Source organism: Patiria miniata, unplaced genomic scaffold, assembly GCF_015706575.1.
Source record: "Patiria miniata isolate m_02_andy unplaced genomic scaffold, ASM1570657v1 HiC_scaffold_1, whole genome shotgun sequence".
NCBI classification, from domain to species: Eukaryota; Metazoa; Echinodermata; class Asteroidea; order Valvatida; family Asterinidae; genus Patiria; species Patiria miniata.
In genome coordinates, this window is record NW_024037047.1 from 26,516,947 (window position 1) to 26,589,035 (window position 72,089).

The following is a 72,089-nucleotide window of genomic DNA, read 5'->3' on the forward strand; positions in this document are numbered from 1 at the left end:
GAACCAACCCCCCCCCCCCCCCCCCCCCCCCCACGTATTGATTTTCAGAGGCCTAAGTGTCCGGAGAAAATAACCGGTCTACATTTCAGCACGCTTCCCTGGACAAAAAATCCTGGATTCACCTTGCTAGCCCCCCCCCCCCCAAAAAAAATATTGGCTCTAGAACCGCGCCTGCCTATTATGTTCAATTCACTTCGGCAAAAAACGCAAGCCTCATCATAAAGCATACATTAAGACAAAAAGTACCGGACCAGCTTATAAGAAAATGTGTTCGTTATGCTTCAAAGAGCTAGATGAAGTAGGAATTGGGAAAGAGCGTGTAAGTTAGTTTTATGACGTGTTGTTGTTATTGCGGTGGTTGTTGCTGTTTTGGTTGTTGTGTTGTTTCCGATGTCGTCGTTGTCAAATGTCCCGTTTTTCTGTTCATTCTGACAGGGATTGGTGGAAGTTCAAACACATTCACAACACTGCGCCGATGCGTGAAATGCACATATCTAAAAATTGTGAGAACGGTGGGCGTGGTCAGCGAGCATGAGATGCGACGCTTCTGGCTGCAGTACGACCACAGCACCTTCGCCCTAGGCAAGCACCGGCAGGCGGCTTACTTGGAGTGGACAGAGCCAACCCCCCAGGCTGATCCCCCTAGATTCATCGGATTTGGAAGCTGGTCTAGGCATGCGAACTGGGTGGTCCATGGCAACTGCCCTGCATAAAAACAAGTGCAAGAGCACAATAAGCTATGGCTATCTTGCATGCAAGTCTATACAGTCAGTGGCCGTGTCACGCACACAGCCCTGTTTGACCTCAGTTTCTTGTCCTGAGGTCAAGCACGCATGGCCCAAAAGCGTAGGCGAGATTGTACGAGATTTATTCCAGACTACAGAAAAACACAAAAGTGCCTAAATATATGCACTGTTTGGCCAAGATGGCTAAATAAGTGAAAATTTGAAATCGTGTGCTTTATTTTGATACCAAAAATAACTGTTTTTGACAAATATAAAGTGTTGTTACGGCCTGTCAAACAAAATCATATTTCTTTATCAACAATATCGAGGGCCGATAGTTTTTAGGTGTATATTCCATTTTTAAAAAAGGCCGAAACAAACGGCAAAGGTCAGTAGATAGAGGAAAGTATACGCTTCATTTTCACGTGAAACACGTGCAGCAGACTTCTAATGTTTGGTCTAAATCGCCGGTTGAAAAATGAAGAGATTTCATGATTTGCAATCACATGTACGCGTGTAAACGAACGTAAGTACGCCGACGTACGTTGGCCTGAAAACATTGTGAATAGCACGTGCCAACGTGCAATGAATGACTTATGATTGTTAAGCAGGCACAACTCGAGCTCGACCTATCAGTGGGCGTATGGGTCACAAGGTCACACTGTGTTTGGGTTCCTCGCTCTATGCTTTACAATGGCGACGGTCTTTTCACATTGTGAAAAATGGAATTAGGTGTGCATCGAATTCTTAAAATATTAACGATATCACGTTCACGAGATTTTTTTTGTAGATGAAAGCTAACTCTTTCCTTTGATTGCCTCAACATTTGGGAGACTTTCGTCGTTCTCGAAAAAAACCCCGGAAATTTCATGACCTAATTTTTAGTCGATTTGTCCTTGAAATAATATCGTCAAAATTCATCGAAATCCTTTTTTTTTGAGAAAAATATACCTTAATGGATGTATGAAGTAGGTCATTAACTTCTTAAAACATCTTTGTTTGTTTGGATCGGTTGTGGTTTGCCATGAAAATTGCGAATTTTCTAAAGCCCTTTTTACAGCCATCGTTCGCTGGCCTCGCGTTGCTGTCAGTTGTGTGGACGAGAAAATAGACAGCTACGCGTGACACGGCAACTGACTGTATAACATTGCGGTATTATAGCCTGCTGTATACCACGTGACAATAATATTACTGCACATAATTATCTCGCGTCCATTTACAACAACTTCACGAATTGTTACAAACAATGTTGGTGTAGTATTTAATTATTTTGTTTGCTTTTTTTTGTAAAAATTAAAATTCGGTATTTTATGGGAAATCTAGGGGGCTCGTTTTTGGTCAATTTTCCGGGACTGACCTACCGACCGACCGACCGACCAACCAACCACGAAGTGACATGAAGAAGCTCCTGCTAGACTTGAAAACCATTAAAAGGCAGTTATGGCGCCCTCGTTTGTTGGATACCAAGCGCATGGGAGTCCATTATCGGTTTAAAAACTCGTCACGTTGATGTTATACTGATCGTTATGGTAGTTTTTATACAGTCGGCTTGTGCAATTGTTTTATTTACTGCTATAGGTTGCTTGACATTATTTCATCCTTAGGGTTGCGTTCTTTTAGCAAAATGAAAACAATTCATATCCATCCCTGTGTGATTTGTTTTCGTTTTGCTGAAAGAACACTTACCTTCTTGTGATCCGTGGACAGAACTTTAAAACGTTGGTTGTGTTTAAAATTCCGTAACTTGCAAAGTACATGGGTGATTTGAATGTACTTACAGAAAGCTTATGAATTGGGCTTTCATATCCTATATTTTGAAAGTGCTACATGCAGAACCTCACCAAAATAATGGTCCCAACATTTCGGTCCCGACATAGACTCACCTTGTATTTGCCTATGTTGAATCAGAAGTGGATCCGTGCAACATGTTTCAAAGGAGGCTGCCTGCGTGTTCAATTCAACACCTTGTATTTCAGGAATTTAGTAAAGGTGTACTTTTGTTGTTAAATTAGCATTGGGTATAGCACTATAATCCATGCTATAACCCCCTCCCACCCACTCGACCCGCCTTTGTGAATCTTCTAGGTCTTACAAAATCAATTGTGCGTACGTGTAATCCTAGCTAATGAAGGCATTTAATACTTGCAGAGCTAGGGTCCTGGGCGAGTATTGTTTTTTTTGCAAAATACATCGTATTCACATCACATCACGGTCACATCACGCACTGGCGCCCAACGTGAATATTCATCACGCTGTGTGGATCGAAGACACATAGGTTCTCGTAGTGTTTTCCCTTCGTTTAAACTTATCCAAACCAATAAAAATATTTGATGAAAATGGACATGGGTTCAGTAGTTCATTCCACTATCCACTAGGACAGCGTGGCAGCTCGACGAAAGCCGTTCTTTGAAATGCTTTCATATACATGCATGGCTGAGTGATAGCAATGATGTGACGTCATTGTTATTTTCTTATGGATAAACATCGAACTAGCTCAATAATCATGATCCATTGACGATGCGTGCTGCAGATAAAACACCGCGCCCTGGTTTGTCAGCAGACTCTCCGTCAAGCACCACCCCTTAACGCTCTTAAAAAAAAAACCATATATCGCACTGCGCATACGCAGAGGTGATCCAATCGGTGGCGTTAAATGGAAAGTAGCTACCGGTCCCCGGATTTATGGGGGCGTGGACCAGTCAAAACGCTGCCCCCAATTTTCAAACATTATTACAACTGAGGAATTACAAATTAGTACCCGAAACCGAGGGCCTCCGTGCTGTCTGTTGTTGAGAGGAATAAAACAAAGTCCTCAATTCATACAATGGCTTAGTTAGCACTGAGCGACTCGGTTTCAACGCTAATTTCCAATTCGTCTGTACAGGGTGAGTCAAAAAATAACCGAAACCCAAATGTCGGGAGTTGGGACCATTGTTTTAGTGAAGTTCTGCATGGAGCACTTCAAAATCTAGGAGAAGAAAGCCCAATTAGTTTTTTTTTTTTTACTCACCCTGTAGTAGGAAACCTTTTATAGAGAATATATTTTGTTTCCAGTTTATTGTATTTTTTTAATACAGAACCAAACAAACAACGCACACAAACACCCCCAACAAACAAACAAACAAACAAACAAACAAACAAACAAACAAACAAACACCCCAACACCCCAACAAACAAACAAACAAACAAACAGAAAACAAACAAACAGAAAACACCCCAACAAACAATAATTCATTCATTAAAAAGTGTATATATGTCATTACAATTTGATATCTGCGTTTACACATCTATGGCCGGCCCTTGCAGTGGTTATATGGCGGACGGTGACTTCACCGTTCTAACAACCAATGGGCTATGCAGATCAGTGGTTGGCAACGTTGCCTTAACAGACTCGCAGATAGACATGGTTTACGTTGTGTATATAGGACCGTTTAGTAGGGTAATCAGTTGATTCTAACAGTGAAAACGAGGAAGTACTAAAGACGCAAGACACGGGAAGTTTATTCCTCATTGTAGTGATAGTCGGTTGTGAAATTCTTGGGGCAAATCTGTCGTTGGCTGAGCCGGCATTAAATCGTTCTTTCGAATTCGAAGTGCTCGATCACGGCGCTACTCCGCACCATGTTTTCGCCTCGTCTTTACGGGGATCCAAGCGGCGATGTGCCGCGGGATGCGCGCAAGACACGGCGTGTACTCAGTTCTGCTATGAGCCGACGACAAAGCAGTGTCTGTTGGAAGATGCTGCTGTGGAAGCCGCTTCTGAAGACGTAGGGGAGACAGGGGATTTTACCTGCTACACGAAGCCTATCACTTCAGGTGAGTTTACAGGCAGGGCTATTACCAAAACCGTCCTCGCTTCCTCAATTACCATTTTGTAATGGTGCTATGGATTTGGTTAGCATCAATGACAAGACTCCAAACTTTGTTATATTAACTGCAGATATTACTGACCATTTTCTATTTTAACCTCGATACCAATGATCAATGCTCACCCTAAGATCACTAAGAATGTCAGCTCTCGTTATTATACTAAGGATAATTTGGTCGGGTGCCCAGCAGAAGGGCATATGAGCGTTCTGACCCAAAAATCATTTTCAAGAAAATTGCACTGAAAGGTTCCATTGTTCCCCCGCGCGTATTATAAATTCAATGTTCTCCCACACGTAATATAAATCGTACGAACTTGAAATTTGTCACACGTATGAATCATAAGTTCTGGAACAACTTGTATTAATTTCTGACAATGTTTTTTTAATTTCATTAAAATAGAGGCAGTTTTCTGCACATGCCCTTTTGCTGGGAACATTTTGGTGATTACGCGCTATTGCATGAGGTCATATGCACATTTGCCCTTCTGCCGGGCACACGACGATTAGAAAACTTAACAAGTGATTTGAATTTAGCAGACTGGTCCCCTGTATTTAATACCCGATATCCTAATATTGCTTTTAACAATTTTTACCAATATATTTAATGAACATCACGACAAAAATGTCCCACTTAGAAATAAAAAGAAAAACAAAGCAAATCCTAAATCTCCCTGGGTAACAATATCCCTCCTGAAACCAATACAACTTAAAAATAGACTGTTTCATAAATTCCTTTCTAAACGTAATGAAATAAATCATGCGAACTATATTAAATACAAATATATTCTAACCAGTGTTTTACGAACAGCTAAGAAGAAGTATTATTGCTCTCAATTTGAATAAGAAAACACATATTAAGAATACTTGGAAAATTATCATTCAGTTCGTTAATAAAAATTCTCCTTCTACGAAAATTCCTGACATCACTGTTAATGGAAATTTAACTGATGACCCCGAAGTTATGGCCGATAGTTTTAATATTTTTTTTTTGCAAACATAGGCCCCAATCTGGCTAAAAATATTCCTCAATGCAAAACAAAATTCTCTGATTATCTCGCTCATCCTAACAAACTTTCTTTATTTTTTTCAACCAGCCACTAAAAAAGAAATTGCTGATAATTATTATCAAGAATTTGCCAAATAAAGCTAGCAGTGGTTTTGATTCAATCACTTTGTTCTAAAAAATACTGTTTCCGTAATTGGAGAACCTCTTACATACATTATTAGCATTTCTTTATCAACTGGTATTGTGCCAAACAACCTGAAGATAGCAAAAGTTATTCCTATTTACAAAGCTTCAGCTATTGATCAAGTAAGTAACTACAGGCCAATTTCAATATTACCGTGTTTTTCGAAAAATTTTGAAAGAATTGTTTATGTACGTACTCTTGATTTCTTACGTCAATACGATATCATATCAAACTTCCAGTTTGGGTTTCTTGCAAAACATTCAACTACTCATGCCGTTCTTTATCTCATTAATAAGGTTTAGACAATTCAGAACACACCCTTGGTATTTGTCTTGATTTTCCAAAAGCTTTTGACACCTTAGATCATAATGTATCGTTATACAAGCTTAATTACTACGGCATCAGAGGAGTCCCTCTTGCTTGGTTTCAAAGTTATCTCTCTAACAGAAAGCAATATGTATTAGTTAATGACACTCCTTCTAATATACGTTCCTTGACATGTGGGGTTCCTCAAGGATCTATTCTTGGACCACTTCTATTTCTTGTTTATATAAACGACCTAGTTAATGTCTCAAAACGCTTGTCGTGTATCTTATTCGCCGATGATTCAAATTTATTCTATAGTAACAAAAATATTAAGGATTTGATTGAATTGTTATTAATACTGACCTTGTTCTGATATCAGACTGGATAAAAGCAAACAAACTTTCCTTACATGTCAAAAAGACTAAGTGTATGTTGTTTAGTAATTCTTTACGTTCATTACCAAGGGATATTTTCATCGATAACAACAAGATTACTGTAAAAGATTGCAATAAATTCTTGGTTTATATATTGATAATAAATTAACTTGGAACAACCACATCGATTATATATGTAAAACTATTTCTCGAAACATTGGTATTATCAACAGGCTCAAGTTTTATATACCTAAATATATCCTGTTATCCCTGTACAATACTTTAGTATTGTCATATATTAATTACGGAATCTTAGTTTGGGGAAATTGTATTAAAAAATCAATGAATCGACTAGTTTTACTCCAAAAAAAGGCCCTAAGAATTACAAATCATACCAGCTATCTAGCTCACTCCGACCCGCTTTTTCTACTAGATAACACACTCAAGGTAAACGACATATACCATTTCCAACTCGCTATCTTCATGTTTCAATTAACAAAAAATGATCTACCGAAATGCATTTCGTCCATGTTTAACAGAAATAGGAACCTTCATAGATATTTAACTCGACAGGCCACTGAATTTCATTTACCATTTGTACAGACAGCTCTAGCCAAAAAAAGTGTTAAATTTGAAGGGCCAAAATTGTGGAACTCCCTAGACAATACAATAAAAAAATCGTCATCTATTTCTACTTTCAAAACCAACTTTTAACAGATTCTTCTCAACAAGTACTCGAATTCATGAACTCAGAATTTCATCGCTTATCAAATTGTCTTTTCTTGTCAATACTGTTCTGCAACATTCCTTCTAAATCATTCGTACTACCTGTTTATCTTCATAGATCATGGTTTTGTGTTATTTTGTATTATTTTATATCTTGTTGGTGTGGCTTTCTTGCATGCTCCTTTTGTATTACTTTTGCTTGTTTTGGAACCTTTTATTTTATTTTATAAATTCATTCATTTCCCTGTAAAATTCACCCGTTTGTTATTGTTTGTCATATTGTGACTTTCGCGTAGCTTATTATCATATTCATTTTCATTTAAAATTCACCTCTAATTTAACTATTATGTTACGTTATTTTTGTGTACGTATGTTTTTTTTTGTTTAGCTTTCATACTGTCTTTGTTTATAATCGTTCTTGTCATCCTGTATCTTCTTTGTTGTTTATGTTCAGGGGACTCGCACTCGACAAGCTTTGCTTTTTGTGGGTCCCTTGCATCTCTAGGTGGTGTTATTCAAATGTTATTATTCTCATCTTTATATTCTAAAAAAATGCATAAATCATAATAAATTCTAAGTACAAAAAACAAACAAAAAACTTTGGTTACCAACCCCGGCACGTGTACACCACGTACATTCACACACTCAAGGAGAACATTCATGGCATAACAATTTGTTAGCTCCTTTCGTCATTACCCGGAGTATTGTCCATCGTAAATAATCACATGGTTTTGATGGCGTTACCAATCATTTGTGAATTTGTTATAAAAACCGTGACATGTCAATGGACTTTGTGTCACCTTTAATATTCTCTAATGGACATTCACCGATCAGCCATTAGGTTGTAAAACGAGAACTAAGTATACTCTAAACGAGGTGCGCTTTTCTCGTTTGTCGTTTGTGAAATCATAAGGTGTACGTTACACCAATAATCTTAAAACCGCCATGCCACACGCACTCAAGCATTGAGAGGGTGACGGGTGTTCGCATTCTCAATTAGGAAATTAAAGGTCAAGCTGTAGGTATAATGGCGCTATTCACACGTCTCAGAGCGTGCGGTAGACTGCTTAATATTAAAATGAACTTGACTGTATCAAACCTTTTTTTTTTTTAGTAAGTTTTCCAAAGTATTTGTAAACATGAAGTATGAACGTTCGTAGTTTGTACCACCAATGCAGTTTTCCTTGAGAATTGCATTTTCCTTAATTTTATTTTATAGTGTGTAATGTATGCAAGGCACCGAGGAAACCAATTGTTAACTGTTTAGGCATACCCTGAGTACAGAAATGTAAAAAAAAATAATAACCATTATAAATACTTTTAACCCTAATTTAAATAGTAAAGGCCTTCACGGTATCCTTGCAGAAACAGTGAGGGATATGATGAAATTTCCAGGGAAAATGTCAGGTTTTAGTTTGCTTGTTATTTTGTTTTGTTAGAGAGGTCCCCTCCTTTGGAAAAAATTGATCTTCCTGCCCAACGACGTCAATGAGAGCATGTAAAATGTATTATAAAAAAACTACTTCTCACTGCTGTTAATGTCAACGGTGATTAAGAGCAAATTATTGCTTACTGTATTATCTATATTTATTTATTACACTTTGCAACTTTATTAGGTCATGAAAATAATGTAATTGCATCTATTATTTACTATCAATATCTCCTTTGGATAATCATGAGTTGAGCAACTACATATTTTCTTTGTGAAGGGGCAGATCCAGTACAAGCTTCGGTTTCTTGTCTGACCTCCCCATCCTATTATTTCAAGTTCTCTTAAAGTTGTTCCCTATCAGTATTCAACTCACTTTATGGAAAAAAAACCTGAAACCTGAACCCTGAAACCTGAAACGTTATACAATAAATGACTTTTGTGCAGACTTGACGGGCACCACTATAAGTGTCTTTAGTCCAAAAATTGGTAAGCCTCCAATCGATATATTCCAGTCCATCTTCACGGCATTTTTCGTTATTAATAAGCAGCAGCTACGCAGTCTACCTCATGCTATGAGACACGTGCATCGCCCCATTAATTACAGGTGCGTACTCAATGCTCTTCAATACATTCGATGCCCCCACATTAAAACCCTGCGCAGCGTTTACAAAAAAAACTTTACAACAACTCGTCAACGGCGGCCCTCTGGGCAGCAGGTACTTTTCCGCACTACGCAAGACCCAATTCATAGCAATACAACAAAAAGCCACATGCCAGACAGTGTCCAGACAGTTGCCAGACAGTGCACTGGAAAGATAATTGACCGGCGGCTGTGGTATGCAGTTATGAAGGGAGATGGCTGTGTCAAGTTACAGGTCTTTGTTGATGTTTCAAAGAGACTTGGCAGGAGGCCTGGTCGAAAGTTTGTTGACACGGCCTGGGTGTAGCCCTGGCTGCAAAGTTTATTAAACAAGCTGATTTGGCAAGAGTTGAATGAGAATTAGATAGGAGGTGAACGTTATTGGCCCTAAATAAATAAACATTGGCCCTAAATATATAATTATATGAACACCATAGACTCGCATCACGTAGTATATGGTGTTTATATAATGCGTCGATGAATTGCAAAACCCAAAATTTAATAAATAATAGTGTTTTTTACTCATTTAGTATTTTGTTTACTCATTTTTTTTGTTTTTTGTTTTGTTTTTCAGTGTGTACCAACACGATCACAAGTGGGACATATTCCAACCATGCTTTCCCTTTTCCCGCGTTCGATGGTGAATTCGTCTTGGATTTTGCCGTCCAGGTCAACGCAGACGCCATTGTGAGTCTATCTGTGGATGGCACACACGCTGGCATCAACTACGAAGTGGGTACGTACGAGCAACGACTGGAATATTTCGGTAGCCCAACTGCGCGTGCACACCTCAAAAATTGATGAATATCATTCAGGTCTCCATGGGTTCAAGAAAGTAAAATGTTCCCTGAAGAAAATAAAAACAAAACAAAAAATTGTTTGGAATTGCTGATATTTATTCGAACTATTCCCTTATTATTTGAATACAATTTAAAGGTTGAGTTGATCCGTTACACGCTTACTTTTAATAAAGATGGGGATGGACATTTTACAATAGCCTTTTTCGAAGTCCATCTTCTTTAGTAATCTATGTTCCAAAAATAATTGCACATTTTAGAATTTGTGCACGTCTAGCTATTCAGCGGGTCCGGAAGCGAGCCAACTAGGGGTGAACTCTCTGGAAAACAGGTTTAGAGGCATTTTGAGTTAAGTTTATCAGTCGTAAAATGAAGAGGAACACTCCAGGAAATCATGATAAAGAACAGAACTTTAACACTTTAAAACGGTGGTTGAATGCTTCTTGTACATAGCGAAACTCCAAGGAATTGAGCTTTCACATCCTGGATTTTTAAAGTGTTACATGCCAAACTTCTCCAAAACAATGGTCCCGACATTTGGGTTCCTTTTTGATTCACCCTGTATAATCGGTCACATGATGGTCAGCCTCACACGATCATGGGCGTCGCCAAGATTTTTTTTCCGGGGGCATGCAGAGCAACTTTTTTCCGCTAAGTTTCTTGACCTTTTAAAGGGAATATACATCATTTGCTTTTGCTGTAATTTTCAGAAATGGATGGAATTGGGGGGTTGGAAATATAAAGCAAATATAGTTACACTGACTTTTTGGAGGTTTTGGGTTCGAAAATGCTATAAAAACCAAGAAAAACGATCATTTTCCTGTAGTCTGGTTCCCTGACTCCATATAAGAAGAAACAGAGCAGTTTACATACATTGGGGAATTGTAAGGTCAGGGAACCAGTCTAGCTGGCTCGTACCCGTTCATAGGTTTGTAATCGATTGCAAACAAGTGCAATGGTCAATTGGGGCCAGTATTTGAAAAAAAAGCCAGTTGTTTCCAACGCTGATCGGCCGATCAGCGTTGGAAATTGATACAAAAATACAATTTTTCTTGGAAATGACAGTATACCAGGTGCCATAATTTTACAGGATGCTTTAGACTGTCATTTACCAACAACCTATTAAGGTATTTCGCAAAAACTTGGTAGTTTTATTTTTCGATGTTTGCAAATGTTGTATATTCCCTTTAAACATGTTCTCAATTTATCATTTTCCGAGTGTGGGCAGGGGAACATTCCCCCCCCCCCCATCAAATTAACAGCAACATGGCTTTGCACCTCTTTTTCACTTTGTTTTTTTCCCCTTTTGCGCCCCCCTCCCCCATGCACACGATGGCCAGTCACATGATGACCAAATGGAAGCCGTCAATTTTTAATCATGTACCTTTCTTTGTGAATCTGATTGGTTAACATTAATATCGTGTCCGGTGAAATTGGAGTGCTGCCCGCACACCTTTCCGGTGACAAACTTGAAATTCATCCGAGCGCCCGGTGTTCGGTCAGATCGGTCCGAGTTTTCAGCGCACACCTCTGTACCGTGCGATGGCCCGATGATCCGATGATACAACTGGTAAAATCGGAAAAGTGTGCACCGGGCTTTACATGTTGCACAAGGACAAATTTACCAGGGGACAAACTTTCCGTTGGGTAAGGGGATATAATTACCTAACGGGGGAAGATTTACCTAGGTAAAGCTGTCGCCGGGACAGAGTTTCTTGGTCGTGGTCACCGGGGGGAGGGGGGGGGGGAAAACAAAGAAATCCTTCAAACCATCATTGGGTGCTGTGCATACCGTGCGCCGTTGAAGGTGTAACATTCAAATGTCTCAAACCAACAACAATAATCATTCTCCACAGTTCTAGGAAAGAATGGCAACACCCTAACGGTCATTCGCAGAAAGTGGGACGCGGGTGATTTGATCGGAATCCCCGCAGAAGCAGACGGCGTGGTCAGCGGAGATGAGATGCGTCGGTTCTGGCTGCGGTACGACCACGGCACCTTCGCCCTGGGCAGACACGACAGGGCGGCTTATCTTGAGTGGACCGATCCTACACCGCCGGCTGACCCGCCAAGATTCATCGGCTTAGGTGGTTGGTCTCACGTTAGTCATTGGATTATTTACAACAGGTGTTCTTAAGTTCTAACCCCGACGGTATAGGCATGGGCGTCGCCAGGATTTTTTGTAGAGGGGGGCAAAACAATTTTGCCAAAAAATGCTTGTATTTCTCAACACATTCTCGATTTATCAGTTTTAGAGGGGGGCAGGGACATTTTGCCCCCCCCAACTCATTAAATTTACACCACTTTGTCTTCGCTCCTCTTTTTCTTTTCTTTTCTTTCTTTTCTTTTTCTTCCTTTTTTTTTTTTTTTTTTTTTTTGGCTTTTCCAGGGGGGAGGGGGGGCAAGTGCCCCCCCTTGCCCCCCCCCCCCCTCGCGACGCCCATGGGTATAGGAGTGGGGGCAGCGTTGTAGTGCTGGTATTCGGCACTTGTACTCGAATACCTTATTTTAGAGTAAAGGTACTCATACTCGAATACAAAGTACTCGTACCTAAAATGAAGGTACTCGTACTCGGGCAGCAAAATACTCGTACTCTCATGTCGAAATTGTGCTCGATCATCTAGGTACTCCTATACTCGAATAGAATTGCTCGGAGAAAAAGAGTAAAGCTTGACTTACCACGGCCTTATAATTGTATCGATACTTTCAGTTGCCTGACTTGCCTCTGCTCACGTCCCGACAAATACAATTACATGTAACAGCTAGCCGCGAATGGGTCTGTGCTATTGGGGCTGAGCCAATTACGCACAATGGCCAATCATGTACGTGAAGCGCCGAGGTGTTCCCCAAAATGGTCGGTCGATTAACTTGGGTGATTGGAGCAAGGCCGTTTTCCGAACCCCGGATTCGGCTCCCTATCTAGCCTTGGTCAAGGAGCTAGATGCTATTCATCCCGGCCGTGGCGCGTAAACGATATCCTCGCTAGGGCCATGCATAATGCAGTGTATTATAAATACAGCGCGAACAGAGACCTCACGCGGCCACCATTTCTACGCAAATTAGTTGGACCCAATATCGCGCCTTGGTTCAATCGTCGGCAAAAGCTTATGTTTGTCTTTATTTTGTAGGCGGGGCTAATATGTGTAGTGTCCAATCACACCTTGGTAAATCCGGATGTCATCAAATTGTTTGCAGCTAGCTATTCACCTTTTGCGGACGTGACAGGAACCACAGTTTTTGTGCATTGGTGCCGTGTGCAGAGACACGTGTACGTGTATGGATTATGTACGGTGCTACGTTTTACAAAGCAAGTTTCCACGCAACGATCGACCAATAAAAAAAACGACATTTAAGGTCAGCTAAGGCTATTAACATAATGAGCACCACCCCAAAAACCTCACATGGACGATTGAACCAAGGCGCTATATTTGGTCCAACTGAAATAGCATAGACATTATGACTGCATGCATTAGCGACCGCGCTACGGCCGGATAAAAAACAACTAGCGCCTTGACCAAGGCTACTCCTTATCCGGGTCCAGCCCCATTGCCAATCTTGCCAATTGGAAAAAAATCACAAAATAATATCGTCTATATATACAAGTACTCGTACCCGTACTCGGAAGTAAGTACAAGTACTCGTACTCGATCGCACTCGGAATCGCAATACTCGTACTCAGAGACCTGTACTTTTACTCGGAAGTACTTATGTACTCGTACTCGTACTCGGCAACCTAAGTTCTCGTACTCGGCAACCCCATTCCACACCACCACAAAAGAAGATGCTAGCATCAAATGCGGTACTCCTCTGCCCATCTTATTTGTAACGGTTTAGTCGGTCGGTCAGTTCCTTCCATTTTGGCGCTCCTCCCCCCCCCCAAGAAAAAGTTCAGCAAGTGTTCTGACCTCTTGACTGAGTGAGGTCAGGAAATTGAACATTACAGAGAGCAACTCAAACAATAAAAGAAAATCGTCGTTTCGACCAAAAATGTGTTTGTTACGGCGTAAAAGACACATAAAGACGGCAAACATGCAGACACGCAATGCCAGTTAATAATTTGAATTATACAACACCTGAATAAATCCCCGTCATCTGATTGGTGAATTGTAGATCACGTGACATATTATTATTCGGTATAAGGCCCGGTTCATACTTCATGCGAAAGCAAGTGCGAAGCGAAAAGCATGTCGTCAACAATGGTGGACGCGCTTCGAATGTATTGTTGGCGTCACGAATTTCGCTTCGCTTTCGCTTTCGCGTGAAGTATGAACCGGGCTTAATGCACGGTGCGACCATGCGTTATACCCATGCGTTAAGCCCGGTTCATACTTCACACGAAAGCGAAAGCGAAGCGAAATTCGTGACGTCAACAATACGTTCGAAGCGCGTCCACCATTGTTGACGACATGAATTTCGCTTCGCACTTGCTTTCGCGTGAAGCATGAACCGGGCTTTATACCGTTTCACTTTGCGCTTGTTCCATGACGCGGTATTTGCGTGCAAAATGCATGCTGGTGTGCGCGTTCAGCGTAGCGCGTATTGTTCCAAAGAGCCAGCGCTACAGCGTTGGGTTCAAACATTTTCGTGAAGGGGTAGTTCAAAAAAAAAAAAAAAAATTATAAAAAAATAAATTTTAAAATCAAAATAAATTGTAGTTTAAAATTTACCAATCAAATGACGAGAATTTATTCAGGTGTTGTATAAAACAAATAACGAATGTTTTACGTTCGTGCGATGGAAAGAATAATTTCATTCGGTGACAGATTGAATGTTCTATTCCACGAGGCGAAGCCGAGTGGAATAGAACATTCATGAAATTATTCTTACCATGACACTCACAAACATTCGTTATTTGTATACCAACATATGACTGTGTGCTCTCCCCATACCGTCCCACAATATTCCACTCTTACCTTTTGATAAGTGTAATAATGGGATAAATACAAACAATTGGATAGGTGCATTATGACACGTCTTGGGATAATATAGGTCCGGCCAATTTCCTAAAATGTTCATTCACTTCTGAAAATCGGTCATTCATTTTCGTCTGAATTTGAGAATCGCTCTGAACGCGCGTTTAATTTTCGCTACCATTCGATTCCATTTTAGTTCAATCAATTAAGTAATTGACTAGCATCTTTCGTTTATGTCCATTCCGATTCGTTTACAAGACTTGTTTTTCGCTTTTATTTAGAGGGTGATTTCAAACATTCACCAAACTATTTCACTTTTAGTTTCATGCCATTGGCACCAGATACAATTAGGGGTTTTGTTTCATTAACCGTCAATCAAATTAGCTGTACATGAAATCAATTTTAAAAAGGTATGCTTGCGCAAATGAATGCAGAGGTAACGTAATTGGCCGTCTATTTCTCAGAACCGAATGCACGGACAATGAAAACGATTAGGCCTAAACGTTGGTTGAATTGCAACAGATTAAAGACCTACATTCAAATTCAGCCGAAAACGAATGACCCATTTCCAGAAGTGAATGATAATTATAGGAAATTGGCCGGAAACACATTATATTTAAATAGTTGCATGCGCGGACTTTATATACGGATTATTTCCCACCTGGTCTGTATACACAGATGTGAAGAAAATGCGAGCAGTCGATACAGTTTTTGGCCCTTAACACCGTGATTGTTCAGAATGTACATCATAGTCAGAGCCACTTCAGTTAAAGGGAAGATACAACATTTGCAAACATCACAAAACGAAAAGATCAAATCTCGAAATACCTAACTGGATTGTTAGAGAATGCCAGTCTGTGGCTCCAGGTGTGCTGACATTTTTATAAGAAAAATTTAAGAAATTTTTTTCCAACGCTGGTCGGCCGACCAGCGTTGGAGAAAACTTGCTGTTTTCAAAAACTGCTCCTAATTTTCATAATTAGCTATTCCGCATTTTCTTTGCAATCGATTACACACCTGTGAAGGGGTACAAGCCTGCTAGACTGATTCTCTGACCTTACAATTCCCCAAAGTCTATAAATTGCTCCGTTTCATCTTAAGTGGGGTCAGGGAACCAGACTACAAGAACGTGATTGGTTTTCTTGGTTTGTTCAGCATCCACAAGCCGAAAACGCGAAACAAGTGCTTTTAACAATATTTGCTGTAGCACACTAATCCTCCGAATCCACTTATCTCTAAAAATTGCAGCAAAAGCACATGTTGTACATTCCCTTTAATGTTCCTTTCTGATTCTTATTAACTTCTTACTCCTTGTTCGTTGACATCACGCCTGTGTGATTTGCATTCAAAAAGAATTTGTTTTGAGCACGGTGCTGTGATTTACGTGTGTGTCACTAGTCAACGTGTATCAAACATTGTATGAACACAACAGGAAACACGTATCACACTCCGTCGAGTCCAATGTAAACAATCGATTTTTTTTTTGATTTTTTTTCGGGAACGGTAAGACATTAGGTTGGTTTCCTCTCAACAAGATGTTTGAAATAGGATAAGATTTCAGGACGCAGTGCCCCTTTAATGTGAATAACATTGTGAGGACCCGGTCTTTACTGCGTGATAATGACCAAATGGGTATAACAGTGTGAGGACCCGGTCTTCACTGCGTGATATAATAACTGGGTCGCGGGATGGCCGCTGTTACATTGTAATGGATCAAGCCAAAGGTGACAGCGATCATCCCCAACCCCGGTCATTATCACACTGTGAATTCCGGGTCCTCACATTGTTAGTCCCTAAATATTATTAAAGAAACCATCATGGTTTCTAATTGTACTCACATGTAATTTTAAAACACCATTTTTTGGTATTGTACAGTATTTTATCTTTATTTAATTTAGATAGCATACATGTGTTTATATATCTTTCATTTTCAGTACATTAAATTATTGTATTTATGTGTGATATTTATTCTTAATTTTGAACGTATTCATTAACTTGTTCGATGTAAAAGGAAGAACGGAAATTGTACCACCATGGATAATGAAGTCAAATTGAATTGAATGGATGGTGAGTGTTTGGTTCTCAAATTGCTAAAAATAAATATTAACTGCTCATACACGTACGAGGTCTGCATAGGCCTATTTGATATCTAAATCGATGAGGTTAAAAACTTAAGGTCAACCAGTCAGTGGCCGTGTCACCCACAAAGCCCCGTTTGACCTCAGTTTCGTGTCCCGAAGTCATTGAAATCGTGTGCTTTATTTTGATACCGAATAAAACTGCTTTTGACAAAATAAAGTGTTGTTACGAGGCGTCAAACGTCGTTTCCCCCCTGATGTAGGCCCAGTGTAAAATGCTACCATTAGGATTTATAATTCAGTACCAGTGGAAATGTACACAAAATAACACAACCATTAACTGCCTGCCATCTGCCTCGTCGCTTTGACAAAATAATTAAATTAATTGTCCAAACATGAAAAGAAATCAATTTAATTTCCATCCATATATCAATTTTTCATGACGTCTATTGGAATTCTCCGCCACAAATAATGCGTTGATGTGGGGGAGGGCATGCTGCCTGTTCCCCATCGCCTACCGTGCTTGCAAGCATAGGAGTGTCCAGAATATTTTCTAGAAAGGAGGGGGTAGCTCATTCAAGTACCGGTACCACGATACACCTCCAGGTGTAGAAAGACCAAGGAGGGGAGGGATGGGGATGAGGATGGGGGTCGAGGTGTCTATGGGGGTAATCGACATCTGTCGCTTGGGTCCTTCTTCAATTGCAGGATATTCATGTAGCCGCGTTTTCGGTTTGAATCGCTAAAATTCAATTAATAAGATGTTATTGTATTCGACCATTTTCTTTTGATTCTTAATACATAACGCATTTACAAATTATATCACGGCTTTTGGTCAGTTGACCACAAGAGCTAGTTCTTACCTTGGTTGCAACCAATGACAGAACTGTATACAAATCATGGGTGGGCGGTGCTAATCACCATAATATGCAATGGTCCAGTACCGGTGTCATATGAAAATCCGACTCCTATGAAAATCGGACTCTTCAGTTTTCTCTATTATATTGGTTAATCCCTCGCACGTGACCAGTCACTCTCCTAATTATCATACTTACGCATGCGCAATACTACCAAAGAGTCCATATTTCATGGAGTCAAATATCCACTTTACACCGGCCATGTTACCGGAAACATTCAGTCATATTGTTTTCTGTATTCCATGTTTCATTAACACTTATTTAATATAGACTAGAGAACGGAATGATCGGCGTCGTTGTTTGTGCCCAGCAACATTGGTGAGGAGGAGGGGAGGCGGTGATCCTATGTACAGCAGCGTTTCGAGGTTTTGAGTCTAGCGATCAGTCGTTGCCTAGTTTGAATTGGTTGGTGTTGCGTACCAATTACATCCCTCGTTGATATTTACTCAGTAGCACCAAACGAACAAGAATTACAACCAACGAGTTAAGACATTCGAATTTCAGTGAGACTTTCTTTCGGATTTAATTAAACCCTCAGCACGTCTGCAATAAAAAAGGCAATATAAGACTATATGAGGCGAATCCAAAAGTGTTTTTCCCCTGACGTATAAGCCCAGCGTAATATGCTACCATTACGATATATAATTCATTACCACCGGGGATGTACACAAAAGACTTAACTGCCTGCCATCTGCCTCGTCGCTACGAAATAATTGTCAAATTAATTTCGAAAGCATGGACAAAAAATGAATTTAATTTCCATCCATATCTCAAGTTTTCATGTTGTTGATACAAAGAACGATTGAACACCAAGCAATGCGCGTAACACTCGCCGCTGTGTCTCAGTGTGTAGTACTATCTAAACCGAATCCACAAACAAATATCGGAGGCCAAGAAAACTGTTGCACAATCAAGATTTGCCGTTGTAATTTCGAAGTGGGAAAGTCGGTGGTTGATGGGGAGGGGAAGGGACAGGTGGGGGGGGGGGCCATTTTAGGGGCCCCATGGAGAACGGTTCTTATATAACTGATGGGGTTACCCTGGTAAAATAAAATGGCAATCAATCAACCAATTAATCAATTGAACCTTTATGCCTTATCAATACATGGCATTGTATTCCGCGTCTTTACGAATTCCGATTCGATTAAAGCCAAAAAATAATATCAGATATTCAGAACAAGAACAATTAGGGGTTTCTGTTTCATTTACCGCCAATCAAATTAGCTGTACATGAAATCAATTTATAAAAGGTATGCTTGCGTAAATGAATGCAGAGGTAACGTAATTGGCCGTCTGTTTCTCAAAACCGAATGCGCGGACAATGAACACGATTAGGCCAAACGTTCGTTGAATTGAAACGGATTATAAAAGACCTGCATTCAAGTTCAGCCGAAAACGAATGACCCATTTCCAGAAGTGAATGATAATTATAGGAAATTGGCCGGGAAAACATTATATTTAAATAGTTGCATGCGCGCACTTTATATACGGATTATTTCCCACCTGGTCTGTATACACAGATGTGAAGAAAATGCGAGCAGTCGATACAGTTTCTGGCCCTTAGCATCATGATTGTTCAGAATGTGCCTCATAGTCAGAGCCACTTCAGTTAATGTTTCTTTCTGATTCATCTTAACTTCTTACTCCTTGTTCGTTGACATTACGCCTGTGTGATTTGCATTAAAAAGTAATATTGATGAGCACCGTGCTGTGATTTACGTGTGTGTCACTAGTCAACGTGTATCACACATTGTATAGACAGTAAGACATTAGATGAGGTTGGTTTCCTCTCAACAAGATTTTTGAAATAGGATAAGTAAACCATCCAAAGCATGACATTTTCGGAGATTTCAGGACGCAGTGCCCCGTTAATGTGAATAACATTGTGAGGACCCGATCTTCACTGCGTGATAATGACCAAATGGGAATAACAGTGTGAGGACCCGGTCTTCACTGCTTGATATAATGACCGGGTTGGGGGATGGCCGCTGTTAATGGACCAAGCCGAAGGTCCAGTAACAGCGGCCGTTCCCAACCCCGGTCATTATCACGCTGTGAATTCCGGGTCCTCACATTGTTAGTCCCTAAATATTATGAAAGAGACCATCATGGTTTCTAATTGTACTCACATGTAATTCTAAACACAATTTATAGGTATCGTACAGTATTTTATCTTTATTCAATTTTAAATAGCATACTGTCAATTTTTAATGAGCTTTTAATGTACTATTATGACTATTTTCATGCGATTAATTCTGTAAAGCGCATTGAGATATTCTTTTGATGTAATGCGCTATATAAGAATGCATTATTATTATTATTATTATTAGCATACATGTGTTTATATATCTTTCATTTTCAGTAAATTATTGTATATATGTGTGATATTTATTCTTAATTTTGAACTTATTCATTAACTTGTTCGATGTAAAAGGCAGAACGGAAATTTTACCACTAGGGATTATAAAGTCAGATTGAATTGAATGGATGGTGAGTGTTCGGTTCTCAAATTGCTAAAAATATATACTAACTGCTCATACACGCACGAGGTCTACATAGGCCTATTTGATATCTAAATCGATGAGGTTAAAAACTTGAGGTCAACCAGTCAGTGGCCGTGTCACCCACAAAGCCCCGAAGTCACGTACGCATGACCCAAAAGCCTACACGAGATTTTACGAGACTGCATTCGAGACTACATATAAACACGAAACAGTAACTGTTTCGCCAAGATGGCTAGGTTAGTGAAGTTGAAATCGTGTGCTTCATTTTGATACCGAATAAAACTGCTTTTGACAAAATAAAGTGTTGTTACTACCTGTCAAAGAAAAATTATACTTTATAGCAACAAAAGTGAAGGCCGATAGTTTGTAGGTGTAAATTCAATTCTTAAAAAAGGCCGAAGAAATGGCAAGATTCATTAGATAGATGATAGTCTACGCTTCATTTTCATGTGAAACACGTGCAGGAGACTTTTAAATTGTTGGTCCAAATCGCCGTTTGAATAGACCTTTCTGCGCTTGGTTGGCAAACTGCATTTTTGCCAACCACGGCCTGCAAAACTATGGAAGGTCCAACGCAAAGATGAAGAAGAATTATTTCAGATAACCAAAATACTATTAGATTGATGGAAATACAACAGTGTCAACAAAGGTACAACATAATTCTTAAACATGCCTTTTTACTTTGTATTGAGGGAGTTATGGGGACTTTTTTTGGAATGTTTATAAAAATATGTTGCCAACCACGGCTTCAATTTATGCGCTTGCGGCAGCCCATATACAATGGCGGCAAAGTTTTCAAACAAATGAAAGTGTAAAATGAAAACTTTTGCGAGATTTTATGATTTGCAATCACAAGTGTTCTCGTGTAAACGCCTGAACATTGTTAATAGCACGCGCGAACGTGCAATGAATGACTTATGAATATTAAGCAGGCCATCTCGAGCTCAACCAATCAGTGGGCATAGGGGGTCACAAGGTCATACCGTGTCTGGGTTCCTTGCTCTGTGTTTTTACAATGGTGACGATTTTTTCGTGTTGTAGAAAATGAAGTTGTTGGAAACATGTAAACCGAATTGTTAAAATATTAACGACATCACGTTCACGAGATTTTTTTTGTAGATGAAGGTTCATTCTTTCCTTTGATTACCTCAACATTCGGGAGACTTTCGTCATTGTCGAAAACCCCCGGAAATTTCATCATGTAATTTTTAGGCGATTTGTCCGTGAAATAATACCGTCAAAATGTATCGAACCCCCTTTTGTTTTAGAAGAAAAATACATTGACAGATGTATGTACATGTAGTAGGTCTTTAACTACCTTAAACAGCTTTGTTTGTGTGGATCGGTTGTGGTCTGGCATGGACATTGCAAATTTTCTGAAGCCCTTTTCAGTACGGCCATCGTTCGCTGGCCTCGCGTTGCTGTCAGTTGTGTGGACGAGAAAATAGACAGCTACGCGTGACACGGCAACTGACTGCCAACTAATTTCTGTCTTGAAAGTGGCGATTGATCGGGAAATAACCACTTCCTGCCAAAGTCGCGACGGCGATTACTCTGTACCGCATCAAAAGATTGAATTTAATACATCATTTGGTTTCAATTGAATCCAATAACGACATGCAGTGGCAGGTATGGCCTCCAATTAGATGGCGCTTTGTGAACACTTTCGAAAGCTTTAACGAAAGTACAAAATGCATTGAGCGGAGTTGCCTTAATCGGTTGGACGCGTGATAACGGGCCTTAATACACGTGGGCTTGTTAATCGCAAATGTTCTGTACCATGTAGTGGGGGTTTGTTGCATAACATCTAAAACGGAAATATTCACAAAACTTCATGCAAAACCACACCTTATGTAAGATATACTTGTTCCAAAATTATTTAAAAATATGTACAGTACTTCAGGATATAACAGATGGTATTGTGCAGTTTTTGTCGTCACAGATGACGTATTTACCCAGGAAATAAACGTCAAGTGTGACACCTTTTTTGAAGAAAATTCCAAATCTCGTTTTTAACTAGGCTTTCATCAAAGAGTTTTAGAGAGATATGGTCCCGAACCGAACAAACAAATGCGGCATTTCATTGTTTATTATATATCTAAATATAGTGTGTTCGGCGTTAACATATTTGTAGTTATCAATAATTATCAGAATTCAACAGTAAATGCCCAAAATGTAGGATCATGAATATTCAAAAATATAATTAGCTGGCTTGACAGAATTTGAACACCAGATCGAGCGTAGACTAGAGCCCTGCAAATTTGAAAGCCGTCGAGCGCTGTGAGGCTGTTAAACTGTCTGGGTCTTTGTCGACAAGTGTTCATGGTAATTGCCACCTGTACGGGCCATTATCACACGTCTGTGTCCATGGAGATCAATGAACAAACGAGATTGACGGTGTGACGTCAGCTGTCGTTGCTCTCGTTCATTCTGGTTAGCGAGCCGATGTCTTCACACAATGTGAACAGCGCAATTCGGTACTCTATTGACCCCAGACATCTTAAGAACCTAGACCAATTATACATTTTCGCTTTGCGTGTTTCCATTAGCAAAGCATTACATCCTAAAACCGCCATGTTAAAGGGCATGGCGTCCAGAAATGCGCCCAATGAGCTACAGAATTCGTTTTAAAACATTTTTGTGCTAGCGAGAACCATGCGAGAACAAATTTCAGGAGTCAAAATTTTAACTCTCAAAAATCGAGCTGTTGAATGCTAGTTGGTGCTGCAGAGTGCATCCCATTGGACGTGCGAGAAACGACATATGTGTATTGATGCTTTGTGTATGACTGACACACACGCAACGTGTACCCGTACATTGAATGGACACGGCAGGAAATACGTATGTGCATGCCACAATAATTATGTCCGCCGTGTCAGATGTAAGCAACCGGTTTACTCGTCTTTTCTCGGGAAAGGTAAGACATTAGGTTATTTTCCTTTCAACCAGACCTTTAAAAAAAGGATAAAGAAATTATCCAAAAGATTAATCCTCTTTAATGTTACGCGAGCGCCCTGCTCGTAAATAACGCGTGGGCGTCGGGCAACCTGCGTGCGACCGTCTTCTAGCGCCCTCATGTTTTCACATGTCATCATAATTTCATATGTCTCTCAAACACGTCCAAAAACTGGATAAAACAATGGAACATTTCGTTGCAGAGCTGACAAACCGGCGAATCGACCATTTTTGCGATTTCGAGATTTTGTTATTTTTTAGGGTTTATGAAGGTTGCTCTTTCAAGTATTTATGCCAAAATTCTTAATTTTTGTCTAGATTTTGAGATTCAGAGCCCCCCTTGTGGCGAATCGCTCAAAAAAAAATTCATAATTTGACATAGTGACGAATACGAAATTTCACTGGTAACCAGATAATGTAAGGCGGCATTCAAAGTACCAACAAAGGTTATTCGTCAGTTTGTCGGATTGCCCGCGCGTGCACGCGCGATCCGACAAACTGACGAATAGCATACAAACAGTGTAAAGAACAACCGGATAGGGATTAATGTAATTTGACAAACTGACGAATACCTTTACGATCAAATAAAAACAAATCGCACAACTTCTCTGATCAAATAAGTGACCTGATGGATACTTAGTTTCCTAATTTATTCCGAAAATATACTAAAACGGTTTTTATCGAAACATTAAGGGTAAAATACGGCGCCCAGAGAAATGTCCAACTTCAAACGCGATTTACTCGAAACAAGGTTTTCGCTTATTCGTCGGTATGTCAGCTCTGCGACGATTTTTAAGCCAACAAAAAACTCCATCGTCATGCGCCCACGATAAGCGTTCGCGTAAAATCGCAGTTAGACTGGTTCCCGGTCACTAGCCCTCCATTGTCATTTGCAAGCTTCAGACTTCAAATATACAGGGACAGGTAGCGGGCAATGAATCCTGAATACATTATGAGGAGGTTTTCCTCCAACTGTATGTAAATTATAATGAAGGACAGGCCCAGTTGTGCCTCCATTGATATCCTGAGGATGGAACTACTCCAACACAAAAAAGTTATCCCTCAGATCTTGTTGAAAACCAAGCACAAATGCAATGAGACTATGCTGCCTTTGGTTTTGTGTCAGCAAAGAGAATTGTCGATAGCGACGGGAGTTATTTTAACAACCTGCACTTTTTGGGGGACATGCGACATAGATTCCCTCTTTAAATTTTGGTGCATAAAGTATGAACCAAGCTTAATACGAGTTGAGCATGAAGCGAAACTATTGCATGCCGTTTCCCAACGTTATGCGTACAACAAAAGTGTAGTACCTTAACCCTGAAAGGGCTGAGGGGCGGAATCCGCCCCTTCCCCCTCCACTTTTTTCTGTGATAGCCTAGATATTTTTTTCGCGACCCGAGCTGTTACTTAATATTTTAGCAGGGAAAACTGAACTTTCCCATACATGTATATGAATAATTACTTAGCCTTAATTCCAAACCCTTTGACCTATAGTCATGACATTTCTTGGGCATGTTCATGATGAGTTGCTCTTTGCATGTACCGAGTTTCAAAAATGTTCGTCACTCGATGGCCGAGAATTTAGGGCGGCGGAATACCCCCCCCCCCCCCCGGCTGAGAGATGGTCAAAATAACCCGGCCCTTTTAGGGTTAAACTCGCAAGCCTTTTTTAATATGGAGACCAGATGACAATAGAGTACGCGCATCAGTTAACTCAAACAGTGCCCTCTGTTGACACATTAGCTATCATTTTTGATTTCGGTGAAGCAATTTACAACCATTTTATTTTTCTACCAAACTTTAATATAAATTGAATGAAAAATCACTTTGTATTATTTCCACGTGCACCTCGTTTATTTCGGCGTAGTAATACGATGTCTACAAACAAACTCTCTATCACTAATTTTGAAGTGGTAATAATTTTGAAGGACGGTGACACCAATTATAACAGCCAATAGGTATGCAGATCAGTGGTTGGCAACGTTACATTACTTCAGACTCACAGGTTTTACAGGCCTTGTACACGGGACCGTTTTAGTAGGGTAATCAGTTGATTCTAGCAGTAAACACGAGAAAGCACTGAAGACGCAAAGACATGAGAAGTGTATTCCTTATTGTTGTGATAGTCGGTTGCGAAATTCTCGGGGCCAATATGTCGTTGGCTGAGCCGGCATTAAATCGTTCTTTCGAATTCGAAGTGCTCGATCACGGCGCTACTCCGCACCATGTTTTCGCCTCGTCTTTACGGGGATCCAAGCGGCGATGTGCCGCGGGATGCGCGAAAGATACCGCGTGTACTCAGTTCTGCTATGAGCCGACGACCAAGCAGTGTCTGTTGGAAGATGCTGCTGTGGAAGCCGCTTCTGAAGACGTAGGGGAGACAGCGGATTATACCTGCTACACTATCACTTCAGGTGAGTTTACAGGCAGGGCTATTACCGAAACCCAAGTTTCGTTACGGTGTCGTCTTTGCTTCCTCAATTACCATTTTGAATTGGTGCTATAGATTTAGTTAGCGCATAGCATCTATGAAAAGACTTTGGTTACCAACCCCGGCACGCGTACACCACGTACATTCACACGCTCAAGGAGAACATTCATGGCAGAACAATTTGTTAGCTCCATTCGTCATTACCCGGAGCATTGTCCATCGTGAAATGATCACATGGTAGCGTGTTTTGTCGGTGTTACCAATCATTTGTGAATTTGTTATAAAGACCGTGACATGTCAATGGACTTTGTATCACCTTTAATATTTTCTAATGGACATTCACCGATCAGCCATTAGGTTGTAAAACGAGAACTAAGTATGCTCTAAACGAGGTGCGCTTTTCTCGTTTTTCGTTTGTGAAATCATAAGGTGTACGTTATACCAATAATCTTAAAAGCTGAGAGTAAACCGCCATGCCACACGCACTCAAGCATTGAGAGGGTGACGTGTGTTCGCATTCCCAATTAGGAAATTAAAGGTCAAACTGTTGGTATAATGGCGCTAACGGCTATAATTCACACGTCTCAGAGCGTGCGGTTGCCTGCTTAATATTAAAATGAACTTGACTGTTTAAAACCTATTTTCTTTTGAGTAAGTTTTCCAAAGTATTTGTAAACATTAAGTATTAACGTTCGTAGTTTACAGAAATGTAAAAACCATTAAAAACCATTATTAATACTTTTAACACTAATTTTAACACTCGATCCCTTCACGGTATTCAGTTTTCTTTGTAACTTTATTAGGTCATGAAGTTAATGTAGTTGCATCTTTTATTTATTATTAATATCTCCTTTGATTAATCATGAGTTGTAGAACTACATATTTTCTTTGTGAAGGGGGGCAGATCCAGTACAAGCTTCGGCTTCTTGTCTGACCTCCCCATCCTATTATTTCAAGTTCTCTTAAAGTTTTTCCCTATCAACTCATTTTATGGTATGGAAAAAACCTAAAACCTGAAGCGTTATACAATAAATGACTATTGTGCAGACTTGACAGGCACCACTATAAATGTCTATAGTCCAAAAATCGGTAAGCCCCAAATCGATATGTTTCAGTCCATCTACACGGTATTTTTCGTTATTAATAAGCAGCAGCTGCTCAGTCTACTGCCTGCTATTATGAGTCGCATGAATCGCCTCATTAATTACAGGTGCGTTCTCAACGCTCTTCAATAAATTCGATGCCCCCGCAATAAAAATGTTAAGTCGCCAAGTCGGCTTGTGAATTTATTTCACAAGCCGTCATGCATCCCGTAGTATATGGTATTTATATAGTGCGTCGATGAATTGGAAAACCCAACATTTAGTAAATACAAGTGTTTTTACTCATTTAGTATTTTGTTTACTCACTTTTTCTGGGTTTTTGTTTTGTTTGTTTTTCAGTGTGTACCAACACGTTCACAAGTGGTACATATTTGAACCATGTGTTCCCTTTTCCCGCGTTCGATGGTGAATTCGTCTTGGATTTTGCGGTCCAGATCAACGCAGACGCCATTGTGAGTCTATCTGTGGATGACACACACGCTGGCATCAACTACGAAGTGGGTACGTACGAGCAACGGCTGGAATATTTCGGTAGCCCAACTGCGCGTGCGCACCTCAAGAATTGATGAAAATCATTCAGGTCTCCATGGGCTCAAGAAAGTAAAATGTTCCCTGAAGAAAATAAAAACAAAAAAAATTGTTCGGACTTGCTGCTATTTATTCGAACTATTCCCTTATTATTTGAATACAATTTAAAAGTTGAGTTGATCCGTTACACGCTTACTTTTAATAAAGATGGGGATGGACATTTTACAATAGCCTTTTTCGAGGTCCATTTTCTTTAGAAATCTATGTTCCAAAAATAATTGCGCATTTTAGAATGTTTGCACGTCTAGCTATTCAGGGGGTCCGGAAGCGAGCCAACTAGAGGTGAACTCTCTGGAGGCATTTTGAGTTAAGTTTATTAGTCGTAAAATGAAGAGGAACACTCCAGGAAATCATGATAAAACAAATTGGGTTGAAAAAAAAAGGGGGTTCACAGTGCGAGTAAAATGAGTCAGTTTTTTCTGGTTGTTCTTAACATCACAAAATTTATACAAAGGGATGTACAGTGTAAGGTAAGGCGGGGTGTGTGTCTGTGTACATGTATACGCCTTCAAATTGTAAACCTTGAACAATAGAGGACAATAGGGTCCACGATTGTCAATAGGTCCACGAGGGAGATTCGTGTACAAAACCATTATGAGAGCTGCCGGTACTAAAAAGTTAAAGTACAAACAAAGGATTAGGACGTTGGGGGGGGGGGGGGGGTTGCAGGTGTATACAAACTTGCCATGTCTGTGTGTGGGTGAGTATGTTTTGTATTCAATATGGGACGTTGACCAGTAGACGACAATAGGGTCCACAATTTGGCGATCGTGCACAAAACGTATGGGAGGTCTTCCTAAAAAGTTAGTGTGCAAACAAAAGAGGGTCAGTAAATACACATTGTGTGCATGGACGTGGAGCCAATGCATAATCTACGTTGTGCGTTCTTTCAGCAAACCGAAAACAATTCACACACATCCCTGTGTGATTTGTTTTCGTTTTGCTGAAAGAAAACTTACCTTTTTTGTGATCCGTGGACAGATCTTTAAAACGGTGGTTGTATTTAAAAGTCCGTATCTTAAAAAGTATATGAGTGATATAATGATTCTTGTACTAAAAGAATGCTCACGAATTGAGCTTTTACATAATAGATTTTGAAAATGTTACATTCCAAATTTCTCTAAAACAATGGCCCCGACATTTGGGTTCCTTTTTTTGACTCACCCTGTATAATCGGTCACATGATGGTCAGTCACACGATCATGGGCGTCGCCAGGATTTTTTTCCGGGGGTGCAAAGACAATTCTTTTTCGCCAAGTTTCTTCACCTTTTAAACATTTTCTCATTTTATCATTTTCCGAGTGTGGGCAGGGGAACATTTGTCCTACCCCCATCAAATAAACAGCAATATGGCTTGCACCTCTGTTTCCTTTTGTTTTCCCTTCCCCCTTTTCCAGGGGGAAGGCAAGCGACCCTCCCCCCTTGCCCCCTCCCCCTCGCAACGCCCATGCACACGATGGCCAGTCACATGATGGCAAAGTGGAAGCCGTCAATTTTTAATCAGGTGTCTTTCTTTGTGCATCTGATTGGTTAACATTAATATCGTGTCCGGTGAAATCGGAGTGCAGCCCGCACACCTTTCCGGTGACATATTTGATTTCATCCAGGCGCCTGGTGTACGGTCAGATCGGTCCGAGTTTTCAGCGCACACCTCTTTACACTCTTAAAACTCCTGGGTCAAAACTGACCCAAAACGGGTCAATTTTGACCAAAATTCCGCATCCGGATCAGCACGACTAATTTGGAGTCAAAATGACCTGGATTGCTTGGTCAGAAAGTTTTTACCAGTAAATTGGGTCAATTGACGACCCCCATAACTGGATCAAATCACTACCCGGAATTCGGGTCAAAGAATTAACCCCATTCTAGAGTCAAGATTCAACCCCGGCAAATTGGTCAAATCTTAGACCCAAAACCTGGGTCAAATCTTTAACCCCAATATTCGGGTCAAGATTCAACTCGCCAACTTGGTCAAATCTTAGACCCAAACCTGGGTCAAATCTTAACCCCCATATCTGGGTCAAGCTTCAACCCGGCAACTTGGTCGAAGTTAAACCCAAATCTGGGTCAAATCTTAACCCCATATCCGAGTCAAAATTCAACGATGCAACTGGGTCGAGGGTTAACCCCATTCGTGAGTCAATATCCAACCAGCAACTTGGTTAAAATTTAACCTCGATCCTGCATCAAACCTAACTAAATTACTGGGTCAACATTTATAACAACTTTCAAACAACCACAAAAGTGGTAAAGGCTGCTTCACACTTAAAGGTGAATTAAAATTTGTGACGTTAACAATGGAAGACGGCAAATATTTGCAGAATTTCAATGAATTTCAAACTATTAACTATTTCCCTGCGAATTTGATCATGTCAGATTTGATTGAGTTCTGCTTAATGCACGAAGTGTGCACCTGCCTTCAAGTAAATTTAGCATCATGTTGTTGAGAGAAGCTTGCATTCCTTTAAATAGGAGGATTTTCAATTGTTTGCTTCATGGAAAAATGAAGCAGGTAGAACAAATGTGTCTTCTTTAAACAAGGAATGCCGCTTACCTCACAATACAGCAAAGTCCAAGACATTGAAATCTTGGAATGCAAAGAAAAAGAACAGAAATTAATTTTTCAGAGCACTTGGCTGAGCACATTCTTATTTTATTTCACTCAGTGTTTACATGTTAATCCTGTCTGTCATCTCAAATACTGCTTATAGAAAAACATTATTGTCATTGTTAAGTGAGAAATTTTAACTACACGACACATCCCTTTAAAGTTGCAAATAATTGTAAATCACAATGTACATACAGTCTAATGTGGTCACTGGAAAACATGATGGCATTCGTTTTTGTGTGAACCCTTTTGTGTCAAAGAAAAATACTTTACATAGCACCAGAATGTCAGAAAGACACAATTGACTCGTTTACCTGCTAACAATGCACGCCCATCATTTGCCCTTCCAACACATTTGGCAGAAGGGCAAACACTCATGACACCATTAGTTCTTAATATGAAAAAATACTTGAAACTTACTTGGTTGATTTTTCCCTTGATATTAGCTACATGTATCTTAGAAATGAGTATGAGAGCTGCAATTGCTGAATAAGAAAGCATTATGTAAAAGTTCAAATTCATTTGAAACTATATTGGCAATTCGTGCGTCTTCATTCAGTTACTCTATTGATCATGTAAAGACCAACTAATCATTTTCGAGGTTCACATTACACAATAACCTATATGTTTCCACTTGGTTTCCATCTGATCTTTAACCGTTTAAACTCAATATAAAGGCTCAATGTAATCCATATATTAAACACTTGTTCTTAAAATGAACATTGTATTCTTAAAATGGTGATAATCTTTTCCACATAATTCGTATAATATGAAAAAGTGGTAACCAAGACTGTGTCTTTTATTAAAAAAACACACCAAAAAACACACACTTACAACCAGGGGAAACAAAGTCACATTTTGTTTCCAACTTAAATGTATTTTGCAACTCATGTTTCGAGCACATTCTTTAGCACTATGCAAACAGTCATGCTTCTGCACGCATGCCAAAAGCAAAACCAAAGATGCAAGTCCCTTAAAATGGCCAATGGAAAAACATGGGGAAAAAACTCCAAAACCCACTCTCAAACAGAAGTTAACATGGCAGTGTATAACCATGGGTCAACACAAATATATCCCCCCCTTTTTTTTAGGCAGTTTTGTACAAAGAAAGATATTTGTGAACGGGAATTCTTGTTTTATGGTCCCATAAGTGAGGTTAAACAAATTGTGATTTGTTATTTCCATCTGTATCGTACATGTATATAGTTCCAGTTCGAGTGTTAATGTCTTACTAATTTCTGGAAAGAACTGTCCATTGCTGATAGTATTGTTAACAATTGTGTCCTTGGCTTTAATTCCTTGTCTGAGTATTCAGGAACGCTCGCAAAGAGCGCACAATACAAGATGTGGTTTCTTTTCCCTTCCCTTTACCAAGACCATAAACGGCCATCTGGGAAAACTCCCAGGTGGACAGGTACTGCCAAGGGTAAGACAAACCCAGAACATAAAACAACTTAAAACAGACGTCCAAAGCTTTCATGAGGAATCCTTGTTCAATAACCTTTAGCTCCACAACAAGAATACCTGTTCTGGGTTCCCTTATAGCAGAAGAATTCGCTGCTTCTGCTTCTTCGTCTCCAAGATAGTTGGGGTGTTGGGTACCATCTGTGTTAAAAGAGAAGACGACTTTCAGGTTTTTAATTCAAGTGAACAGTTAACAGTAAAATATACAACAATTATCATTTCACTAGGCGATGCTTCAGACAAATCAATTGGAGTTGGATTGGCCCCCCAAAAAAGAAGACAGGCATAACAAGTGCTTATCTTATAGTCGACAATTTTTGACCTTAAATCACTATTTATTGTAGCACTGCAAAAGTTGATCCACATGCGCACAATAATGGACTCACACAAAAAGCAAGTGTGCTTCCGATTAATACATGGCATGGTATTTTTTGGCCTGATCATAATGGTCCATCCAGCTGCAGTGCAGCCATTTCAAACCGTCCAAAATTAAATTCACATTTAAATTTAAATGCCATCTAACTTATCGTTGACGTTCAAAATTCCGTTGAGCTCTTGCTTACAAGCAGTTTACACACTAAAGTTTCAGTGCTCTGTTTTTAATAGTGTTGATGAATAATAAGGCCCCAAAAATAGTTCTGCCACCGGTTTCCCTACCTACCTTATTCTGACAGCCCGGCCCTACCCTAATTTTTTTATGGGGAAATTTAGAAAAAGAAATGCCAAAAACCATCAATTGTTCTACCTTTTCCCCTTGACTCTACGCAGACACCTCCATGTGATTGTACAAAAGAAATTGGCAAAAAAACCCTTCCTTATCTACCTACCCTATTTTCGAATGCCATGCCATGCAGAACTAAATTTTTGGGCCTAACCAAGGTATTTATGGATCAATGTTAATGTTGCCAAACTTGGACAGGTGTGAAAAGGACCAAAACCATATTCCACAAACAGTTACAGAATTTATCTTGTAATTTTCTAATTTATTGTAGAATCCTTCAAGTTGCTCACACATTGGTGTGAGGCGGGCTTGAACAGCAATCATTGTTACTGCCATGACCGAAGTGAGGAAGACACAATAATTAATGCTTTTGTCGACTTTTCCAGGATTGCAAAAAGGACCACAAGTAGGCTAAATATTGTAGTCTGCTATAACTAGCCCCTAGTCCTAGTCCCTAAGCTAAGTTGTGGGTGTTCACTTCAATATTGCAAACTATTTTGCACTTACTGGTTGGCAATCCACAAATGATCGCATTGCATCCTCATTGCTGCAGTGTGAAGTTCTCCCCTGCAAACATTGCGACCCAGTTGGCCGGATACATGGAAGCACCATGATGGCCAGGTTTTTCCGAGCATCATCTGGTAATTAGAATAATTTTCCATTTTATAAGTTCAGAGAGGATGGTCAAATAAACATTGCATCATTGGAAGTGCAGACAAACATCTGCTCACTGACTTAATGTTCAACGGGATAGAATAATGCAAAAGAACCTTGCATCAATTTTTCAATATGTAGGCACGGTGAATGTTTTATTTATTAATATATTTATTTATAGTTTTATTTCGACAGAGTATTCTGTCTAACAAGGAAAAAAAAAGAATAAAGAAACAGACCCTGGAAACATTTTGTATAGGGAAGTGACCAACTGTTTCCAGGGTTATGTATTGTCCACTTTGCTAGAACAATGTTAAAACCAATTGGTGGTGCTGCATAAAATGTTTTTTTGTGCATACACACATAAGTCCGGAATGTTCCGTATATCATGACCATAATACTGAGTACTGGTAGTGAACCCACGGTCTATGGTAAAATTCAATGTAATTATAGACCTACGTGTACATGCTCCGTAGTTACCTGAAGTCCATCTTTAAGTCCTTCTTAAAACCCTGCGCAGAGTGACCTCCGTACCGTGGGTACGCAGGTGACCGAATTTTTTGAAAAAACAAAAAACAAATTGAGGGCCAATGACGGTCACCTTCCATCAATCCTCATTCAACCTATGCCAAATCAGCTGGTTCAATGAACTTTGCAGCCAGGGCTACACTCAAGCCGTGTCAACAACCTTGGGACCAGGCCTCCTGCCAAGTCTCATTGAAACATATACAAACACCTGTAACTTGACACAGCCATCTCCCTTCATAGCCGCAAACCACAGCCGCCAGTCAATTATCTTTTAAGTGCCCTGTCTGGCAACTGCCTGGAGAGGGTCTGGCACATGTTTTTGTGTCCTTTTGACATGGATAGGGTCTTGCGTAGCGGGGGAAGTACCTGCGTCCCAAGGGTACGCAGGTGGCGCCTCCTGATACACATTTCTTGTAAACGCTGCGCGGGGTTAAGTTCTGTGAGGAACTTCGTGCGATGTCTGACCGAGGGATGAGTTTTTTTCAGGGAGTCCTTGCATGTGTCATGAAGGACAAAATTTCCTCGTCGACTGCATTCTCTGTAATTTCAAAGTAAAAACAGCAAACATATAGGAGTTGACTTTATAAATACAAACCAAAAATATGAAAACTAAATTAGACAGAATTTCAGAATCAAAGCTTTGGTTTTTTTGAGGTTGTTTGTTCTGAAAGAAAAGGAAACCACTGTAAATATTTTAACATAAACAAGGTGTAGACTGTAGTTCACACTTCCTGTGCAAACACACTGTGAAGATGTTTCATCTGGCATGGTGCCATTCTGAAGAAAACCGGGATTCAGCCTCATGTTCTTTCTTTTCTCTTGTAAATAATTCTTATTGCATAAAATTTGTTCCAAGCGTACATTATTTTTGTTTATTACAATGTTCAATGTGTTTTGCAAAAGGAGAATGGAATAAGGCCAGATAACAAAAAAAACACGTTAAGCGTCCCCGCCTGCTTCCTTTTTGGAGGCCGCCTCCTTTTTACTATTATTTTATTTTAAACACAAACAAATTTGATAAATTTTAAACAGTGACATCATTTTAGCCTCTTTGTCTGTTGCATCTAGCCCATATAATTTCCTGAGTCCAATTGCGGCCATTTAACAAAAACAACAACTGGCAGCCCTCTTGAAAAATAGCCCGGGCCTCGAGCTTCCTTTTTTTTTCAAAAAGGCAGGACACTAAAGTCCGTCACTTAACATGTTTTTTTTTAATTGGCCTAAATGTCTTCTTGAATCTTGAACCTGGGCAAGATAAAAAAAATGATAGGCCTAACTCCACGCACTTAATATCCTTAGCCCCATAAATGTGGCAAATTTACTGGACTACGGTACCTCCCTTTCCCTAAACTAAAGGCTACAATGCCAAAGGACTACCAAAAGAATACACGCCATGCACACGCAATTATGTACATGATATGATGCATGCTGGACGCCACCACCATGACCACTCGGTCAGATCTAGATCATGATTAGGCCTAGCTCAAAACAAAACAAAACGTGGGAAAATGGCGGAAATTTGGGCAACAAACAAACATGAATTCCTATTTGAAACAGGATTATTCTCATGCCTGGACTGTACTGCAGTGTAATGAAAACGACATAGGGGCCTACGAATACAATCATCAGAGCCAACACTCGGCACTCAGCAGTCAGTAACACAGGGCGCGGCCATCTTGGTCTGAGTCATGTGACGTAGTTGCGTTTTTAGGCCGATATCTCACGAGATTTGTTTCGGGTTTGGAAAGATGATCATCATGCAGGTCATGCATCATCTTAACTATTACAAACTGCCCATTGGCACATGCATTTTGATGTGTGGTTTTGTGAATTTGGCTAAGGAATGAATGGTGTAATTTTTTCGTTTTCCGAAGGCTACAAAACGATTTACCAATGAAAAATCCTCCAAAAAGGCATGCTACATGAAAAAAGGAGTCGATGAAATATGAAAAGGCTACTCTCTCCCTCCTGTAATCAATGCCCATATATGACAGCTTTGACAAATGTTTTAAAAGGTTAATCGTAGATACAAATCTACAACATTGCAACAGTTTAAGTTTTGATGAAACTAAATTTAAAGTAGGCATTGCCTACCTATCGGGCTGGAACGATGGCTGAGGCCTGCTGACCAGCATGATAAGTAAACTATAGGCCTACTTTACTCCCCGGCAGGCCTATATGAGGCCAGCCTTTTCAATCAATTAAATTACGTTCACAACATTCTTACCTGTACCTGTACCTTTAAACGAACTAGATTGACCCAATTCACTTTATTTTCCGTGACGAAGTTGTAGTAGGCCTACTTGGATTGAAGCCGGACGGACATGATGGCCTCTGTATGTTGCATGCTATATGCACGCACTGCTGATATCGATCTATCGCGCCCTCCTGCATGCTATATACCGCGCGCACGGCAGCGGCAGCTGCAGCGCGAAGCTTTCATTGGTTGAAAGTAGTTGAGACTCCTTATTTGCATAAATTCTTGGCAAATCAAAAAGAGGGGCGCCAAAAAAGTTGGCGTCAAGCCAAAGACATTTTTCTGCAAGTATTTTCAACCCCCAAAATTGTCATATTTTTTTTAAAAAGTCAAACATCCCACGGATTCTTCTCGTGGGATGACACCACACTTGACAATGCACCGAGGCAGAACCAAAAAAAAACCCACAAAACAAGTGAATACCTACAAACTGCGCTTTTTTTCGCTCACCTACAACAGTACAATACTAATTCATAATGATCCCCTTAGACCCACTAAACAATGGGTCGCAAAACTAACCGAAAATGGGTAACACAAAATTATGACCCAGAGGTATGGCTCATTTGTACAGAGGATAGATGGCAATCACCCGCGCCGGCACGGCTAAAATGACATAAAAATGGGTTGGCAACTATAATGACCCGGATGGGTCAAATTGACATATAAATGGGTTGAGAAAAATGTGACCCGGACATGGGTTTAAATGACATATAAACGAGTTGGCAATAATGACCCGGATGGGTCAAATTGACATATAAATGGGTTGGGAAAAATGTGACCCGGATATGGGTTAAAATGACATATAAACGAGTTGGCAATGATGACCCGGATGGGTCAAAATGACATATAAATGGGTTGGCAATATGTGACCCGGATATGGGTTAAAATGACATATAAACGAGTTGGCAATAATGACACGGATGGGTTAAAATGACATGTAAATGGGTTGGCAATATTTGACCCGGAAATTATCAAAATCAAATCTTAGTAAATGACCATTGTAACGGTCAATTTGACACAAAACGGGTTATGGTAAATTATGACCAAGACGTCAGGGTTAAAAATGATCCATAATGGAGTGAACTATTTCTGACCTGTAAATTGTCAGCTATTTTCACAGTGAATGACCATTTGTAGGGTCATAATGACACAAAATGGGTCAATAAAATCTGACCTACAGAAATGGTCAAAATTTTGATCCAGGAGTTTTTAGAGTGTACTGTGCGATGACCCCGATGATCCGATGATACAACTGTTTAAATCGGAAAAGTGTGCACTGGGCTCCACAAGGACAAATTTACCAGGGGACAAACTTTCCGTTGGGTAAGGGGATATAATTACCTAACGGGGAAGATAAACCTAGGTAAAGCTTTCCCCCGGACAGAGTTTCTTGTTCGCGGTCACCAGGGGGAGGGGGAGGGGGGACAAAGAAATATCCTTCAAACCATCATTGGGTGCCGTGCATACCGTGCGCCGTTGAAGGTGTAAAATTCAAATGTCTCAAACCAACAACAATAATCATTCTCCACAGTTCTAGGAAAGTATGGCAACACACTAACGGTCATTCGCAGAAAGTGGGACAAGGGTGATTTGATCGGAATCCCCGCAGAAGCAGACGGCGTGGTCAGCGGAGATGAGATGCGTCGGTTCTGGCTGCGGTACGACCACGGCACCTTCGCCCTAGGCAAACACGAGAGGGCGGCTTATCTTGAGTGGACCGACCCTACACCGCCGGCTGACACGCCAAGATTCATCGGCTTAGGCGGTTGGGCTGACGTTAGTCATTGGATTATTTACAACAGGTGTTCTTAAGTTCTAACCCCGACGATATAGGGGTGGGGCAGTGTTGTAGTGCTGGTAATCGGTACTTGTAATCGGTACTCGCACTCGAATACAGAGTATACCTTATTTTAGAGAAATTGTGCTCATACTCGAATGTCAAAGTACTCGTACTCGAAATGACGGTACACGTACTCGGGCAGCAAAATACTCGTATTCGACATGTCGAAATTGTGCTCGATCATCCAGGTACTCGTATACTCGAATAGCAGTGCTCGGAGACAAAGGGTAAAGCTTGATTTACCACGGCCTTATAATTGCATCGATACTTTCAGTTCCCTGACTTGCCTCTGCTCACGTCCCGACAAATACAATATTACATGTAACAGCTAGCCGCGAATGGGTCTGTGCTATTGGGGCTGGGCCATTTACGCACAATGACCCTTTTGCCGTATGTGGGCACAATGGCCAACCATGTACATAAAACGCTGAGGTGTTCCCTCAAAATGGTCGGTCGATTAACTTGGTTGATTGGAGCAAGGCCGTTTTCCGAACCCAAGATTCGGCTCCCTATCCGGATCCAGCCACGTTGTCAATCTGCATGATTGGAAAAAGAGACACAGTCGAAGCCGGGGTTTGGAAAACGGCTCCCATAGTCTGGTTCCGGCGTCAGGCCCACATACATTGATACAGGCCTGGGATTGTCACGTCACGTCAGGAAGCACTATATGCGTAGTATACGTACGTTATACCACTAATCTGCACGTTGCACGTTGTACCGTCCATGTTCGCTAGTCAAAAAATGTCGACCTGTGAAGAATTTGTGGCACTTTTGTGCCCAATTGGAATTTGTTCGTGACAAAAATCACGACATAATATCGTCAATATATACAAGTACTCATACCCGCACTCATACTCGGAAGTAAGTACAAGTACTCGTACTCGATCGTAAACGGAATTGTAATACTCGTACTCAGAGACCTGTACTTTTACTCGGAAGTACTCAAGTACTCGTACTCGTACTCGGCAACCTTATTACTCGTACTCGGCAACCCCATTCCACATCACCACATAAGAAGATGCTAGCATCAAATGCGGTACTCCTCTCCCCATCTAAAGTGTTGTTACGAGGTGTCAAACGTCGCCCCCCCCCCTCCCCTAATGTAGGCCCAGCGTAAAAATGCTACCATTAGGATTTATAATTCAGTACCAGTGGAAATGTACACAATAGAACACAACCATTAGCTGCCTGTCAATAACATTGTGCGGACTCGGTCTTTACTGCGTGATAATGACCAAATGGGAATATTAAGAGTGTGATATAATGACCGGGTTGGGGGATGGCAGCTGTTACATTGTAATGGACCAAGCCGAAGGTCCAGTAACAGCGGCCATCCCCAACCCCGGTCATTATCACGCTGTGAATTCCGGGTCCTCACATTGTTAGTCCCTAAATATTATTAAAGAGACCATCATGGTTTCTAATTGTACTCATATGTAATTTTAAACACATTTTTAAGGTATTTTACAGTATTTTATCTTTATTTAATTTAAATAGCATACATGTGTTTATATATCTTTCATTTTCAGTAAATTATTGTATTTATGTGTGATATTTATTCTTAATTGTGAACGTATTCATTAACTTGTTCAACGTAAAAGGCAGAACGGAAATTTTACCACCAGGGATAATGAAGTCAAATTGAATTGAATGGATGGTGAGTGTTTGGTTCTCATATTGCTAAAAATAAATATTAACTGCTCATACACGTACGAGGTCTGCATAGGCCAATTTGATATCTAAATCGATGAGGTTAAAAACTTAAGGTCAACCAGTCAGTGGCCGTGTCACCCACAAAGCCCCGTTTGACCTCAGTTTCTTGTCCCGAGGTCACGCACGCATGACACGAAGCAAGATTTTACGCACCCCCTCAAATCGAAATGCCCGCGCAGTACGCTGTGAATAGCCATTCAGCGTCATTTACGTCATCATCACAGCCAGGGGTTAGTGTAAGGAACGAGCATGCGCCCCTGGAGTATTAGTCGAGGCTGCCGCTATCCAGTCTTTATATAGAGATCAGTGGTAAGAACGTGTCTCGGTTCCGGACGCTGAATTCAGGCCCAAAAGTCGTCGTTGGGGGTAGCAAACAAAGCTTAGTAAATCGTGACGTAATAAACAGGACTCGTTTATACTACGGCTAAGTTCGTGCAAGGACTATAGTTGACCAATGGTTAACTAATGTTTGCCCGAACTCTGTCTAGTCGACGGTGGTTGACTACGCTAGTCGACTATTTAGAACCAGCCTACTGGGGCTGGTTGCTTCGCTGGTAACCAATAGCCGCGCGCATTCATAACGCTAGCAGAGAGCCAGGATCCAGAAGTTTTGCGATGACGTTTTGACCAGCGTTTGACGAGAGACGTTCGCACGTTTACGGTGGCCCACAACTGTCACGGCAAAAGCAAAAGCGCCACGGCAAGCGCAAAAGCGCCGCGGCAAGCGCAAAAGCGCCGCGGCAAGCGCAACAGCGCCGCGGCAAGCGCAAAAGCGCCGCGGCAAAAGCAAAAGCGCCGCGGCAAAAGCAAAAGCGCCACGGCAAAAGAAAAAGCGCCGCGGCAAAAGAAAAAGCGCCGCGGCAAAAGAAAAAGCGCCGCGGCAAAAGAAAAAGCGCCACGGCAAGCGCAAAAGCGCCACGGCAAGCGCAAAAGCGCCACGGCGAAAGCAAAAGCGCTACGGGTTTATTGGGAAGGGGCTTAATCATACATGCTGCTACTATACATCAAAAAATAAAATGGGAAGGAGAATGGCCGCCACCAGGAATTCTTATTAATCACAGAATGTAATTCTTTGAGAAGTGATTTTATGGCTGAGAAAATAGCAAGGCCAAGGAAAATCGGTCAGTGCAAGCAACGTTCAGGGAAGAGTTTTGAAATTCCCGCTCTCTGGGAATTTCTAACCTAATGGGCCCGCGGGCGAGTTACGTGTTGACAAGCCTTACCCACCCACTACCGCAGCCCTGCAGGAGAGCCTTAATTGACTTCCTAGATGTGTATGATATACTGAAACAGAAAAAAAAAATTAACTCATACACTCTGGGCAGCTCACTTGTGTGCCTACACTGGTATACACACCGGTGAACTAAGGCTCAAATTAACGGAACTCTTCTCTGCATGCTAGTCGGAAGGAAAAAAAAACTCTTCAAAAAAATGCATCAGCTCACAGAGCCTCCCGTCCTCGTAATTGTTTTGCATCCCACGAAATGTAAAGAAATGAGGAACGGCCCTGATGGTGCTGATAGTGAGTCCCACTCCTTTATAAACTCTGATTCACGGCAGCAACCCTCTTGGAATAATCTTGGAATTATCCTACAACAAATTAATATCGACGATTTATTTCCTGAACGTTGCTTGCACTGACCGGTTTTCCTTGGCCTTGCTATTTTCTCAGCCATAAAATCACTTCTCAAAGAATTAAATTCTGTGCTTAATAAGAATTCCTGGTGGCGGCCATTCTCCTTCCCATTTTATTTTTTGATGTAGTAGCGGCATGTATGATTACGCCCCTTCCCAATAAACCCGTGGCGCTTTTGCTTTCGCCGTGGCGCTTTTGCTTTCGCCGTGGCGCTTTTGCGCTTGCCGTGGCGCTTTTGCGCTTGCCGCGGCGCTTTTTGTTTTGCCGTGGCGCTTTTTGTTTTGCCGTGGCGCTTTTTGTTTTGCCGCGGCGCTTTTTGTTTTGCCGCGGCGCTTTTTGTTTTGCCGCGGTGCTTTTGCGTTTGCCGCGGCGCTGTTGCGCTTGCCGCGGCGCTGTTGCGCTTGCCGCGGCGCTTTTGCGCTTGCCGCGGCGCTTTTGCGCTTGCCGCGACGCTTTTGCGCTTGCCGTGACAGTTGTGGGCCACCGTACACGTTGCTATCAGTGCGCAGGCGTAAGGTACGTCACAAATCAACCACTATATAGTCGACTAAGGGTCCTTGCCCGAACTTGGCCTCCGCTGCATCGGAAGTCCTGTTTATTACGTCACGATTTACTATGTTTTGTTTGCTGCCCCCAACGACGACTTTTACACAAATTGCACGCTTGGTCGAAACAGGACCTGAAAAACAGCTCTCAAAAGTACAATAGTCGTTTTTATTTCATCACACCTTAGGCTACATATACCCGAAAAGTGACGGAAATGTCTTCGAGCATTCCACAACCTCTTTAAATATCCGTTAATAGTCATAGCTGAAACCAAGGGGTGGCTGTGGAGTTTAGGGTTGTCACACTACCTCTTAGAGGTTTTCTACGGACATAATTTTAGAGGGAGCTGAACACGCTAAGTACATGGGGACACAGACAAATAAAAACAAGGTCAACTCAATCTTGGGTTCTTAAACGTATTCACTTAAACTGTCTCTTATTCACTATCAAAATTTAACAATTCCCAAAACTATGATAAGAAATTACACTCAACTGATCGAACTGAAATTTGGGCCCAGACAAAATTTAAAATCTCAAGTATTCGTCTCCAAATTTACAATTTCAAAGTTATAAAAGGGACATCACAATTAGAAAGAGGATTTTACATGAGCTGCACTAAAATTATTTGAGCTTCTAAAATTCAGTAATCAATGCATTCAGAAATCTAATCAATAAAATAGCTCACGATATCTAGATGAGTTGTACCCGTAATTCAATTATTCAATTCCACAAAATGGCAAAGTCCAATCTAGGTTGATCACTTAAGTCAAATTTATCACTCAATTCTATTAAATCTATCAATTCTTCAAATTTTCAATTCTCAAATCTTCACCTCTTAATTATTCTCCAATTTTCAATTTCTGCACTTTCCTTCAAATTTCGTGAATCTTTAACTCAAACACTCCTTGTTTGACACTAATTGTTTTATCACCACAATTAATTCTAATAACCTTAATTCTCAACTTGTAACAGTTCACAACTTCAAATCAACAATTTATCCGTGTTTTCACACTTTCACTTCTTAAACTTCAATCACAAAATCTTTGTTCAATCTCAAAACTTCTCAATTCGTTTCTTAGATTCGCTTATTAATCACCGTATCTTCAATTTGACCTCAAAATTCACAAATCGTAATTCACTTCAAGTTTATCAATTTTCTCTTCTGTTTAAATTGAAACCTTTCTGTTTCTATCACAATTTACTCTTTCAATAACACTTCTTTAATTTGTGTTCAAACACTTCTTCCAATTTTGGTTCAAACACTTCTTCAATTTTGGTTCAAACACTTCTTCAATTTTGGTTAAAACACTTCTTCAATTTTGGTTCAAACACTTCTTCAATTTTAGTTCAAACACTTCTTCAATTTTAGGTCAACCTTCTTTTCTTTCTGTATTAATCTCAAGTCATTTAGATTACCAATACCACATCAAATTTTATCTTCGGGAAAATTGAATAATTATTAATCCTTCTTTCAATCTTGTTGATTTAAAAATATTTACACTCTCACATTCAAAATCCAAATCAAGTTAATGGTATTTCGCCAGTTATTTTATACAATCATAAAGGTGACTGCCGCCAGGTCCTTGTCAGCCTGCCAACTGTCTATGCAGCATCACTCAGATTCCGGTCCAAGGGGTCCGGTAGAGGTAGGGGTCCTTGACAAGAGCTTCAGTTCCTCAGGGTAGTGCGAGGCTCACTCTACTCGGTAGAAACATCTCCCCATTCTTTGTGCCATCTGAGATTAGACATTTTACAAGCCAAAATCCCACTAAGATTCCGCACCATTTTTAGCAAGTAAAGAATTCAATCTCAGATTTTACAATTAAATCAATTTCACTTCTAATTAATACAAGAAATAAAGTGGGCAAAGAAAATAATTTAAACTTACAGTTAGCATCTTCGAAACTCTCTCGGAGTTGCATACAATGTCAGCTTTATATGCATACCACAGACTGTCAGTATAGAACTGTGATTGTTGGCTGTTCAGGCTAAAGCTGGCAATAACATCAGACAAGCTGTATGATTCTAATTTCAGGACAAAATAGGTCCTCTCTCTCGTGTGTCTGGCGAGCAAGTGCCTGCAGCAGCTTAGCATAGGCAAAACCCCAAGCCGCTCCCATGCAAGGAATTTTGGAAGGCATTTGGCAAATGTTCATACTCTACTAATCGCTCATACTGCTAACTATGGCACACACGGGTAACAAAGCACTTTCCTTGGCACACCCACATACTTTGAATGGCTTACTCAACAATACTGAATATTCATCACTGGAACTTACAACCTATCACTGAATCCACACACACACACATACAAACACTCAAAACCACTCAACCAAATAAATCAGTTCAATGAATAAATGAAACTAAGGAAAATATATACAGTCACTTGTGACAAGGGTCCGAGTTCCTTATAGATGAAACGTCCACCTTTAACTTTTTACTTTGGCAAGTTTCAACATTGCAAAATATGAGTAAAATTTTTCTTACTCCTAAGTTAGAGTTTCTTCATCAGATTTACACTTTATAGTAGTTAAAATATATTTAAAACAAAAATATTTTTAAAAAGTGGCACTAAGTTGTTTCCAATTTTTTTTTTTAATTGATTGTGACACCAAAATGTTGCAATGTTGTAAACATGAAGAGCACTCCCATGACACAAGAAGGTACAAGTGATTCCTATAGTTTTATATTACTTCCTTCACATCCCCATCATCATCATCATCTCAAGGACAGACTGTTCAGCTGTAATTATGTGTCTTTTTTTATTTAGATTATTGTTATTTATTATCCGCGGTCTCAGTCTCGGTCTCGGTCTCGGACGTGACCTTATCGGTCTCGGTCTCGATCCGCCTTGAAGGGGCTGGTCTCGGTCTCGGACTATCCGGTCTCTACTACAACACTGGTGAATACTGCTTAAATTGTAAGACTAATCTAAGTCGAATATTTAAGTGGGGTGCTTGCTTTTTTATGACTTCAGTCCTGTTGTGAATACGACCCATAGAGCTATGGCTTATTCTGATATCGTTTTCATGGTACGACATGGTTTCATTTTACTGAATTATCTCGTAACTTAATTAAATGTGATCCGTGGACAAAATTCCATAATTCAAAAAGTACAACAGTGACTTGAATGATTCTTGTACTAAAAGAAAGCTTATTAACCGGGCTTTTACATCCTAGTTCTGGAAAACGCTACATTCAGAACTTTTTTACAAAATAGGGGGCGCTAGCTATTTTAGGTGCCTTTTTTTCCCCGATCCTGTACATGAAAATTTACAAATATAATACTCCATCACAATATAAACTATTATAATGTACATAATTATTAGATAAATAAAATACCTAGATTAACAACGAGTGAACATGCCAAATGACAAAAGGGATAGGGATTGGAAAGTGAACATTGGAAAGACGAGGGAGGGAATTAAGGCGAGGAGATAGGGAACATAGGGAAGACGGGAGAATATGTGGGGTGCACACAATACCTAGATTAACAGTGACCATGACAACATGCCAGAGGGATATAGATTGGAAAGTGAACAATGGAAAGACGGGGGAGGGAATGAATGCGGGGAAAAAGGAACATAGGGAAGACGGGAGAATATATGGGGGTGCTCAAATTGTAAAAAAAAAATAAAGTCAAGGTAGCAACCTCGAATCAACCAAGTTCTGTCTTGAAAGCGGCGATTGATCGGGAAACAGCAAACAGCACAGTGGCTGAAATTTACACGAGCTAGTTTGAATATAATGTAATTGCTTCATGTAAACGACCCCCGAGTAGTAAGAACGGACTCCTCGTAGAGGGCGCATTGTGACCTCTTTCTGAAGCCTTGATCAGTAGGTCGTAGGAGGGACACACTGCGTACGCACATATTCCCGCGCGTTTGGCTGCGAAATACCCAAGACTTATTCTGTATGTTCACACAGCCATTGCGTCTGCGCAATGTTTCTCCCAGTTGTCTCTCCACCTCTCCCTTTGTAACCGCTGAGGTTTTTTTTGTGTGCACGGAGTCATTATGTGGGCTTGGAATCTTAGACGGCAACAGGAGGGGTTATGACGCATTGAACATTCTAGAATTTACAGTATATCATTTCACTATAAGTGTTGATAGTCTTGCTCTGACTTCTACTTGGCTACCCCGGAGACTTAAAGGGGCACTGCGTCCTGAAATGCCCGACGATTTCATGTTTTGGATTGTTTACTTATTATATTTTAAACGTTTGGTTGACAGGAAACCAACCTAATGTCTTACCGTTCCCGAGAAAAGACCAAAAAAAAACCCCGATTGTTTACATCGGACACGACGGAGTATGACACGAGTTTCCTGTCGTTTTCAAACAATTTATGATACGCTTTGTGTGTGTCTAGTACTATAGACCGGGAGCTAGGTTGAGTTTAATTAACAATTTGAGCACAAAAGGTTTGATGGTACCAATCGATTGCCCACAAATTGGGCGGAAAATATGATGCTAGAAATAAATGCTAGAATGTTTTCTGTCATGTCCAAATTTAATTCAAGGCATAGAAAAAGAAAGTAAATGAATAAATACACTTCTTCTGAGTTTTTATTCCTGTCACCCCCTTTTAAAAAAAATCAAGCTCCGCCCCCAAATCGGCAGGTTTCAAGGTGTGTCCACCTCTTAAAATGATTTTCAGACCGTTTTGGATCTGCACGCCATATTTCATGCTCTTAGCACAAATTTGGGCACGGTTTGGACAAAAATAATGGGCCTAAGGAGCTCCACTATTGACCAGGATATATACGTTTACATTTGTATACAGTATATATAAAAAAAACATATATAGATACAATCCTTAACTCATTCTTAAGTAACTTTATCCGACTTTTTTCCGTTTTTAAGTCACATTTTTGGTATCAGGGGGTCAATCTCAACACTTAAGTCCAAAAACGGCGCTTGTGCGCGACATGTTAATTAAACTCGAAATTTTGGACACTTGACCATGGTCCCCTGACCCCCATCCGACCTAGGGCAACTTAAGAATGGCCGTTTCGGAACTACCCCCGACGGGCAATCGATTGGTACCATCAAACCTTTTGTGCTGAAATTGTTAATTAAACTCAACCTAGCTCAAACAAAGTGGTGTAAATTTAAGGAGTTGGGGGGGGGGCAAAATGTCCCTGCCCCCCTCTAAAACTGATAAATCGAGAATGTGTTGAGAAATACAAGCATTTTTTGGCAAAAAAAAAAGAAATTCCCCCTCTAGAAAAAATCCTGGCGACGCCCATGCCGACGCCTCATAGCTCCGACGCTTCGTAAGTCCGACAAATTAAACGCCTCGTTTCCCGACGTCGGACTTATGAGGCGTCGGACTTTATGAGGCGTCGGACCTATGAGGCGTCGGACTTATGATACGGCCGCAACCAGACTACTTATACTTGGCAAGCTGCCTGTCATGACCACTTCGGTTGACAATTTTTTTCCCTAAGACACGAATTTTACCAGAAGGAAGTACGGGGAAAGTCCTCATTTGGGGGGGGGGGGATATTGAGAGGTACGGGTAAGTGAACCTATACCTTCCGAGTATGAGTTGAAAAGATTGAAATAAAGTTTGTTTTTTTTCCCCTTCAAATCCACACTTTTGGGAATCAATGTTCGTATGGCCCAGCATGAAGTGTCTGCTCAGTGTGGGCCATAGTGTCTGGTGCGGGCCATAGACTAGGCTACTGTAGCCGTCGACGACGTCCCGCTTTATAATCAAATCACATTTATTTCATCTTCATGACATAAATGAAAAAAGTAATATAAGTACTTAAACAAAATATAAAGGCCACTACAGGTGGCAAAACCTTAAAAGCATAGCTTGTATCAGGCATGCCATTACACAAAACAGACGAATAATAACAGAAAAAAAATAATTAAAATAAAGACCAATTACACACACATGTATAATTCTAAGCAGTTAGCAAAGTTGTAAAAAAGTTATAAAAATAATATTAATAATTTATAATGGGCTACGAGTAGGATCGTCGTGCATACAGAGTCCAATTATGGCAGAGGCATATAACATATAAAATATATCACATTACATAAGGTACAATTTAAGTTTGCGTTTGAAAATAGTATAAGACCTTAAACATCTGAGAGACAATGGTACATTGTTCCATATTTTAGGTCCGGTGTATTTAATGTTATATTGAAAGGCAGATGTTCTATGTTGCGGTATGTGGAAATGTAAGTTAGTAGACACACGAGTATTATAGTTATGCAAATTGCAGTTTAGTACAAACATGTTTGAATAGGAAATGGGCAGTAAATTGTTTTTAAACTTGTACATAAATATAGCTTGTTGGTATTTGTTTAGGTTTGTTATGCTCAAATATTTTAGTTCACGCAAGAGAGGTTGAATATGGGCCTTATATGGTGAATTTGTAATAATTCGAACAACTCTTTTCTGCAATTTTATTAGTTTATCCAAATTAGTACGGAATGTATTCCCCCAAACAATGTTACAGTAAGAAAAATAAGGAAGTATTAATGAACTATAGAGAGTATTTAATACCTCAAAGGGAACAGTATGTTTTAGTCTGTTGATAACTCCAATACTCTTAGAAACTTTACTTACAATCTCATCGATGTGATATTTCCAAGTGATTTTTTTTTTCTAAGTCAATTTTTTTTTTTTTTTTCCCCAATTTTTCCCAAGTCAATTTTTCAATATAATGCTTTAAAGGTAACTGGTTGACTAAATAACAACAAAGCTCTCGATATCGTTGTTCTGTTCATGAATAAACATACTGACCCGATCGGAACTATGGAATTATTCATGACTTTGGAGCAAGCATCCGCCTACGGAAAAGAAATTCGCGAGCGGGAACGGTACCGGGTACCGTGAATCAGCGCCCTCTGTTGACATCTGAGCGTACTCTTGAACCCTTTTTATTTTTCATCAACTTTAAAATACACACATGTACATCGAAGTAAAAATCACTTTGATTTAATTGCACGTGCACCTCAGACATTTCGGCGTACACACTTCACTTTTTATTAAAGACGTCTACAAACAAACCCTCCGTCAAAAAAAAAAAACATTATGCAAATTACTTTTTTTTTTATTGGTCATCAACATGGGGCAGAGCAGACTAAGCCCCTCCCCAATCCTGTACCGAAGTAAACCAACTTCTACAAACATGCTTTATAAAATAGGTTGACAACCACCCATTCAAGCTTACATTTTTAGAGTATAAATTACTTATAAAAATTACATGTACATGTATTTAAAAAAATCCCAGATTTTCCATGACTATCATACCCAAGATGTAACAAATGAATACAGTAAACAGATATTGGAAAGATACGCCACTTCTTTGCTTGTGTATACAATCTATGAAAATTAGAGTTTATTATTCGAAGTATTTTGTAACAAAATTGGAAATGTTTCTCAGTCCCATATTTATCTTTTTAACCGACCTTCATTGGGATAATAAGAGATGCAACGTTCTTTCCCATAGATTGTTTTCTTAATCTCCTAACTGTAATTCAAGAAATAATGTTTTTAATAATACAAATCAATTAAGGCTCCAACTGTTTATTTTTTTTTCAAGTCCGCAAGAGGGACAAGGGGTGTATTAAACTGGCTTCAGTTACATTAAAAGTCGCTACTAATTTAAAACAAGCTTTTATCGAGACATTTCATTTGGTAGTCTGTATAAATAAGGCCGTTTACAACTGACCAAGCTGGCCATTTTTCAAGTCGTGGCTTGTGTATCCAGCTTCACCACAAACCCAAGGTGTAACTTATACCCGTGTTAATGTTCGAACCTAACTATCTTGCCCGATAAATACATTTTAAGTGATTTTTTTGTTTTACGTAACTAATTATTTCAGTGCTTGGTAGGCACAACTATTCACTTCACAATGGACCGATCCAGTAAGCACCGCCCCATGGTATTCTGACCAATCACAGCCGTGATTTATGTCCGACACGCGTGCACAAAAGTCCGACATGCGTGCACGCGCGTATGATGCGCGCGGCAGGAAAATGCAGTGTGGCATTGGAGAGGAGCACGTGTTAATTTGCCCACGTGCGCTGTGGGAGGGGCTTACTGGATCGGTCCATTGTGGCAGGAGGCTCTCATTTGGATTTCAATAAAAGTATCACAAACACGTATTTAAAAAGTATGTGATGTGGTCTTTGTTTAATCTTGGGTCATGTCTGGAAACTTCAACCCCCCCCACCCCCCCCCCCCCCGGTTCGACGGTTTCAACTGATTGTTTAAAGTGAAGTAGGATCTTATACAATTATCTGGAAAGTACATAAAGGTAAAGGGGACGAACCTGTGTTAACAGGAACGGAGTGCCCATCTCTCTTTCAAAACGATTGGGCCAGACTCATATGCTGCTGTGGGGGGGATCACCACACCTCCTCCACAGCGAGTCTGTTACCTTCCCTGCATTGAATAATGCCGGTACCCATTTAACACCTGGGTTTAGAGGAGTAATTGAGGTAAAGCGCCTTACTCAGGGGCACAACACGCATGGCCACGGCGGGGCTCGAACCCACAACCTCACGATCATGAATCCTGTGCTCCACAGCTGGACCATACGTGCCCACTAAGGTGCATAAAGGGGTATAGAATAATGACCGAAACCTTGCTCAAAGTCAAATTGGGACTGGTATTAAATGCTTTGTGAAACTATTCTGCCTGAAGTGGTATCATTTGAAATGAAACTAACATTGTAGGCGTTTTCAAAATAGGGTGTCTGCGTAGGGTGTACAAATACACTTTCTTTTTACGTGCATTAGCAATGGAATTCAGCTACATGTAGGAGACCCCAAAAACTTTGCGAATGTTTTCTCTGTTTTCTCGAAATTTATAATGTCCAAATAGCTGAAACTTCAGTACGTTAGTTACACAAATGTATGCTTCCTACACAATCGCTCTTTTCACACTTCCGCCCTTTTCACACTTCCGCCATGGGCATGCAGAGCCTTGATCTGGCAGCTTTGCACAATAAATATGTGATTCCCGTGTCGGGGTTCAGATCACTGCACCAGCTATTTTTATTGTCAAATGTTGCCATACCGAGGCTGCGCATGCCCAATGGTGGAGCACAACCTTGTCCCCAGTGCTTACTTTATTTTCAACCGCGTTTCCAATAGTAAGCCCTGGATAGGAAACTTTCTTCCTGTATCCTGATTCGATACCGCAATTGGATAGAAATGGATTTTTATCGTGTACTTGGTGTTGTTATTCAAAACGTGCAGTACGTGTTTTCGCGATCATTCGTCCACGCCTTCTCGAAAATACTGATTTCCTTTCCCAATTTGTTCATATAAATATGAAATGTGATACTGCATGTTGTTTCGATAAGATCGTAACAGTTTAATTAAATAAATTGTGTTTTCGTAACTCACGCCATGCTCGCGCTGCGACGAATTGACTGTTTTTACCCCAGACACCTCATACAAAAACAAGCACTAATGTAACGCATATGCAGGCACCAGACTGTTCCTCATTTGCATACGTGTTAAAAAATCTCGCACACGCAAATGATCCAATACCAGGGTGAGAGAGCAGGTAGTGATGGGTGCGTACTGCTCGACACCCTGGGAACGAGGTTGGGTGGAGCGTGAAAAGAGCGAATGGTACATAAAGATGTTGAGCAATTTCGTTGCTTAATTAAAAAAAAAAAGCAAGAACAGCAAATGATCCTAGGTACCTTTTAATAAAATATTTACAAAGAATGACCTCTTCTAGAAAATTCCTCAAGTTTTCTATTACATGACTTGTGGCAGCCAAGAACTAAGTTGAACAACATTAAAACAAACCTGAAACCTCATAACTTTAAAATGCAGCACTGGTCAAGAGCTTGTGTACGTGTTCTACATAACCCCCTGAAGACTGACACACAAAGGGAGAACAACAGATCCTTTCAGTCCTCAGGCGTTGGGTCTTTTTTCAAAACAGTCCTCTGTAGTAGGTTGGTGTGCTTAGTCTATGGGAGAGTTTTACATGACAGGTACAAAGGGAAACACAAGGCATTGTCCTTGGGAGTATAGTAAAACAAGAGTGTGTGCTCAATTGAAGAATAGCAGAATGCACTTACAAAATACTGACCATTCGGTGTTTGTTTATGTATAGAAAAACAAAATCTGGTTTTCATCGTCCCTTACTCTCTAATTTTGCTAGAATTATTCTTGTTTCCACAAAAAATCCTTTTGCAGGAGCCCAGTGGCCCATTAAACTAGCTACATCAAGACCCAAGAACCAATGTAAGCTTCTCATTTATCAAAATATTTCAAAAACTGGATGTCAATTTTGAAGAATTTTTAAAAGAAATTTAAAAATTTGTATTTACATGCCTAACTTTTATGGACCAAAGTCTCTGCGTACATGGCAGATCGGAAGTCTCAGTGTTCGTACCACTTTTGAAAGTTTTTGTGCCGTCCATAACTCTCGTCTCAGAATCAGACAGAATCCATTACTTTCACTGGTTGGGAATCAAGAGAATATCCACTTCTACTGCGCTGTCTTGAGCTCGCTAACAAGCCTAGAAAAAAAGGGGGAAGAAAGGAAAAAATTGAATTTGAGACGCAAAGCCATCAACTTTAATAATAAAAATTAATAATACAGTGACCCCTAGTATTCTGTCTTTGAGGAAGGTTTAATTTGGAAACGAGGCTTTCAAATAATCAAGGTGCCTCTGAGAAAGACTACATACACAACTGTATGTACTGGCATTTTGCCCCTCGCCGATATATTTATAGACATTCAAACTCACAACCTCTTGCTAGTGCCTATGTCTTATCACTCGACCACGAGCTTGCTGGGGGCGGTTCAAGTCTAATGTAGCAGCTGGTACCACAACCAAACTTTTTGAATTTATTCCTCAATTTTTTTTTCGTACGACACTATTTTTTTCTATTATAAGAGGGAATTTTTGCGCCGGGGTGATATAAATCAAATTAGGTTTTGCCCTTCACCGACTATTTTTTTCGTACAACACTGGAGTGCTGTTAAGGGTTAAGGGTATTAAATTCGGGGTCTGCGGGTAAAGCTGCAGGTCGTGGGTTCGAGTCCAGCCTGGGGTCATGGTGCGTGGGCCCTTGGGCAAGGCAATTTGTCACTCATTGCTTCTCTCCACCCAGGAGTAAATGGGTACCTGTGAGGGCAGAGATGGTTATTGTGATTGAATTAGCTTCCTTGCGCCTAACAGGCTGCATCGAGCTGTATACTCCCCAGGGAGCTGAGATGGTATATGGAATGTTTAATTGGCCCAATAAGCAGCGCTAATAATAATGTTAAGCGCTTTGATCTTAGTTAAAAGTGCTATACAAGAACCCATTATTATTATTGTCATTATTTTATTAGAAAAAAAGAGGAAGAAAGGTACAGCATCTTCGAAACTTACCACTGCATTGCTTCCTCTAGCCCCTCCCCTTTTAGGGCGGATGTTTTGAAAATTTGGTACTTGCGATGCCGGAGTGCCGAAAGGCCGAGGTCATGGGCTACCTGCGTGTGCGTGAGGGCGCCCTCCATGTCCTGTTTGTTGGCCATGACGAGCAGCAAGGCATTCTTCAGTTCTTCCTCCTGTGTGAGGTCAAACGGAGACCATGAATACTCATGAGCGATGACGGAATAAGCTCATTGGCTGTTTAGTTATTTGGACCGATGACCAATTTGAAATCATAGAGCTATATTAAATTACAAATGCGCTAACTTGATGCACAAAGTACTGCCTGATGGGCGCATCCATGTTTGTGCACAAACCTATGGAAAACTCGAAACTTTGGCTTTTGTACAGCTATTTGCATATCTGCGTTTGTATTCCATACCGGTGCTTCATCGAAGCCGATACGCCCAAAACCCAAACGCACGAACAGCAAATGAGCGTTTAGCAAACAGCGCAATGTGTGCGAGTCCCTCCACTGTGGATGCTTTTCGCTTTGAAGTTTTTGAACCGTCATGACGCGCATCGTATCTTCTACTTGTTGCATTTAGAGTACACTTTTAAAATTCAATCCATCTATTTTGACTGTGTTCTACAAACATGCACATAAATTTAAAATGTCTGCGTCCAGAGCGGCTTCAAAGCGTCTCTGCGCGCAAGAATGAGGAGTTAGCGCTCTAGTTATCTAACCCTAACTCCCTAGTGTCTTTTACTAGGAACTGGACCAATTCCATCAAAATCCATCAATCGCTGTGCGTCCAACACAAAACTGTACATGACATAATGCAATCCACCGCTGACGCACTGGTTGACATTCATGGACGTGCTAAACATGGCTTTTGTCGCAAAAGCAGTACAGGAAGCTAGGCAAAATCTATCGGATACCCCTAGCACTGCTTCAGGCCATTAGGCCCAAGTCCGTCATACTCCATCAATATTTAGTCACGCCAGGCCTTCTGGACCAAGCCCCCCCAAAATTCACAAAAAATGGGGGAAATGGATTTTGATGGAGTTGGGGTGGTTAGGGTTAATTTAGCTCTATGTTTAAAACAGAGGTATGCAACTGGAAAATAACCCAAAACCAAAACAACTGCAAGCTTTACAATTTTTTTTTTAACCATGTTAGCTACTTAAATGTGGAGTGACAAACAAGGATATTGGATGATCAGGACTTCTTGCACAACCCTAGGTTCCTTATTTCTCAAGTCTGCAAAATCCTCCAAAACTTCTAGATTTTGGTTGATTTTGGAAGGTTTTTCCCAAGAAAAGAAGTTATGATTAAAAAAAAAGGGGGGAGAGGACCAGAATTTTTTATTCAAAAATTATTTTCTTTTACTATTTTTTCTTTTATAAATTTACACACATGTACTTGGTCTTGTGGTGACTAGAGACTACTTACTTCCAACATGGCGACTAGTTCAGATTTGGAGATACCCATTCTTTCTTTGTCGGAACTATCGACAACATATATGATGGCGTCTGTATTTGAGTAGTAACATCTCCAGTAAGGTCTGTGAGGGGAAAAAAAGGGGAAAAAAATAAAAACATGAAAATCGGAAACTGTATATTCTGACAAATTCCAACAAAATCTATCAGAAACAAACACAATCTAATATCACAACAGAGAGGTTGCTACATCAAGGCTGGTCCGCAAGATCAGATCCAACCCTGAGCCCCCTCTCCTCAGTGACCTGGACTTCCCCCAAGGCCTAGACTCAAGTCTAGAAACCCAATATGGTCCAACGTCCCGGACAGCACAGTGACTGCAGAGGACACATGGCGCATCCGATGGCGAGACCACACCGACGTCCCGAACAAGTTCCTGGTCACCGACCCCACCATCCAGCTACGGGGAATGGACCTTCCCTGTGGTCAATGGTGTCTCCTGAACCGGTTCCGAACTGACGCAGGGCCATGCCGCAGCAGCCTATATAAGTGGGGTTACATCTCATCTCCGCTCTGTGACTGTGGCGAACCCCAGACGTTGGCCGTATGATTAATGACTGCCCACTATCTCGCCTTACTGGTGGCATCTCAGCTCTTCACTTGGCTGACAACCCAGCGAGACACTGGCTTACGGACAAAACAATGAGAGCGCCATAGCATACGACATCATCATCATCATCAAAGGTAGACCCTTGTCTTAAAATAGTTCGGACTTTAGAAATGAAATGTAAAAAAAAACACACTTGAGTTGTATATTACCTGATAGATGTTTGTCCACCGAGGTCCCAGACTTGAAATTTGATATTGCCGTATTTCACTGTTTCTACATTGAATCCAATTGCTGCAAAACAAACAAAAGTTCATGAACTTAAATGAGGTATACATTTTTAATGAAGCAGAGTTGTAATCCAGCCAGTCACAAGCCAGTCACAAGTCAATCACAAGTCATCATAAGTCATCACAAGTCATCACACGTTATCACAAGTCAATCACAACACACAAGTCATCATAAGTCAATCACAAGTTATCACAAGTCAATCACAAGTCAATCACAAGCCAATCACAAGCCAATCACAAGTAGGCCTAATCAAAAGTCATCACAAGTCAATCACAAGTCATCACAAGTCAATCACAAGTCAATCACAAGTCATCACAAGTCATCACAGGTTAATCACAAGTCATCACAAGTCATCAAGAGGCATCACAAGTCAATCACATGTCATCACACATTATCACAAGTCATCACGAGTCATCACAAGTCAATCACATGTCATCAAAAGTCAATCACAAGTAGACCTAATCAAAAGTCATCACAAGTCCATCACAAGTCATCACAAGTCATCACAAGTCATCACAAGTTATTAACAAGTCAATCACAAGTTATCACAAGTCATCACAAGTCAATCACAAGTCATCACGAGTTACCACAAGTCATCACGAGTTACCACAAGTCATCACAAGTCATCACAAGTCATCACAAGTTATTCACAAGTCAATCACAAGTTATCACAAGTCAATCACAAGTCAATCACAAACCAATCACAAGTAGGCCTAATCACAAGTCATCACAAGTCAATCACAAGTCATCACAAGTCATCACAAGTCATCACAAGTCAATCACAAGTCATCACAAGTCAATCACAAGTCATCACAAGTCATCACAAGTCAATCACAAGTCATCACAAGTCAATCACAAGCCATCACAAGTCAATCACAAGTCATCACAAGTCATCAAGTCCCTAGTCAACTTACAAACTATCGAAATGAACTGTGACCCAGGTATTCCTGTGTTCATCTCTTGTGACTTCTCACCAGATTGTGAATTGACTTGTGATTGGCTCAATTAACAACTCTGTAATGATGATCATTAGTGTAGAAAAAAACACAAAACCACCAAACTAGTTTGGTCAGGGAAAGTACTTGACTAGCACTTTCATCTCTGGATTTAAAGCAATGGTCTTGTGAATATTTTATTATTATTATTATTATTAATCATTTCTGGTAATGAAACCAAGGATTCCTCAAAAGCGCCCTAGGCACTGTAGCTCGCAAGCCTGAAGAAACCTGTGGAGAGAAGACAATGAGAAGAAGTAACAGTTTTAGAGGTGGGAGAAAAACCCCAGAAGAATATTCTGGGAAAAACCCACGGAATCAGGCAGGGACTGAAAACCCAATTCACATTTTGGCCCAGGTGGGATTTGAACCCGGGTCACAGCGGTGGAAGGCAAGGAAAGTACCGCTACGCCAACCTGACTCCCATTGGTAACAATTGACTGATTCACTAGATACTGCCATCTATGTGGTCACGAGGTAATTTGAAAATAAATCCAAAATGCCCCCTGAGAACACCACGTGACCACAAAGATGGCAGTATCTGTGTGAAAGGGTCTATGCCATGGGTGGGTGGATCAAACCCTCTTCATAAGTTGTCTCACTTACTCGGTATCGTTGTGACAACTTCCCCAACATGAAGGCGGTAGAGTATCGTAGTTTTGCCGGCGCCGTCCAGCCCAAGAATCAGAATTCTCAACTCTTTGGAACCGAAGAGACCGGAAAATATTCTACTGAAGAATCCCCCTGGAGAATGAACCAAAACATAAGAATAACACTCACTCTGTTAAAACAATGGAGCAGGAGAAATGCAGTGTTATTGGCGTGTCGAAAGCTGCCTGTTGCATGGAGAATAGATCTGGGCAGGATTACATTAGCCAATGAAAACATCTTTTCTTTTGCACACTAGTTTTCATTGGTTGCACCTTTGTGATACATGTACCATTCAGCATACATGTAGGCCTACTCAAAGTTGTATCCTTGAGACATCGCTTTCGTTCTCGTGTACAAAACCATGAGAGGGTCAAAAGTTGTTTTCAAAATGCTCTTATTTTAACCAGAATTACTTTTCCTGGTTGGAATTCTGACCAAGTATCCCTTAACCCTAAAAGGGCCGGGGGGGGGGGGGGGGGGGCGGAATCCGCCCCCCCTCAACATTTTCCGCGATAGCTTCTAAAAAAAATTTTTTCGCAACCCGAGCTGTTATGACTTTTTAGCCTCGAGCTTTACGCATCTTTTGATACCAAAAACATAAAAATCGGACCACGGGTTGGCACGTAGCGAACAATTTTCCGGCGCTACGCGCCGTGAAAACTGAATTTTCGCATATACGTCGTGTACACAGAGCAGAATTGCCATTCATACATATGAATAATTAATTAGCCATAATTCCAAAACCCTTTGACCTATAGTCATGAAATTTCTTGGGCATGTTAAGGAAGAGTTGCTCTATGCATGTGCTGAGTTTCAAAAATTTTTGTCACTCGATGGCCGAGATCTTAGGGGGGGGGGCGGAATCCTTACCATCCATCCATGCTATCAATTATCATGTCCTTCACTAGCCCCATAAATGTGGCCAATTAACTGGACTGCCTCCGTAAATAAAGGCCACACTTGCACTATGTACCCGAACATGTAGAACTTTGCCAAGTTTCCATTTTCACATAATAAATTAGACTTTATTAATATTTGTTCTAGTTTATTTATGCTTTAGAAGCTCACTTTAGAAGTGATAGAAAATGTGTTCCCCCTTTTTCAGACATCTATAGGCCTATTTCGTGTAATTTCCAGGTTCGTTTGCACATGTTAGCGTATCTAAATTCCAGCACAAAATTACACGAAAAATAGACACCTGAAAAAGGGAGAACTCATTTTCTATCGCTTTAAAGGACATGAAGAAGGCGAATGTGCTTCTAAAAGGATAAGTTAAAGGCAGTGGATATTTTGCCGGAGACGGCAAACCTTTAGTAAACATAATTTTCCTGGATATGCACTGAACATGCGCAGTTACTGTTTTTTTGTACTTAAACATTTTCTGGTGACAAATTTTAGTCTGGCTCCATGCCAATATTATCGTTGTAACCTCGTATTCATAAGATGGGATTCACACCATTTTATAATTTCGGACTTTATTTCCCTTTAAAAAAAAATCCTCCAGAGCCACAAATCTGAAAAAGAAAATGTAATACTCTGCAATAAAATGTTTGAGACATGTTAAAATAATAAAAGAAGAATATTCTTATATATTTGGGGATGGGAAAAAAAAAACTTAAAAATGTGGCGGGGATCAGGATCGAACCCGAGTCATCCCGCTCACTAGAGCTTTTACTTAACCACTACACCAAACGTGCTACACAACTTTTGGTGGGAGTTTAATACATCTTATAATTCAGCCCTATCTTAAAGAGTACAGCGCCCTCTGTTGATATGGATTGCCGCCGGCAAACCTTTAGTAAACGTTAGTTTGCCGTCATTACCTCCGGCAAAATATCCACTATCTAAGTTCAACTGACAGACTAGTCTACAAAAAAGTACAAGTCTAGGCCTAGTCGGTTAAAATGAAAGCTTGACAAGTTAAGTGTGGCCATTATTTACAGACGTAGTCCAGTAAATTGGCCACATTTATGGGGCAGTCACAGAAATTCCACCACACAACTCACAAGAACACGTTTGCATAAAAATGTGCATGTTGCATGGAATCCGTTGCATGCAGCGCGCGCGGCGTCGTCGGCGACAAGCACAACCCTAACCACGAACCACGCACGAACTACGCACGAACCACGAAGACGCCACTGCATTCATGCTACAGACTACAGAGCTAAATACTCACCCATATTTTACAAAATCTGCGTGCACTTAGTAGCTTCCCTGTGATAATAAATAGTCACTTAAACCAAACGAAACCTCAAACACCAAACAATCCCATTAATCGCAACTCATTTCAGCAAGTTTTTCGGTACACGAGACTCAAATATCGTAGAATTCCTTCCAAAACGTACACACGTACACACACGTCGATGAATACAACGTGTCATATGAGCCATAAAATGACGTCATATTCCTGGTGTATAATTAGTAACATGTAGTTCCTGATAATTCTCGCTCATTACGCTATTCTTTATTGCAGAGATTTTGAGAGATATCATGAATGGATTTAAAAATCAATATTTAATTTTATGTGAAACATCCCCCAAAATCATAACCTACATGCACTTAGTTAACATAATGTTTAAATAGATCCCTTTAGAATCATGATTGTTTTACTAGACGGATGGACGGGTGCGGATGTATCATGTCATCAGCTACTCGGTCTAAATAAAATTGTCGACACAAACCGCTTTCATTCATTGTTTTCATTTCTCATGCCTTTAAAACCGAAAGATTTATTTTATTTTCTGTAATAAAGTGATTCGTAAAACCTTGTCTTTACATGTCTGCTATTTTTAAAGCATTTATTTTGGGTGTTTTTTTTGTGTGTGCAAATTTCCGCCACAATAACTTCAGCAGGAACCTTTTGGCATAGTATCCTCTCGTTTATAACGGAAAGTAACTACTGAAAGAAGTCGGGGTACTGACTAACTGGATGACCAGCTTATACACAGGGCAATTCTCATTAATTCGTATGAATCACATGCGTCTGAGATAGTTTGGTGTCGAGGTTATACACGTTGCAGCTTGTTGGTTTGGCGGAGCACACGTTTCGGAAATTCGCTCCAACTTCCAAGTAAAAACAAAGAACATTCACCGAAAATTCTGAATACTTAGGGTGGCCAAAATGTCTGCCCAACTCTTCATTGGAAGGTTGAGCAAGCAGACAAGGCAGAGAGATGTTGAGGAGGTTTTCAGAAGGTACGGCCCGATGCAGAGATGTGAACTGAAATACGGTAAGCACGGTAAGATTTCCTTTAATGCCTGTGTAACGTTTCGGTTGTGTTTGTATTGTGTAGTGCTTTTTATGCCGCCATCTTGGATTGTGAGTGTGGGCGGGGTTTTGAGCGGGAGTAGGAGGGGGACCCATTTTGATGCATAAATTCGTGACACATGCTGTAAGCATGGTAAGGGTTTTGGAGTAACTATAGAATGCAGGGCCACGCCGGAAAAGTTTTTTTTTGTAGTTGGATGCGATGTGAGGAGTGGGTCGTTGAGTAGAATGGCACTCTTTTGAGAACGAACTACGAAGCAACGTTGGTATAGGAGACTACTACTATGGGTACACGGGTACGGTATGAATGTAGATGTATAAAATAATAGAGGGCGGTATAAAGAGTGAATGGGCATGAAGTAAATTGTGATCAATAGAGGGCGCTATAGATAGTGAATTATTGACAAGTACGTACATGTAGTATATGTACCGAGTGAGACGGCTCGGGATGTCTTGGATGCGTGGAAATGCGGATGCGGGGTGGATGGGCAGGCACACCTCCAGAAACTAAGTCCAACAGTGTGTGTGTACGATTTCCCATGTGGGTGTTGGAATTTGCCAGAATGGGTATACATGTAGTTCCTAGTAAATTATGCTAGGGAGTTCGGGTTAAAAAAGTGGTACAAAAAGAAATGGTTAAAAGCTTTCCGCACCTTTCCGCAAAGCATTTTGAAAGTCGGGTATAGAGGCGAAACGAGAATTTTTTGACAATAGTCGCGAAACATTGTGTAGCGGCAACCAGACTGATAGTCTAGTATACTACTACCGCATGTTATTGTACACGGATAGCATTGGTCCATTGCCAGACTTACATAATGTACATGTACATGCAGTCCTTCATTTAAAGAAAATCCAGGAGAGCTATAAATCGCTCTCCTCAAATATTTGAGGAGAGCAAATCGCTCTCCTTAAAATCTACGGATAAACAGCGGTAAAACGACGGGTTACCATTGTTTTTGTTTTATTTTGAATATAACGATTTATAAGGGGCTGCATTATTATTAGTCTTTGCATAATAACATATGCTCAAGTTGCGTTACTTTTTTTCGTTTTTGTAACTGTAAGACAAGGAAAAATTTATTTTAAAAAACTAACTAAATGGAGATTAATAAAAGGTTTGACTACTGCTTAGGCTTTCATTTTTTAATACAGTTGTCAGTTGGTTAATCACTTGATTATACTTGGAAAATGGAGAGTTAAACGGCACATAAAGCAACTGAAAATTTGCTTTCAGATTCGTTAAAATTATATGAAATTTTCAGCCTGAACTATTTCAATTGCTCTACGAAAGCTATACAAAAAGGGCCTCAAAATGACACAAACTTGCCTTAAGTTTTATCGAAAATATCTGCCGTCGATAATCTTAAACATAATGGAAAATGCAGGTCAAGTATGCCATATACACAATGCTACATGTAGTCACGACGAGAAACTGGCTAACAACGTCTGTACTTCGCACTAGTACGAGCGTTTGTGATACACTGTGTGTGGTGGGCCGGCAATGAAACTCGTTTCACGGTATAGGATTTCGGTGAAACACGCTGCATCGTTTCACTTCACATACCAGTAAAACTTCCTCAAAATAAATTCATGAACACGGGAAATACACAGACAAGAGAGATCAAGTTTTGTGAATAAGCTTGCAAAGATCGTCCTTCTCAATCGTTGTTTTCTTGGCATTTTGACGATGCCTATTCCGTCCGGCCTGCACGCAAAACACTGTACGGCAGGCAGTGCATTGCATGCACCGCGCGCGACTATTACGTTGACTGGTTACCGCATTTTCATCATGCCTTCATTGGGACTTAGTGCGCGGCACAGCGGGAACCAGTCATTGCTGCACTAGCACGTACGGGCCCACGTGTTTTCATGCAGCTCTATGCGACACACAGATTGTGCACGCACAGTATACAACCGCTGTACACAAACGATCTTATACAGTACGTACGAGCTCGGTGTTCGTTCATTTTTAGCGATGTCCAGCGGCATATTATCGTGAGTTTGGGCATTATACCAACGAAAAATACGTGTAGCTTAAGACTTAAAATCCCTTGCGTTTTTATCACTTCTTATTTTTAAACTTCCCGTGTTTGACGAGCCCTCTTTTGGATTTTTGAGGAGCGCTATTTTTGGCGCTCCTTCGAGACAGTCGAGGAGCGCAGTAGGAGCGCCTGCGCGATCGCGCTCCTTAAAAATGAAGGACTGTACATGTCGTCTGGCACGCGGTAACAGTAATAATGCGTGCACACATATTCCGTGTTGCTGCGTTGTGTGGAGCGGGATCGGAACTATACTTTGCCCGTGCCCAACGGCGGGTCCTCTGGCATTGCCTGGTCGCATCGCGGCCAGCTTCAACTGAGGGCGCTGTGTGCATGTGCGATTTGGTCGAGAGCACTGCACCCTCAGTTGACAGCTAACAACGACAGACAGCAGAGTAAACTATCTGTGATCATAGCGAGCGAAATTCTGGTAAATTTCACGTTTTTGTTTGACATTTCAGAGATTTGAACCTGCCCTAGAGGTACCTTGCCATTTCAAAATGATGCCTGTATTTCAATACAAGGGCCAAACATTTTGTGACAGGAGAGTTTGGAGGTTTGAAAAAATGGACAATTTTCTGCCACGGCAACTTCAATTGGTCTTTCTGTAAGGTTTGAAAAAAAAATTACAGTTCAGGAAGTAAAGAGGTCAGAGAAAGAATGTTGCAACCTGGCGCCACTTTTTTTTTCTGTGTAAGAGAAGAATTTTTTAAATGTCATATTTCAGTAATCTCTTTTCGAAAATTCAAATGTATTCAGATTGACATCTTCTCTCACTTGACAAAAAAAAATAGTGGCTTTTAAATCTTTTTTTTTTTAATCGGCAGTCCCTACCGATGTAGGCCTAACAGTGGCTTAATTAAGATGCGAAACAGTTTTTCGAACTTTCATCTTCTTTCATTTTCTTGCATGAAACTAACCTGCGACTGACGAAATTACATGTATGTTCTACAGGAACGGGAATGGGTAAGTTGTAAATTTAAGCATTCACTTTAATTCTGATTTACATACAAAAATGTAGGCTAATTAATTACATCTACCATGTGAAAGATACAATTAACCCTTACTCTCTGAGGGTAGTTTACTGCATGTCAGTTGGTTATGCCAATGCCCTCCAGCTGCAGTTTATTGGCAGATAGTTTGTCTTAACAGTGAAGGCTCCAATTGGCAGGAGTTGGAGGCCCTGGAGGGTGCCTGATACTGACCAGCTGGGGGCACTCACTTTGTTATCAGAGGACTCTCATTGTTCTCTGTGGCATGTATTGGAGTGCCTGTCCAGTTACCCTTGAAATGACATGGCAGATATTGGAGGGCCATGCAAAAAACATAGGAGATTTTCTTGAGGCACATATTGGCATGCGTTGGAGGGTCTAGTAGGGTAAGGGTTAAGCTGTAAAACGACATATACACTGTATACATGTACCTTTGTTTATCATACAGGTACTTGGGCCAGTTATTTCCCATTTGATCAGTAAATAGGTGAAAACAGATATTTATTAACAGATAGGGCCTATGTATTCTCATGAGGAATTGGATTCAACAATTTTGAAACAAAGCCTTCGGAAAGATTTCCATATACGAAGTTCACTCAACACCCTGTGTACAAACCCTATGAGATTGGACTGAAACATTCTAAGTGTTTTCTAAGAAAATGCTTACTGCTCAAATTGACTTTGATGACATGAAATTGCTATCTGGGGGCTTGTTAGTCAATACAGAGGAAAATTAGTGAACTTCGCATATGGAAATCTTTCCAAGCCTTCATACCTTCAAGTACCTACATACGTGTATCATACTGTATTACAAAATGGTCTTTACTTTTCTAGAGCCAAAAGATACACAGTTAAATTCTGTCATATTTTAGATATGTGATTTTTTTTTATGACAGACCAGGATGCTACTCTTTATATTGCCAAACACACTTGCAGCTCCTGTACAATTTCAAGCAGAAATACATTATGTTCATGAGATACATGTACATATCAAAGTGCGTGGAGAGTTTGGGTTAAGCCTGTTGTGCCTTTACCATCTGTTTGTTTGTTTCTTTGTTTGTTTAGCCTATGCCTTTATTGACTATGAAGACCGAAGAGACGCAGAGGTGAGCTTTCTGTTTCCTCAATATTTCATTTTACTTCTTTTTGACAATGCTTGTTTCTAATAAAGGCAAAGTAAAAAGTGTCTTAATTGCATTTAATAAAAAGTTTGAGTACCATTCTTGCATAGGGACTTAAGGTTAAGTAAATCGGGTCATTCCATAAATTTGGGGTACAATTTGTGTGTATCCCTGTTACATCTGATATAAGATTTTGTAGATTCAGGGCACATTCTAATGCCTTCTATCTCCAAAAGTGATTATGTAAAGCAAAATACTTGCCAAAAAAAGTAGGTTGGAGTCAGTTTTAATGATACTTGCATGGCAAATTACACAGGTCAGGTGTAAAAGGGACATGAAAAACGTTAAATGTCACACTTTTGGACCCCAAATTTATGAAATGACCCAATTACTGTATACACATTTTTCTCTGTTCCATACCAACTTGGGACTTTCACCCACTTTTGTAAAAGTTGACGCAATTTAGCCTTTGGCTACAGCTTCTATTTTTGAATAAACCAACATGACCAACAATAATAATAATAATAATAATAATGCGCTAATCCTGCTGTTTTCCCCACATTCACGACATTGTACGTTTTTGTAAAATTTAGGAAGATCCATCTAAAAAACTAAAGCCTATTTTACAAAAGTTGTCATCAATGAGAAACAAAATACCAAAGGTGCCATTTTCTTGGTGTTGGGTTTTGCCTTTCACCGACATAACTTTGTAAGCTCTGTGTAGCACTTGGTGCTGTAAAGACGTTTTGGACTTGAAACCACAACTTCCTGTGCACTAGTATAACTAGAAATCTCTGGTTCGAGTCCTAACTGAGCAAGGGCTTGAGTGTACGATGATTTCAAATAGAGAGTTCAGGGAGACGACTAGGGTGTAAATTAGAACGCGTTGGCGTTCTCAAAAGAAGTCAAATAGTACTGTTTGTGCAGTGTGCACAAGTCCATAGAGTTTTATTGGTGAAGGGCAAAACCACATTTACAAATTGTATTAAAAGAAATTACATCTCGCTGACACCAAAAACAAAAATCCATCACTAGTTTATTTTTTTTTTTACTTATTATGCATTGATAAATAATCTGTTTTTCCCAATGATTGCAGCCAGCCAGAGTTCCTTTGCCTACCTTAAAGTCTGTCGGTCACTACCGCAAGAACGGCCGTTGACCAGACACGGGTCTACCATAAACCCTACCGTACCTTTAAGCCAAAGAGTTGACGAAGCCGCTCACACACTACCTGAACCTAGCCCAAAGTGCCTCCTGGCCCGACCAATAAAGCCGACTTGACCAATCAATCGGTGCCTGGCCGGCTAGCCGCTACCGAGTCCCCGCTACCGAGTACCCGCCTCGGCCATCCGTTAATCACTGCCATCACAAGAGGGCGCTCTACCCAAAGTCGTTTTGCGTAGACCAATCCCAAAAAAGGGGCCCAAGACCGTTGGTGCAAGGGAGAATTTCCGAGCACATGACCAGGGTTTTTTGCCTTTGTCAGACCTACTGAACCGTGAAGTGTTTGCGTCGACCTGACACCATTGCTGACTGGCTTCTAGTTTAGGTTTACGTAGAGTACGTAAATACAAAGAAAAGAGTGTGTACATAGCCAAGGTATCTTCTAATCAAACTTGTCAAAAGCAGAATTGTATGCCTTTTACACTCAAAGCATTAATTGACATTCTTACAGAGTTGGAAATTTCAACCTCCTTATGATCAATGGTATTTGAATCAAAATGGCAAATTTGTGAAAATAGAGTCCTTTAAAAATGTAGGCCTAAAGTGCCTGCTTTACAAGTTTTGCTGGCGCTAAACATGTAGGACATCAAGTTTGTCAAACCTCACAAGTAATTTTCTGCAAGCTTGAAATCCAAATTGTTCTTAAAGTAATGTTTGTTAGAATGCATCTTGGCTAGAATGATTGTAAGCCAATTTCACGACGGCTTCTCAATACTGACGGAACTTTGTGTCTTTGGCTTGTTTGTTTTGTTTTGATTCTGCACGATGTCACTGGGGAAAAGAGTAATCTCTTGTAAAAACAGTATCAAAACAGAGTAGCCTCCCGAAAAATAGGAACAAAAAGCTATTTTGTTTTGAAATTTAAATTTTGACGTAACCTATCAGTTTACAACTGGATGTTTTCAGGGTTTTTTTCTCTCATGGGCAAGGCATGTATTACCAGTCGAAGGTTTCTTGAAATCCATAAATTGAACAAAATGCAACAAATTTGGTGGGCTTGATTTGGTTAAAGCAAACGGATAATTCCTTAAAAAAACAACCGTTTACTGAATTAATATTTTACTCAACAAACTTGAATGTCTTGCGATGTATTCCAGGATGCCCAGAAGTTTGAAGATCGTCAGGAAATCTGCGGGCAGAGCATCGTCGTGGAGTGGGCACGGGGACCCAAGCGAGGCGTGGTGAGTCAGATTTAGTACTAGACCGGTTTTTTTTTTCCGACAAGTGAATTGCTTAATATCCTCATCGCCTAGGCCCTTTTAACCCTTAATCCTTGGGTATATTTTGCTAGAAAGTATCCTGAATCTGCCAAAATCCATCAATTTTGCCATGCAAAGACATTTTGGTGGCCAGTGAGTCCATCAGAATCCACCAGTAAGCCGGGAGTAGATCTCCCATCTGTTGAGATCCTGAATCCATCAAAGTCCCCCAGCTGCTCAATATGGCGGTATCCTGAATCCATCAAAATCCTGCAGTACCACTAGGCTTCATTTCTTGAATTTTTCAAAATCCCCCAACTTTTTCAATATGGAGGTATCCTGAATCCGCCAAAATCCCACGAACCAGGGTTGTGGATTTTGATTGATTCAGGTATGTTAGGGTTAATTGCCAGCATCAATCCTCAATCCCTTCAAATTCCTCCGACTGCCACCATGTAGAGATTGGATTCAGCCTCAATCCTCCATAATCATACGCCACTTCTTGAATGTGTTCAGTGGAGGGGTGAACACAGCCTGAATCCTTCAAAATCCTCCAACTGCCACCATGTAGAGATTGGATTCAGCCTCAATCCTCCATAATCATACTCCACTTCCTGAATGTGTTCAGTGGCGGGGTGACCACAGCCTCAATCCTTCAAAATACTCCAACAAACACTGTACATTGTAATCATTGAGGCAGTGTGGATGATATCCAGATGCAGTGCGGATGACATCCACGACAATGTTGGCTGAAATTGTGCGTGGCTGAACGTAAACAATGCAGGGGTGCGTTTTGGCGGTCATAACCAAGAATTGGTTCGGTTGTTTCTTGTCAGTGAATTTCTGCGGGAATTTTAAATGGACGAGAATTACTCACGGTAATGCAATACTCAAACCCCCAAAACCATTAGCCAAAGAGAAACAACAGAACCAATTCTTGGTTATGACCGCCAAAACGCACCCCAGGGTGCTGCGTATGACCTTGACACAATTCATCCTCCAAAATGAACCAACACTTATTTTAACATTCGTCCTCAATCCCTAAAAAAACCCGCCTGGCTGATTTTGGGAGATTGAGGAGAGTTAGGTTTGTGGAGGAAAGACCTTCATGATTTCATTAACCCTAACCCACCTCACTCCTCCAAAATCCTCCTGGCGGTTTTGGAGGATTCTAGAGGATTGAGGATGAATGGTGATTGAATCAAATGAGGATTCTGGAGGATTGAGGTTGAATGGTGATTAAAGCACATGAGGATTTTGGAGGATTGAGGATGAATGGTGAATGAAGCACAAGAGGATTTTGGAGGATTGAGGATGAATGCATTTTGAGGCAGGACTGTCTGATGATTTTGAAGGATTTGGCGTTGGTTATCCTTCATTTAAACACGAGTGCAAAGTTTTGGGATGAGGAGGATTTTGGAGGATTGAGGATGAATGCATTTTGAGGCAGGACTGTCTGACAATTTTGAAAAATTTAGGCGGAGTTGCAAAATTTTGGAGGATTTTGGAGGATTGAGGATGGTTGTAAGCAACAAGGGCCTAGGGGGTTAGGGTTAATGAATGACAGTTGGGTCTTTCTATAAATTTGGGGTCCACTTTTGTTCCCGTCCCTGTTACATCTGACATATATGAGTTATGATTTTAATTCACTCCTCAATGCAGTCGTCCTCCAAGAGTGCTTATGAACAGCAAACTACCTACCCAATAAATAAAACATCATTTGAAGTCATTTTTAATGATACTTGAATGGCAAATTACAAAGTACCAAGGTAACAGGGACAGGAAAAATGTCACACTTTGGACCCTAAATTTATAGAATGACCCAGTTCTGAATCACTAGATACTTTGCTATGAAAAGGTGGAGTTATATCTTAGTACAAATGATAATTTGCCACAAGTTGGACGTGTTTAGTCACACCTATACAGGCATGCAACTTTTCCTCGGAACCGCTGATTTCCTCGTTTTTCACTTCTCATAAATGCCATTACAAATCACTAGATATATTGCCATGAAAAGGTGGAGTTATATCTTAGTAGAATTGATAATTTGCCACAAGTAGGACATGTTCAGTCACATCAAAAGTGTTATTAGATGTACAGGCAAGTATGAGGTGAATTCAGAGCATTTTTCACAGGCGTTTTTCAGGCTCCTTACTGATACATGCAAGTGATTGATGGATCAGATGTGATGACTTGTATTGATTGTATTTGTTTTTGCATTTGATTCATTACAGAGTGATGATGAGTGCTACAAGTGTGGTGGGATAGGTCACTTTGCTCGTAACTGCCGCAGTGAAGGCAGAGGCTACCGTAAGTTACTTGGCATCTTGGAAAAAATAAATCCCATCCATATTAAAATCACAAGTACAATGTATTCTGACCAATATACATGTACATGCTACATAAGGCCAAAATCAAAAAGTCTCCAGTTTTTGGTATGGAGCCTGCCCAAAAAGTGGTGCGGCGACGCGGCTTTTTTTTTTTTTTTACCTGATTTTTTGCTTCAAATGTCGGCTGATGACTGCAAATGGTGCCCGACTAAACTTAGTGCAAATATATGGGAGTCCAGAGAGGCCACATAAAGCTTATTCTCGACCATAACCCACTCTAAAAACACGTTAAAATTGTGCAGCAGCAGGATTCCAGTCAAACCAGTGAGTTTGGCGGTTTTGAGACATCATCTTTCATTGAAAAAAAAACTTTTTCATTTTGCCGACGCGCATGGCTACGGCGACGCGCGCGCATACCAGAAACTTGAGACTTTTTTTTTTTGGCCTAATGGCCAATTCCAGCATATATGAAGGGAAGTGAAGACAGAGCCAATTCGGGCGATTCACAATGCAGTGCGCCACCAAGATTTTGCCTCGGAGAATCCATTTTCAAGTTTACGATTGGCAAAACATGGCCCATTTAAATGAGTGTCGGTAGACAACTGGGCTTATTTGTCATAGACATGATAAACTGGGGCATAGCATTCTGTCGCCTTACAAAAAACACTATATTGATAAAAAGAAATAAAAGGGCAAACAGATACTCGAATCATACACTTATGAAACTAGTAACCAAAAAACCAAACAATTTCAATGTCCCGCGCCGCGAATTTGTCGACCATCTCCCACAATGCACTGGGAAAAATGAACTCTGCATGGCAAACTCTTGGTGGCGCACTGCATCGTGAATCGCCCGAATTAACCGAGATATATATCTCACTAATGATTCAGAGAAATGATCCAAAACTCCTAGTCTGTAATCTCCTTGACCATTACTAGATGATGGATGTATAAGATTTGAAAAATACATTTTCAGGTTGATTCACTGAGCTCTTGAAAGCTCTGTGTCTGACATTACACAATACTGAAATTGCCCCTTTTCAATTTTCTTTTAGAAGAGAGACACACTATATCTTTCCAAAACAGGACTTGAGTTTAAGCATTCATTGATGCATTGTATCAAACAAAATTCTGAAAACTTTGCTTCTGATATTTTGTAACATTTGCACTCCATAGACATTAGACACCTGTTGATTATAAAGCCTTATTGTTTTTCCTTTCTTTATGTACAGGTGGCGGTTTTGGGAGCAGCTATAGCAGCAGATCAAGGTAAACAAGCACCACCAATTATGCAAAATTGAAAAAAAAAATGTTTATAAATGTGTGGAGATGTACATGTAACTTTGTTTGGTATTGCAGATAGCATGCTCCACATCTTTGTGTGTGTTTTTTTTTATTCAACTTTTCAATCAAACCATTGTAATATGGCAGTATAAAAAAGGATAGGGTGATAAAAAAAATTCAGATTTGTACAATTAATTTCTAAAATCATCATCTATCTTTACATGAACAGCAACGTCCTGGGTTGTTTTGTAAACAGTGCAGAGTTGCAGACATTGTAAACAGTTAAAACGTGCACTTTAATTGTAATGTACTGCTCTTTTATGTTAAACTTATTTTAATTATTTATTTCCAACAAAACCTCCGTAAAAGGAGAGAATAAATACAACATGAATTGCAGTCAATCATCCCAATCAAGAAATTGGTTACAATATAAAACTGTTTTGACACTATCACAAATACCATGGTTGACTCAGTCCTCATTCTTCATGGTACAAGTGAATCTTCGTCTAAATGATGAACTGACAATGCATTTCAGCAACAAGAAATCATTATGCATGCTAAAACCATTCAATTATTAAGTATTCTTGTACGCAAAGTCATCATTGGCCTCGCAATTCAGGAGGTCAACATATAAAGACCTTGCTTCTGAAGTGTTGTTACAAATCTGACAAACTGAATCCAGTTCAAATGTGGACAAAACATTGATCTTACATAAATTCAAGTCATGTAGAAGAGGCGTTGTTTTACAACACTTATACAGTCGACTCTCGTTAGTGCAAACATTGTTAATACAAATTTTGGTTAACCCTAACCATGCTTAATGCAACAGAAAGCAACAGAGCTAAAAAGTTGTTGCATACTGTTGCATTTAGCAGGCAACTCAAGTCCCTGTGCTTTGTTGCATCTTGTTGCATTTAGCAGGGTAAATGCTCATAGGTCCATGGTGATACAACAGAATCCACTGCTGTATTTGGTTGCATTTTAAGCAGGGTAATTAATTGCTTGGTGCCAAGGTTGGTATGCACTGGGTTCACTGCAAAATGCAACAGAATCTACTGTTGCAGTTTGTTGCATTTAGCATGGCTCTTGTTTCAGCTAAGTTGTATTTTGTTGCATTTGGCAGGGTGCCTAGAGAAAACCTGTTGGGGGTTAGGGTTAAAGCAAACATAAAGCCTTGGTACCAACTGTGCATTTAGGTGCACAATGAATGGGACTGATGTTCCTCTTTATACAAAATTCTGATATAACAAACAATTTGGCTAGGTCCGAACGAGTTTGTATTAACGAGTGTCGACTGTAGCTGGTTCAAGATGGTTTGTATTTTCAGCTCCTACTGGTGGTCAGATTGACAACAAAAGATGACAAAAGTTTCAACTACTGATCCCAGAAAACAAGGGTGTGTTTCAATTTTTGAACACAAGTGTGTATTAATCTTTCCAACAGGTACCGGTCACGTTCTCGGTCCAGAGATCGCAGGTAAAATGTTTATGTGCACGATGAATGGTACTGATGTTCTCGTAATACAAAATTCTGATATGTGACCTGTTCTGTCAAAATCAGACTCTTCTGGGCATAAGGTCAAAAATGAGATTTTTGCATATTGTTAAAACATGTTCTTTTTCCTTTTAATAGGTGGTTCAGCTTTTGAAACCAGTCATTCCTGGGCAGTGTTATGCTATTTTGAAGTTTATTGTGTTGAAAAGTAGAAAACTGAGAAAATGGCCAGTCCGCCACGGACGTCACAGAACAGTAATATCTTTAACTGATAC

At 40.3% G+C, this 72,089-nt stretch overlaps 3 protein-coding genes and 1 long non-coding RNA gene across 9 annotated transcripts in view; 2 read left to right on the plus strand and 2 right to left on the minus strand.

The window, feature by feature from the left end:
* Window positions 1-25,406: 25,406 nt before the first annotated feature.
* LOC119732400 lies at window positions 25,407-37,595 on the plus strand. Its single transcript, XM_038205893.1, has 3 exons — window positions 25,407-25,843; window positions 27,303-27,494; window positions 37,315-37,595. The coding sequence occupies exons 1-3, from the start codon at window positions 25,525-25,527 to the stop codon at window positions 37,593-37,595; spliced, it is 792 nt and encodes a 263-aa protein (XP_038061821.1). The 5' UTR covers window positions 25,407-25,524.
* Window positions 37,596-41,920: 4,325 nt separating this feature from the next.
* Window positions 41,921-43,872, minus strand: LOC119727015. The gene is made up of 2 exons (XR_005270881.1): window positions 43,407-43,872; window positions 41,921-43,253 (listed from the first exon to the last, which is right to left on the minus strand). It is a non-coding gene; the product is annotated as an uncharacterized LOC119727015 (long non-coding RNA).
* Window positions 43,873-51,440: 7,568 nt separating this feature from the next.
* Window positions 51,441-59,261, minus strand: LOC119727065 (ADP-ribosylation factor-like protein 1). The gene is made up of 6 exons (XM_038198942.1): window positions 59,040-59,261; window positions 56,819-56,956; window positions 55,139-55,220; window positions 54,333-54,444; window positions 52,895-53,073; window positions 51,441-52,033 (listed from the first exon to the last, which is right to left on the minus strand). The coding sequence occupies exons 1-6, from the start codon at window positions 59,041-59,043 to the stop codon at window positions 52,003-52,005; spliced, it is 546 nt and encodes a 181-aa protein (XP_038054870.1). The 5' UTR covers window positions 59,044-59,261; the 3' UTR covers window positions 51,441-52,002.
* A 493-nt stretch (window positions 59,262-59,754) lies between these two features.
* LOC119727022 (serine/arginine-rich splicing factor 7-like) overlaps window positions 59,755-72,089 on the plus strand; it is a 16,224-nt gene continuing 3,889 nt past the window's right edge. Inside the window, exons 1-7 of one of the 6 annotated variants that reach the window (XM_038198906.1) lie at window positions 59,755-60,102; window positions 63,125-63,136; window positions 64,228-64,268; window positions 66,605-66,688; window positions 68,941-69,016; window positions 70,269-70,305; window positions 71,764-71,796. In XM_038198906.1, coding sequence (XP_038054834.1) covers window positions 59,985-60,102; window positions 63,125-63,136; window positions 64,228-64,268; window positions 66,605-66,688; window positions 68,941-69,016; window positions 70,269-70,305; window positions 71,764-71,796 — 401 coding nt within the window. In that variant the 5' untranslated portion in view covers window positions 59,755-59,984. The remainder of the gene's footprint in view (window positions 60,103-63,124; window positions 63,137-64,227; window positions 64,269-66,604; window positions 66,689-68,940; window positions 69,017-70,268; window positions 70,306-71,763; window positions 71,797-72,089) is intronic. The other 5 variants (XM_038198923.1, XM_038198916.1, XM_038198931.1 and 2 more) reach the window with 5 other exon arrangements.

Coding starts and splice junctions, on each gene's coding strand:
- LOC119732400 (XM_038205893.1), top strand. CDS start 25,525: ATGAGAAGTGTATTCCTTATTGTTGTGATAGTCGGTTGCGAAATTCTC. Junction 25,844..27,302: donor CTGCTACACTATCACTTCAG/GTGAGTTTACAG, acceptor TTTGTTTTTCAG/TGTGTACCAACACGTTCACA. Junction 27,495..37,314: donor GCAACGGCTGGAATATTTCG/GTAGCCCAACTG, acceptor CATTCTCCACAG/TTCTAGGAAAGTATGGCAAC.
- LOC119727065 (XM_038198942.1), bottom strand. Junction 53,074..54,332: donor AACTAGTCGCCATGTTGGAA/GTAAGTAGTCTC, acceptor GACCTCACACAG/GAGGAAGAACTGAAGAATGC. Junction 52,034..52,894: donor CTAGAGGAAGCAATGCAGTG/GTAAGTTTCGAA, acceptor CTTTTTTTCTAG/GCTTGTTAGCGAGCTCAAGA.